The sequence below is a fragment of the Triticum dicoccoides genome, chromosome 4A (genome assembly GCF_002162155.2).
Source record: "Triticum dicoccoides isolate Atlit2015 ecotype Zavitan chromosome 4A, WEW_v2.0, whole genome shotgun sequence".
Taxonomy (NCBI): Eukaryota; Viridiplantae; Streptophyta; class Magnoliopsida; order Poales; family Poaceae; genus Triticum; species Triticum dicoccoides.
Window position 1 is genome coordinate 88,948,794 of NC_041386.1, and position 72,089 is coordinate 89,020,882.

General features: G+C 43.9%; 1 protein-coding gene across 1 annotated transcript; it reads left to right on the forward strand.

The window, feature by feature from the left end:
* The first annotated feature begins 41,187 nt into the window (after positions 1–41,187).
* Positions 41,188–44,518, forward strand: LOC119285152 (protein FAR1-RELATED SEQUENCE 6-like). The gene has a single exon (XM_037564377.1). The coding sequence runs from the start codon at positions 41,326–41,328 to the stop codon at positions 44,332–44,334; it is 3,009 nt and encodes a 1,002-aa protein (XP_037420274.1). The 5' UTR covers positions 41,188–41,325; the 3' UTR covers positions 44,335–44,518.
* Positions 44,519–72,089: the final 27,571 nt, after the last annotated feature.

The following is a 72,089-nucleotide window of genomic DNA, read 5'->3' on the forward strand; positions in this document are numbered from 1 at the left end:
ACGTGCACTCTTATTATTATTCACATCGTTCGGTCATGCAAGTGAAAGGCAATTATGATGATATATGATGGACTGATTGAGATGAGAAAAGCTGGTATGAACTCGACCTCTTTTGTTTTTATAAATATGATGAGTTCATCGTTCTTGATTCAGCTTGTTATGAATAAACATGTTTGCAATGACAATTAGAGATCATAGTTGCTTGTGTCATGCTTGATTAGCTATGAGTTATAATGGTTTACCTTGCGTGCCAACATGCTATTAAAATGGTTATGATGTGGTATGATAGGGTGGTATCCTCTTTTGAATGATTTAAGTGACTTGACTTGGCACATGTTCACGCATGTAGTTGAAACAAATCAACATAGCCTTCACGATATTTATGTTCATGGTGGATTATATCCTACTCATGCTTGCATCCAATGTTTATTAATTTTAATGCATGTACATGGCTGGTGTCGCTCTCTAGTTGGTCGCTTCCCAGTCTTTTGCTAGCTTTCACCTGTACTAAGCAGGAATACTGCTTGTGCATCCAATCCCTTAAAGCCCAAAGTTATTCCACATGAGTCCACTATACCTTCCTATATACGGTATCTACCTGCCGTTCCAAGTAAATTTGCATGTGCCAAACTCTAAACCTTCAAATAAATATCATGTTTTGTATGCTCGAATAGCTCATGTATCAACTAGGGTTGTCTGTATCTTCCATGTTAGGCGGGTTATTCTAAGAGGAGTGGACTCTGCTCCTCACTCACGAGATAAATGGCTGGTCACCGGGATGCCCAATCCCATGCTTTATGCGAACTAAATCAAAATAATTGCAAACAAAACAAAACTCCCCCTGGGACTCTTGTTAGTTGGAGGCACTCCTTGTTTTGAGCAAGCCATGGATTGATGATTTGAATGGAACTAACCCGGACTGACGCTGTTTTCAGCAGAATTGCCATGATGTTGTTTTATGTGCAGAAAACAAAAGTTCTCGGAATGATCTGAAACTCCACTGAATACCTTACAATAAATAATAAAAAATCCTCGCCAAAGATGAAGACCAGGGGGACCACACCCTTCACACGAGGGTGGGGGCGCCCCCCCCCCTAGGGCGCGCCCCCCTACCTCGTGGGCCCCCTGTTGCGTCTCCGACTCCAACTCCACCTCCATATATTGAGTTTCGGGGAGAAAAAAATAGGAGAGAATATTTAATCGCGTTTTACGATACGGAGCCGCCGCCAAGCCCTAAAACCTCTCGGGAGGGCTGATTTGGAGTCCGTTCGGGGCTCCGGAGAGGGGGATTCGTCGCCGTCATCATCATCAACCATCCTCCATCACCAATTTCATGATGCTCACCGTTGTGCGTGAGTAATTCCATCGTAGGCTTGCTGGACGGTGATGGGTTGGATGAGATTTATCATGAAATCGAGTTAGTTTTGTTAGGGTTTGATCCCTAGTATCCACTATGTTCTGAGATTGATGTTGCTATGACTTTGCTATGCTTAATGCTTGTCACTAGGGCCCGAGTGCCGTGATTTCAGATCTGAACCTATTATGTTTTCATCAATATATGAGAGTTCTTGATCCTATCTTGCAAGTCTATAGTCACCTATTATGTGTTATGATCCGTTAACCCCGAAGTGACAATAATCGGGATACTTACCGGTGATGCCCGTAGTTTGAGGAGTTCATGTATTCACTATGTGCTAATGCTTTGTTCCGGTTCTCTATTAAAAGGAGGCCTTAATATCCCTTAGTTTCCATTAGGACCCCGCTGCCACGGGAGGGTAGGACAAAAGATGTCATGCAAGTTCTTTTCCATAAGCACGTATGACTATATTCGGAATACATGCCTACATTACATTGATGAACTGGAGCTAGTTCTGTGTCACCCTAGGTTATAACTGTTACATGATGAACCGCATCTGGCATAATTATCCATCATTGATCCGATGCCTACGAGCTTTCCATATACTGGTTTACGCTTATTTACTTTCCCGTTGCTATTGTTACAATCACTACAAAATACCAAAAAAATTACTTTGTTTTCGTTACTCTTTTGTTACCGTTACCATCACTATCATATTACCTTGCTAGTAAACACTTTGCTCCAGATATTAAGTTTCCAGGTGTGGTTGAATTGACAACTCAGTTGCTAATACTTGAGAATATTCTTTGGCTCCCCTTGTGTCGAATCAATAAATTTGGGTTGAATACTCTACCCTCGAAAGCTGTTGTGATCCCCTATACTTGTGGGTTATCATTGGTTGCTTCCCAGTCTTTTGCTAGCCTACTAAGCGAGAATACTGCTTGTGCATCCAATCCCTTAAAACCCAAAGTTATTCCAGATGAGTCCACTATACCTTCCTATATATGGTATCTACCTGCCGTTCCAAGTAAATTTGTATGTGCCAAACTCTAAACCTTCAAATAAATATCCTGTTTTGTATGCTCGAATAGCTCGTGTGTCAACTAGGGCTGTCTGTATCTTCCATGTTAGGCGGGTTATTCTCAAGGGGAGTGGACTCCGCTCCTCACTACGAGATAAATGGCTGGTCACCGGGATGCCCAGTCCCATGCTTTATGAAAACTAAATCAAAATAATTGCAAACAAAACTCCCCCTGGGACATGTTGTATGTTGGAGGCACTTGTTGTTTAGAGCAAGCCATGGATTGATGTTTTTTGGTGGAGGGGGAGTATAAACTTTACCATTCTATTTGGGAACCGCCTATAATGTGTGTAGCATGGAAGATATCGCCATCTCTTGGTTGTTATGTTGACAATGAAAGTATACCGCTCAAAATATTAATTATCTCTATTTCAAAATCGAGCTCTGGCACCTCTACAAATCCCTGCTTCCCTCTGCGAAGGGCCTATCCATTTACTTTTATGTTGAGTCATCACCTTCTTATTAAAAGCACTAGCTGGAGAGCGCAGCTGTCATTTGCATTCATTACTGTTAATTTATATTAGGTGTGACTATGATTGGATCTCTTTTGCCATGAATTACAATGTCTAGTCAGTCCTTGATCTTTAAAGGTGCTCTGCATTTATGTTTTGCGGTCTCAGAAAGGGCTAGCAAGATACCATCTTGTTATATCATATTATGATTGTTTTAGAAAGTGTTATCATCTGAGATTTATTATTATGGCTTGCTAGTTGATTATGCTATTGATATGGGTAATCATGAGATCTGAGAATTATTGCAAATGTGGTTAGTTACAATCTTTGCTGAAAACATGAATGCTAGCTTGACATATTTACAACAACAAGAGCAAACAGAGTTTGTAAAAGTTTTTCTTTATTTCTTTCAGTTTGTCAACTAGATTGCTTGAGGACAAACAAGGGTTAAAGCTTGGGGGAGTTGATACGTCTCCGCCGTATCTACTTTTCCAAACACTTTTGCCCTTGTTTTGGACTCTAACTTGTATGATTTAAATAGAACTAACACGGACTAACGCTGTTTTCAGTAGAATTGCCATGATGTTGTTTTATGTGCAGAAAACAAAAGTTCTCGGAATGACCTAAAACTCCACGGAATACCTTACAATAAATAATAAAAAATCCTCACCAAAGATGAAGACTAGGGGGCCCACACCCTTCTCACGAGGGTGGGGGGCGCCCCCCCTAGGGCGCGCCCCCTACCTCGTGGGCCCCCTGTTGCGTCTCCGACTCCAACTCACCTCCATATATTGAGTTTCGGGGAGAAAAAAATAGGAGACAAGATTTCATCGCATTTTATGATATGGAGCCGCCGCCAAGCCCTAAAACCTCTTGAGAGGGCTGACCTGGAGTCCGTTCGAGGCTCCGGAGAGGGGGATTCGTCGCCGTCGTCATCATCAACCATCCTCCATCACCAATTTCATGATGCTCACCGCCGTGCGTGAGTAATTCCATCGTAGGCTTGCTGGACGGTGATGGGTTGGATGAGATTTATCATGTAATCGAGTTAGTTTTGTTAGGGTTTGATCCCTAGTATCCACTATGTTCTGAGATTGATGTTGCTATGACTTTGCTATGCTTAATGCTTGTCACTAGGGCCCGAGTGCCATGATTTCAGATCTGAACCTATTATGTTTTCATCAATATATGAGAGTTCATGATCCTATCTTGCAAGTCTATAGTCACCTATTATGTGTTATGATCTGTTAACCCCGAAGTGACAATAATCGGGATACTTACCGGTGATGACCGTAGTTTGAGGAGTTCATGTATTCACTATGTGCTAATGCTTTGTTCCGGTTCTCTATTAAAAGGAGGCCTTAATATCCCTTAGTTTCCATTAGGACCCCGCTGCCACGGGAGGGTAGGACAAAAGATGTCATGCAAGTTCTTTTCCATAAGCATGTATGACTATATTCGGAATACATGCCTACATTACATTGATGAACTGGAGCTAGTTCCGTGTCACCCTAGGTTATGACTGTTACATGATGAACCGCATCCGACATAATTATCCATCATTGATCCGATGCCTACGAGCTTTCCATATACTGGTTTACGCTTATTTACTTTCCCGTTGCTATTGTTACAATCACTACAAAATACCAAAAACATTACTTTGCTTTCGTTACTCTTTTGTTACCATTACCATCACTATCATATTACTTTGCTACTAAACACTTTGCTGCAGATATTAAGTTTCCAGGTGTGGTTGAATTAACAACTCAGCTGCTAATACTTGAGAATATTCTTTGGCTCCCCTTGTGTCGAATCAATAAATTTGGGTTGAATACTCTACCCTCGAAAGTTGTTACGATCCCCTATACTTGTGGGTTATCAGTCAACTGCGGTCGTGGCAACGTTGGAGATGCCCTTTGCTCACATGCAATCCCCGCATGTCATTGAAAAAGCAAGACGACCCGGCATGGTCTCAGGTCCTGAGGATGCAGTTGGCCGCGCTACACCATTCCGCGGACGCGTCCCGGCGCCCCGTGCATCCTCGATGAGCCGGATGTTGAGGTGTGTTTGGATTGTGGCCAAAGTGCACCTTACCAAAATCTTGGTCATGACCCAAAGATTGGTCTTTGTTTGGATGGTTGCCATTTTTGGCATGCCAATGAACTCTAGCCAACTCTAGTTCATTTTTCTTGCCAATGTCAGCCAAATCATGGGCAACCAAAACCTCAACCAATATTTTGGCTACCCAATGCTTTCATGGGGCAACCTTGGGCACAAACCAAACATACTGTTGGTCGTGCCACCACATGATGTCTACTACACAACGTTCTTCTTGTAGACGTTGTTGGGCCTCCAAGTGCAGAGGTTTGTAGGACAGTAGCAAATTTCCCTCAAGTGGATGACCTAAGGTTTATCAATCCGTAGGAGGCGTTGGATGAAGATGGTCTCTCTCAAGCAACCCTGCAACCAAATAACAAAGAGTCTCTTGTGTCCCCAACACACCCAATACAATGGTAAATTGTATAGGTGCACTAGTTCGGCGAAGAGATGGTGATACAAGTGGTATATGGATAGTAGATAAAGGTTTTTGTAATCTGAAATTATAAAAACAGCAAGGTAATGAATGATAAAAGTGAGCGTAAACGGTATTGCAATGTGTGGAAATAAGGCCCAGGGTTCATACTTTCACTAGTGTAAGTTCTCTCAACAATGATAACATAATTGGTTCATATAACTATCCCTCGACATGCAACAAAGAGTCACTCCAAAGTCACTAATAGCGGAGAACAAACGAAGAGATTATGGTAGGGTACGAAACCACCTCAAAGTTATTCTTTCCAATCAATCCGTTGGGCTATTCCTATAAGTGTCACAAACAGCCCTAGAGTTTGTACTAGAATAACACCTTAAGACACAAATCAATCAAAACCCTAATGTCACCTAGATACTCCAATGTCACCTCAAGTATCCGTGGGTATGATTATACGTTATGCGTCACACAATCTTAGATTCATCTGTTCAACCAACATAAAGGACCTCAAAGAGTGCCCCAAAGTTCTACCGGAGAATCACGACGAAAACGTGTGCCAACCCCTATGCATAGGTTCATGGGCGAAACCCGCAAGTTGATCACCAAAACATACATCAAGTGAACCACATGATATCCCATTGTCACCACAGATATCCACGGCAAGACATACATCAAGTGTTCTCAAATCTTTAAAGACTCAATCCGATAAGATTACTTCAAAGGGGAAACTCAATTCATTACAAGAGAGTATAGGGGGGAAGAAACATCATAGGATCCAAATATAATAGCAAAGCTCATGATACATCAAGATCGTATCACCTCAAGAACACGAGAGAGAGAGAGAGATCAAACACATAGCTACTGGTACATACCCTCAGCCCCGAGGGAGAACTACTCCCTCCTCGTCATGGAGATCACCGGGATGATGAAGATGGCCACGGAGAGGGATTCCCCCTCCGGCAGGGTGCCGGAACGGGTCTAGATTGGTTTTCGGTGGCTATGAAGGCTTCTGGCGGCGGAACTCCCGATCTATTGTCCGTTCTGGAAGTTTTACGATATGTAGGTTATATGGGTGAAAGGGGTACGTTGGTGGACCGAAGGGGGGGCACGAGGCAGGGGGGCGCGCCCCCTACCCTCGTGAGCACCTCCTTCATCTTCTGACGTAGGGTCCAAGTCTATCCGGTAGGTTTCCTTCCAAAAATAACTTCTCGAGTTAATTTCGTTCCGTTTCGACTCCGTTTGATATTCCTTTTTCTTCGAAACACTGAAATAGGCATAAAACAGTAAATCTGGGCTGGGCCTCCGGTTAATAGGTTAGTCCCAAAAATAATATAAAAGTGGAAAATAAAGCCCAATATTGCCCAAAACAGTAGATAATATAGCATGGAGCAATCAAAAATTATAGATACGTTGGAGACGTATCAGCATCCCCAAGCTTAATTCCTGCTCGTCCTCGAGTAGGTAAATGATAAAAACAGAATTTTTGATGCGGAGTGCTACTTGGCATAATTTCAATGTAATTCTTCTTAATTGTGGCATGAATATTCATATCCATTAGATTCAAGACAAAAGTTTAATATTGACATAAAAACAATAATACTTCAAGCATACTAACTAGGCAATTATGTTTTCTCAAAATAACATGGCCAAAGAAAGCTATCCCTACAAAATCATATAGTCTCGCTATGCTCTATCTTCACCACACAAAATATTTAAATCATGCACAACCCCGATGACAAGCCAAGCAATTGTTTCATACTTTTGATGTTCTCGAACTTTTTCAATCTTCTCGCAATACATGAGCGTGAGCCATGAATATAGCACTATAGGTGGAATAAAATGGTGGTTGTGGAGAAGACAAAAAGGGATAAGATAGTCTCACATCAACTAGGCGTATCAACGGGCTATGGAGATGCCCATCAATAGATATCAATGTGAGTGAGTAGGGATTGCCATGCAACAGATGCACTAGAGCTATAAGTGTATGAAAGCTCAAAAAGAAACTAAGTGGGTGTGCATCCAACTTGCTTGCTCACGGAGACCTAGGGCATTTTGAGGAAGCCCATCATTGGAATATACAAGCCAAGTTCTGTAATGAAAGATTCCCACTAGTATATGAAAGTGACAACATAGGAGACTCTCTATCATGAAGATCATGGTGCTATTTTGAAGCACAAGTGTGGTAAAAGGATAGTAGCATTGCCCCTTCTCTCTTTTTCTCTCATTTTTTATTTTTTTTATTTGGGCCTTCTCTTTTTTTATGGCCTCTTTTCTATTTTTTATTTGGGCTTCTTTGGCCTCTTTTATTTATTTATTTTCATCCGGAGTCTCATCCCGACTTATGGGGGAATCATAGTCTCCATCATCCTTTCCTCACTGGGACAATGCTCTAATAATGATGATCATCACACTTTTATTTACTTACAACTCAAGAATTACAACTCGATACTTAGAACAAGATATGACTCTATATGAATGCCTCCGGCGGTGTACCGGGATATGCAATGACTCATGAGTGACATGTATGAAATAATTATGAATGGTGGCTTTGCCACAAATACGATGTCAACTACATGATCATGCTAAGCAATATGACAATGATGGAGTGTGTCATAAACAGAACGGTGGAAAGTTGCATGGCAATATATCTCGGAATGGCTATGGAAATGCCATAATAGGTAGGTATGGTGTCTGTTTTGAGGAAGGTATATGGTGGGTTCATGGTACCGGTGAAAGTTGCGCGGTACTAGAGAGGCTAGCAATGGTGGAAGGGTGAGAGTGCATATAATCCTTGGACTCAACATTAGTCATAAAGAACTCACATACTTATTGAAAAAATCTATTAGTTATCAAAACAACGTACTACGCGCATGCTCCTAGGGGGATAGATTGGTAGGAAAAGACCATCGCTCGTCCCCGACCGCCACTCATAAGGAAGACAATCAATAAATAAATCATGCTCCGACTTCATCACATAACAGTTCACCATACGTGCATGCTACGGGAATCACAAAATTCAACACAAGTATTTCTCAAATTCATAACCACTCAACTAGCATGACTCTAATATCACCATCTCCATATCTCAAAACAATCATCAAGCATCAAACTTCTCTTAGTATTCAACACACTCATAAGAAATTTTTACTAATCTTGAATACCTAGCATATTAGGATTTTAAGCAAATTACCATGCTATTTAAGACTCTCAAAATAATCTAAGTGAAGCATTAGAGTTCATCTATTTCTTCAAAATAAAACCACCACCATGCTCTAAAAGGATATAAGTGAAGCACTAGAGCAAATGACAAACTACTCCAAAAGATATAAGTGAAGATCAATGAGTAGTCGAATAATTCTGCAACTATGTGAAGACTCTCCCATTCAATAATTTCAGACCTTGATACTTTATTCAAACAGCAAGCAAAACTAAATAAAATGACATCTAAGAATAGCATACATCGTGTGAAGAAACAAAAACTTAGGATCAACCGATACTAACCGATAGTTTGTTGAAGAAGAAAGGTAGGATACCAACCGGGGCATCCCCAAGCTTAGACGCATGAGACTTCTTGAAATATTATCTTGAGGTTCCTTGGGAATCCCCAATCTTGAGCTTTTGTGTCTCCTTAATTCCTCTCATATCACGGTCTCCCTAAATCTCAAAAGCTTCATCCACACAAAACTCAACAAGGACTCGTGAGATAAGTTAGTATAAACCATTGCAAAAACCTTATCATACTCTACTGTAGAAAATCACTAAAATTATTATTAAACATTGCATACTAAATTCCTCTGCATATTTAATAGTCCTATACTCAAATAGAATCATTAAAGAAGCAAACATATGCAAACAATGCAAACATAACAGCAATCTGCCTAGACAGGATAGTCTGTAAATAATGCAGCAACATCCATACTTCCCTAGCTCCAACTATTATGAAAGAAAATTCCCACTGTAGTAAATTTATCAGAGCTTAATATGCAAAAGGTTTCGACATTTTATCACATTCTGACTTTTCTAGGGAATTATTGCAACAGTGGTAAACTTTCTGTTTTCAAACAGCAACATGTGGACTTCTAAAATAGGCATAGTAAAGGCTATCAATGCCACTTTTATTGAAATAAAAGATGCAAAACATTATTATAAATAACAGCAATCAAATCCTAACAAAATAAATTGACGCTCCAAGCAAAACACATATCATGTGGCGAATAAAAATATAGCTCCAAGTAAAGTTACCGATGAACGAAGACGAAGGAGGGGATGCCTTCCGGGGCATCCCCAAGCTTAGGCTCTTGGTTGTCCTTGAATATTACCTTGGGGCGCCTTGGGCATCCCCAAGATTAGGCTCTTGCCACTCCTTATTCCATAGTCCATCAAATCCTTACCCAAAACTTGAAAACTTCACAACACAAAACTTAACAGAAAACTCGTAAGCTCCGTTAGTATAAGAAAACAAAAGACCACTTCAAGGTACTGTAATGAAATCATTCTATATTTATATTGGTGTTAAACCTACTTTATTCCAACTTCTCTATGGTTTATAAACTATTTTACTAGCCATAGATTCATCAAAATGAGCAAACAACACATCGAAAACAGAATCTATCAAAAACAGAACAGTCTGTAGTAATCTGGATCAAACGTATACTTCTGGAACTCATAAAATTCTCAAATAAATTGCTGGACCTGAGTAATTTATCTATTAATCATCTGCAAAAATAATTAACAAAATAGCACTCTCCAAATAAAAATGGCAGCAATTCTCGTGAGCGCTAAAGTTTCTGTTTTTGACAGCATGATCAACAAGACTTTCCCAAAGTCTTCCCAAAGGTTCTACTTGGCACAAACACTAATTAAACACATAAAACCACATATAGACAGAGGATAGATGAATTATTTATTACTAAACAGGAACAAAAGGAAAGGAACAAAAATAAAATTGGGTTGCCTCCCAACAAGCGCTATCGTTTAACGCCCCTAGCTAGGCATGATGATTTCAATGATGCTCACATAAAAGATAAGAATTGTAACATAAAGAGAGCATAATGAAGAATATAACTAGCACATTTAAGACTAACCCACTTCCTATGCATAGGGATTTTGTGAGCAAACAATTTATGGGAACAATAATCAACTAGCATAGGAAAGCAAAACAAGCATAACTTCAAAATTTTAAGCACATAGAGAGGAAACTTGATATTATTGCAATTCCTACAAGCATATATTCGTCCCTCATAATAATTTTCAGTATCATCATGAATGAATTCAACAATATAACCAGCACCTAAAGCATTCTTTTCATGATATACAAGCATAGAAATTTTACTACTCTCCACACAAGCAAAATTCTTCTCATGAATAATAGTGGGAGCAAACTCAACAAAGTAACTATCATGGGATTGAAAATTGAAATCAAGATGACAAGTTTCATTGTTATCATTATTCTTTAAAGCATACGTGTCATCACAATAATCATCATATATAGGAGGCATGCTTTCATCATAATAAATTTTCTCATCAAAACTTGGGGGACAAAAAATATCATCTTCATCAAACATAGCTTCCCCAAGCTTGTGGCTTTGCATATCATTAGCATCATGGATATTCAAGGAATTCATACTAACAACATTGCAATCATGCTCATCATTCAAATATTTAGTGCTAAACATTTTATAGATTTCTTCTTCTAGCACTTGAGCACAATTATCCTTTCCATCATACTCATGAAAGATATTAAAAAGGTGAAGCGTATGAGACAAACTTAATTCCATTTTTTATAGTTTTCTTTTATAAACTAAACTAGTGATAAAACAAGAAACTAAAAGACTCGATTAAAAGATCTAAAGATATACCTTCAAGCACTCACCTCCCTGGCAACGGCGCCAGAAAAGAGCTTGATGTCTACTACACAACCTTCTTCTTGTAGACGTTGTTGGGCCTCCAAGTGCAGAGGTTTGTAGGACAGTAGCAAATTTCCCTCAAGTGGATGACCTAAGGTTTATCAATCCATAGGAGGCGTAGGATGAAGATGGTCTCTCTCAAGCAACCCTGCAACCAAATAACAAAGAGTCTCTTGTGTCCCCAACACACCCAATACAATGGTAAATTGTATAGGTGCACTAGTTCGGCGAAGAGATAGTGATACAAGTGGTATATGGATAGTAGATAAAGGTTTTTGTAATCTGAAATTATAAAAACAGCAAGGTAATGAATGATAAAAGTGAGCGTAAACGGTATTGCAATGTGTGGAAATAAGGCCTAGGGTTCATACTTTCACTAGTGTAAGTTCTCTCAACAATGATAACATAATTGGATCATATAACTATCCCTCGACATGCAACAAAGAGTCACTCCAAAGTCACTAATAGCGGAGAACAAACGAAGAGATTATGGTAGGGTACGAAACCACCTCAAAGTTATTCTTTCCAATCAATCCGTTGGGCTATTCCTATAAGTGTCACAAACAGCCCTAGAGTTCGTACTAGAATAACACCTTAAGACACAAATCAATCAAAACCCTAATGTCACCTAGATACTCCAATGTCACCTCAAGTATCCATGGGTATGATTATACGTTATGCGTCACACAATCTCAGATTCATCTATTCAACCAACATAAAGGACCTCAAAGAGTGCCCCAAAGTTCTATCGGAGAATCACGACGAAACCGTGTGCCAACCCCTATGCATAGGTTCATGGGCGGAACCCGCAAGTTGATCACCAAAACATACATCAAGTGAATCACATGATATCCCATTGTCACCACAGATATCCACGGCAAGACATACATCAAGTGTTCTCAAATCTTTAAAGACTCAATCCGATAAGATTACTTCAAAGGGGAAACTCAATTCATTACAAGAGAGTATAGGGGGGAAGAAACATCATAGGATCCAAATATAATAGCAAAGCTCGCGATACATCAAGATCGTATCACCTCAAGAACATGAGAGAGAGAGATCAAACACATAGCTACTGGTACATACCCTCAGCCCCGAGGGAGAACTACTACCTCCTCGTCATGGAGATCACCGGGATGATGAAGATGGCCACGGAGAGGGATTCCCCCTCCGGCAGGGTGCCGGAACGGGTCTAGATTGGTTTTCAGTGGCTATGGAGGCTTCTGGCGGCGGAACTCCCGATCTATTGTCCGTTCTGGAAGTTTTACGATACGTAGGTTATATGGGTGAAAGGAGTACGTTGGTGGACCGAAGCGGGGGCACGAGGCAGGGGGGCGCGCCCAGGGGGGTGGGCGCGCCCCCTACCCTCGTGAGCACCTCCTTCATCTTTTGACGTAGGGTCCAAGTCTATCTGGTAGGTTTCCTTCCAAAAATAACTTCTCGAGTTGATTTCGTTCCGTTTTGACTCCGTTTGATATTCCTTTTTCTTCGAAACACTGAAATAGGCATAAAACAGCAAATCTGGGATGGGCCTCCGATTAATAGGTTAGTCCAGAAAATAATATAAAATGGAAAATAAAGCCCAGTATTGCCCAAAACAGTAGATAATATAGCATGGAGCAATCAAAAAATATAGATACGTTGGAGACGTATCACTGCACTAACGCCACCCTCGGCACACTAAAACCGACCGTGTCTAGCGACGATGAGCGTATCGCTCACCGCGGTCGCCGTGTCCAGAGGCGGTGCTGGAGTTGCGCCACGTTGTTGTCCCCCATGACCCACATGAACGGTTGCCGATGGCGAGGAGTTCGTGGGCCAGCTCCTCCATGGGACTAGTCTGCGCTACGTCGTCCCGACAGGTGAGCCCCACATGTCGGTTTCCCTGTTTTCCCGGCCATATTCAAGCGTGAGTGCTCTGCGTTGCGCATTAGGCCTTTCACTATGTAGGCCAAGCGAGACAACTTATTGTTTATTTGAGTCATCCAAGTATAATCATGTGGCTTTTGCTTATTTCTCATTCCTCTCCAACCCTCTTCTCCATCGATCATGTCGCCCTCCGGTCGAGTCCATCCTCCCGGATGCCTCATTTGAACATTCCGCCGAGTATCATTCGCATGTGGGCCTAGACCATGCTTGTATTTCCAATGTTTTGTAATTTGTTCGGCATGCATACAAACAAACGGTTCATTTAAAGTTTCACTTTGCATCCACTACGTGTCACTTCGCATCTTAGTTTTGACATCCCATTCGATTCATGCCTCGACACATGTTGACGAGATCGATTGATGTTCAGAGATCTATTGCGTGTCGTGCAAGGAGATAAAGGTTTGGTATGTTTCTATGATAGAAATGACCCACAGGGGGGTCTGTGGGGATCAGAGGGAGTATATTGTGCGTTCATAAGCGAAACGAACATATTGTACCCACCCTAGTCCTCTTTCAATCGATCTCCGGACCCCGAGATGAAATCGAGAGAGAACGAGTGGGGGCATGTGTGATACCTAAGGCGGATTCAAAATTTTGAACCGGTGATCATAGCATCCGCAAATCATATATAAAGGGTATTCAATGTTCGTTTCGTTTTTGAACGTACAATATACTCCCTCCTATCCTTTCTAGTTTACATATAAGTTTTATGTGTAGTCAAAGTATCTCTACTTTGATAAAAAAAGTATCAACATTCAACAACGCCCAATCAATATCGTTAGATTCGTAAGTACTCCTAGTTTTGTACTCGAGATGGTTTCCAATTTGTTTTCAACCACGTGAATGTGCTAGTTCTCGCACATGCTCTTCTTACTAGGATTTCGCCACGTATAGCCAGTCCAATAGTAACTTTTTAAGCTCCCTGTCCAATAGTACTAGTGGAGTACTGACAACATCTGTACTAGAGTATGCAGTGCTCATAGTAGTACCTCCCTCCTTCCATTTATATAGGGCCTATGTGGAGGAGAGAGATGTGAAAAAGTAAGGGGAGTATGCTTTGTGTAAGTTGCATGTCATATATTATTACTCTAACATTTGGTCAAAGTTAGCCTCAAAAAACGCATTAGGCCCTGTATAGTAAATGGAAGGAGGGAGTAGTAGTGGAAGTGGATCCTCTGACGTAGGTATCCCTGCCTTACCCTCCCTTTCGGTCACTTACTGGCGGACCCCATGCTTGCTAGGCCCCACATGTCAGTTACTCAATGGGTTCGGCCACGTCAGGGTATCCTCATCCATAGTATACTCCCTATGTTTTTATTTACTCCGCATAAAACGGAGGGAGTGGTAGTATAAATGATGCGTGCGGGGGAGGGGGAGGGACGTAGGTTTGCTCTCAACTGTGGTCCCACAAGCGAGCGAAAACACAAGATGAAGTGTGTTCCATTCGGTGAGCGACGTGGAGGGTCCAGCTTGCTGGGCTGCAACGCGAACGCGACAAGAGCGATGTACAGTCAAAACCGATTGACCGGTCGTCACCGGAACCACTATCCACACCAGAACCTTCGCTGCTCGGCCTACGCTAGCCACTGCCCTAAAATCACACCTAATCTCCAGCCCCTTCCCCCACCTTTCGATCCCCTAGTTCGCCAGAAAGCCATGGTGCGCCGCAAGATCACGTACTACAAGATGCTGACGCCGGAGCGCCATGCAGAAATCGCGGTGGCGGTCGGCACCACAAACCTCTGTTCCCAAGCTCGCTTTGTGGCGGGCCAATCCCCGAGTTCTCTGGAGCGAAGCTACGAGGAGGAGGAAGCTGATCCAATGTTCATGGCGGAGGTCGCGGCGCAGAAGGCCCCCGATGGGTATGAGACAATGGACATCGACTTCGTGCCGGCGTCTGAGTCCCCCATGGTGCAGGCGGACCAGCGGTTCAACCTGGCGATACTAAAGGAGGACCGGGAGGCAGAGGCTCAACTCGATGCGGAGCGCGCACATGCTGCTGCCATCGAGGCTCTCCCGCAGGCGGAACCGGATGTCGTGGATGTGAACCGGGCGGCGGAGGCTCAACTTCAGGCGGAGCACGCGGATGCCGCTGCCATCAAGGCCCTCCTGCAGGCGGAACCGGACGTCCTGGACTTGAACCGGGCGGCAGAGGCTCAACTCGACGCGGAGCGCGCGGATGCCATTCTCATCGAGGCCCTCCTGCAGGCAGAACCGGACGTCCTGGACTTGAACCGGGCGGCGGAGGCTCGACTCGACGCGGAGTGCGCGGATGCCGCTGCCATCGAGGCCCTCCTACAGGCGGAACCGGACATCCTCGACTTGAATCGGGCGGTGCTCTCGTCCGTGCAGAGCGCCCGCATAATCCGCGCGTGATACGTCTCCAACGTATCTATAATTTTTGATTGTTCCATGCTATATTATATTCTGTTTTGGACATTATTGGGCTTTATTATACACTTTTATATTATTTTTGGGACTAACCTATTAACCGGAGGCCCAACCCAGAATTGATGTTTTTTGCCTATTTTAGGGTTTCGCAGAAAAAGAATATCAAACGGAGTCCAAACAGAATGAAACCTTCGAGAACGTGATTTTCAGAACGAACATGATCCAGAGGACTTGGACCCTACGTCAAGCAATCAACGAGGAAGGCACGAGGTAGGGGCGCGCCTACCCCCCCCCCAGGCGCCCTCCACCCTCGTGGGCCCCCTGTTGCTCCACCGACGTACTCCTTCCTCCTATATATACCTACGTACCCCCAAACTACCAGATACGGAGCCAAAACCCTAATTCCACCGCCGTAACTTTTTGTATCCACGAGATCCCATCTTGGGGCCTTTTCTGGAGCTCCGCCGGAGGGGGCATCGATCACGGAGGGCTTCTACATCAACACCATAGCCCCTCCGATGAAGTGTGAGTAGTTTACTTCAGACCTACGGGTCCATAGTTATTAGCTAGATGGCTTCTTCTCTCTTTTTGGATCTCAATACAAAGTTCTCCCCCTCTCTTGTGGAGATCTATTCAATGTAATCTTCTTTTGTGGTGTGTTTGTTGAGACCGATGAATTGTGGGTTTATGATCAAGTTTATCTATGAACAATATTTGAATCTTCTCTGAATTCTTTTATGTATGATTGGTTATCTTTGCAAGTCTCTTCGAATTATCAGTTTGGTTTGGCCTACTAGATTGATCTTTCTTGCAATGGGAGAAGTGCTTAGCTTTAGGTTCAATCTTGCAGTGTCCTTTCCCAGTGACAGTAGGGGCAGCAAGGCACATATTGTATTGTTGCCATCGAGGATAACAAGATGGGGTTTATATCATATTGCATGAGTTTATCCCTCTACATCATGTCATCTTGCTTAAAGTGTTACTCTCTTCTCTTGAACTTAATACTCTAGATGCATGATGGATAGCGGTTGATGTGTGGAGTAATAGTAGTAGATGTAGGCAGGAGTCGGTCTACTTGTTTTGGACGTGATGCCTATATACATGATCATACATAGATATTCTCATAACTATGCTCAATTCTGTCAACTGCTCAACAGTAATTTGTTCACCCACCGTAAATATTTATGCTCTCGAGAGAAGCCACTAGTGAAACCTATGGCCCCCGGGTCTATCTTCCATCATATTAATCTTCCAATACTTAGTTATTTCCTTTGCTATTTATTTTACTTGCATCTTTTATTTCTCTTTATCATAAAAATACCAAAAATATTATCCTATCATATCTATCAGATCTCACTCTCGTAAGTGACCGTGTAGGGATTGACAACCCCTTATCGCGTTGGTTGCGAGGATTTATTTGTTTGTGTAGGTGCGAGGGACTCGTGTGCGGCCTCCTACTGATTGATACCTTGGTTCTCAAAAACTGAGGGAAATACTTACGCTACTTTGCTGCATCACCCTTTCCTCTTCAAGGGAAAACCAACGCAGTGCTCAAGAGGTAGCAAGAAGGATTTCTGGTGCCGTTGCCGGGGAGGTTCGCGCAATACAAGTCAAGATTTGACTCCCGACAACGAGTCACTTGTGGCGCTGTTGCAAGTCAAGACATACCAAGTACCCATCACAAACCCTTATCTCCAGCATTACATTATTTGCCATTTACCTCTCGTTTTCCTCTCCCCCACTTCACCCTTGACGTATTATTCGCCCTCTCTCTCCATCCTCCCTCTCTTTCTCTATTTGCCTCTTTTTGCCCGTCTCTTGTTTGCTTGTGTGTTGGATTGCTTGCTTGTCACGATGGCTCAAGATAATACTAAATTGTGTGACTTCACCAATACCAACAACATTGATTTCCTTAGCACTCCAATTGCTCCTCTTACCGATACTGAATCTTGTGAAATCAATGCTGCTTTGTTGAATCTTGTCATGAAAGATCAATTCGCCGGCCTTCCTAGTGAAGATGCCGCTACCCATCTGAATAGCTTCGTTGATTTATGTGATATGCAAAAGAAGAAAGATGTGGATAATGATATTGTTAAATTTAAGCTATTCCCTTTTTCGCTTAGAGATCGTGCTAAAGCTTGGTTTTCGTCTTTGCCTAAAAATAGTATTGATTCGTGGAATAAGTGCAAAGATGCTTTTATCTCTAAGTATTTTCCTCCCGCTAAGATCATCTCTCTTAGAGATGATATTATGAATTTTAAGCAACTTGATCATGAACATGTTGCACAAGCTTGGGAGAGGATGAAATTAATGATACGTAATTGATGGTTTGAATTTGTGGATGATTATACAAAAAATTTATGCCGGATTGAATTTTGCTTCTAGAAATCTTTTAGATTCGGCCACGGGAGGCACTTTTATGGAAATCACTTTAGGAGAAGCTACTAAACTCCTAGATAATATTATGGTTAATTATTCTCAATGGCACACTGAAAGATCTACTAATAAGAAAGTGCATGCGATAGAAGAAATTAATGTTTTGAGTGGAAAGATGGATGAACTTATGAAATTATTTGCTAATAGAAGTGTTTCTTCTGATCCTAATGATATGCCTTTGTCTACTTTGATTGAGAATAATAATGAATCTATGGATGTGAATTTTATTGGTAGGAATAATTTTGGTAACAACGCGTATAGAGGAAAATTTAATCCTAGGCCGTATCCTAGTAATTCCTCTAATAATTATGGTAATTCCTACAACAATTCTTATGGAAACTATAATAAGATGCCCTATGATTTTGAATCTAATATTAAAGAATTTATTACTTCGCAAAAGAATTTCAATGTTTTGATTTAAGAAAAATTACTTAAGATTGATGAGTTGGCTAGGAACGTTGATAGAATTTCTCTTGATGTTGATTCTTTGAAACTTAGATCTATTCCACCTAATCATGATATCAATGAGTCTCTCAAGGCCATGAGAATTTCCATTGATGAGTGCAAAGAAAGAACCGCTAGGATGCGTGCTAAGAAAGATTGCTTTATAAAAGCGTGTTCTTCTAGTTTCCATGCTAATAAAGATGAAGATCTAAAAGTTATTGATGTGTCCCCTATTAAATCTTTGTTTTGCAATATGAATCTTGATAATGATGGGACTGAATATGATCCACCTTTACCTAGACGGCGTTCCAAAAATTCGGAGTCTTTAGATCTTGATGCTAAAATTGTTAAAAGTGGGATTGAAGAAGTCAAAACTTTAAATATTAATGAACCCACTATTTTGGATTTAAAGTAATTTAATTATGATAATTGCTCTTTGATAGATTGTATTTCCTTGTTGCAATCCGTGCTAAATTCTCCTCATGCTTATAGTCAAAATAAAGCTTTTACTAAACATATCGTTGATGCTTTGATGCAATCTTATGAAGAAAAACTTGAGTTGGAAGTTTCTATCCCTAGAAAACTTTATGATGAGTGGTAACCTACTATTAAAATTAAAATTAAAGATCATGAATGCTATGCTTTGTGTGATTTGGGTTCTAGTGTTTCCATGATTCCAAAGACTTTGTGTGATTTGCTAGGTTTCCGTGATTTTGATGATTGCTATTTAAACTTGCACCTTGCGGATTCCACTATTAAGAAACCTATGGGAAGAATTAATGATGTTCTTATTGTTGCAAATAGGAATGATGTGCCCGTAGATTATATTGTTCTTGACATAGATTGCAATCCTTAATGTCCTATTATTCTTGGTAGACCTTTCCTTAGAACGATTGGTGCAATTATTGATATCAAGGAAGCGAATATTAGATTCCAAAGGCATGGAACACTTCACTAGAAAGAAAATTAAATTACCTTATGAATATATTATGAGATCCACTTATGGATTGCCTACCAAAGATGGCAATACCTAGATCTATCCTTGCTTTTATGCCTAGCTAGGGGCGTTAAACGATAGCGCTTGTTGGGAGGCAACCCAATTTTATTTTTATTTCTTGATTTTTGCTCCTGTTTAGTAATAAATAATTTATCTAGCCTATGTTTTGGTTGTGTTTTTTGTGTTTAATTAGTGTTTGTTCCAAGTAGAACCGTCGGGAAGACTTGGGGAAAGCCTTTTTAATCTTGCTATAAAAAACAGAAACTTTAGCGCTCACGAGAATTGCTGCCATTTTTATTTGGAAAGTTCTATTTAGTTAATTCATTTTGAAAATGATTAATAGATAAATTCCTCACATCCAACAATTTATTTTATAATTTTTGGGGTTCTAGATCTTGCGTTAGCTACAGATTAATACAGACTGTTCTGTTTTTGACAGATTCTGTTTTTCGTGTGTTGTTTGCTTATTTTAATGAATCTATGGCTAGTAAAATAGTTTATAAACCATAGAGAAGTTGGAATATAGTAGGTTTAACACCAATATAAATAAATAATGAGTTCATTACAGTACCTTGAAGTGGTGTTTTGTTTTCTTTCGCTAACGGAGCTCACGAGATTTTCTACTTTAAGTTTTGTGTTGTGAAGTTTTCAAGTTTTGGGTAAAAGATTTGATGGATTATGGAACAAGGAGTGGAGCCTAAGCTTGGGGATGCCCATGGAACCCCAATATAATCTAAGGACACCTAAAAGCCAAAGCTTTGGGATGCCCCGGAAGGCATCCCCTCTTTCGTCTACTTCCATCGGTAACTTTACTTGGAGCTATATTTTTATTTACCACATGATATGTGTTTTGCTTGGAGCGTCTTGTATTATTTGAGTATTTATTTTTTATTTTTCCACAATCATCCTTGCTTTGCACACCTTTTGAGAGAGACACACATGATTCGGAAATTGTTAGAATACTCTATGTGCTTCACTTATAGCTTTTGAGTTATATAGTTTTTGCTCTAGTGCTTCACTTATATCTTTTAGAGCACGTCGGTGGATTTGTTTTATAGAAACTATTGTTCTCTCATGCTTCACTTAGATTATTTTGAGAGTCCTACAAAATAGCATGGTAATTTGCTTTAATTGTGTTATGCATTCAAGATTAATAAAAAAATTCTTATGAGTGTGTTGAATACTATGAGAAGTTTGATACTTGATAATTGTTTTGAGATATGGAGATGGTAATATTAGAGTCATGCTAGTCGAGTAGTTGTGAATTTGAGAAATACTTGTGTTAAAGTTTGTGATTCTCGTAGCATGCACGTATGGTGAACCGTTATGTGATGAAGTCGGAGCATGATTTATTTATTGATTGTCTTCCTTATGAGTGGCGGTCGGGGACGAGCGATGGTCTTTTCCTACCAATCTATCCCCCTAGGAGTATGCGCGTAATACTTTGCTTTGATAACTTGTAGATTTTTGCAATAAGTATATGAGTTCTTCATGACAAGGTTGATTCCATGGATCATAAGCACTTTTCTTCCTTCCACCATTGCTAGCCTCTCTAATACCGCGCACCTTTCGCCGGTATCATACACCCACCATATACCTTCCTCAAAACAGCCACCATACCTACCTATCATGGCATTTCCATAGCCATTCCGAGATATATTGCCATGCAACTTTCCACTGTTTCGTTTATTATGACACGCTCCATCATTGTCATATTGCTTTGCATGATCATGTAGTTGACATTGTATTTGTGGCAAAGCCACCGTTCATAATTCTTTCATACATGTCACTCTTGATTCATTGCATATCCCGGTACACCGCCGGAGGCATTCACATAGAGTCGTATTTTGTTCTAAGTATTGAGTTGTAATTGTTGAGTTGTAAGTAAATAAGTGTGATGATCATCATTTTTAGAGCATTGTCCCAAGTGAGGAAAGGATTATGGAGACTATGATTCCCCCACAAGTCGGGGTGAGACTCCGGACGAAAAAAAAGAGGCCATAAAAAGGCCCAAATAAAAAATATGAGAGAAAAGTAGAGAAGGGACAATGCTACTAGCCTTTTACCACACTTGTGCTTCAAAGTAGCACCATGATCTTCATAATAGAGAGTCTCCTATGTTATCACTTTCATATACTAGTGGGAATTTTTCATTATAGAACTTGGCTTGTATATTCCAATGATGGGCTTCCTCAAAATGCCCTAGGTCTTTGTGAGCAAGCGAGTTGGATGCACACCCACTTAGTTCATTTTGTTGAGCTTTCATATACTTATAGCTCCAGTGCATCCGTTGCATGGCAATCCCTACTCACTCACATGATATCTATTGATGGGCATCTCCATAGCCCGTTGATACGCCTAGTTGATGTGAGACTATCTTCCCCCTTTTTTATCTCCTCCACAACCACCATTTTATTCCACCTAAAGTGCTATGTCCATGGCTCACACTCATGTACCGCGTGAAGATTAAAAAATTTTGAGAACACCAAAAGTATGAAACAATTGCTTGGCTTGTCATCAGGGTTGTGCATGATTTAAATACTTTGTGTGGTGAAGATAGAGCATAACAGACTATATGATTTTGTAGGGATAACTTTCTTTGGCCATGTTATTTTGAAGAGACATAATTGCTTAGTTAGTACGCTTGAAGTATTATTATTTCTATGTCAATATTGAACTTTTGTCTTGAATCTTTCAGATCTGAATATTCATACCACAATTAAGAAGAATTGCATTGAATTTATGCCAAGTAGCATTCCACATCAAAAATTATGTTTTTATCATTCACCTACTCGAGGACGAGCAGGAATTAAGCTTGGGGATGCTTGATACGTCTCCAACACATCTATAATTTTTTATTGTTCCATGATATATTATATTCTGTTTTGGACATTATTGGGCTTTATTATACAATTTTATAATATTTTTGGGACTAACCTATTAACAGGAGGCCCGACCCAGAACTGCTTTTTTTTGCCTATTTTAGGGTTTCACAGAAAAAGAATATCAAACGGAATCCAAACGGAATGAAACCTTCGGGAACGTGATTTTCAGAACGAACATGATCCAGAGGACTTGGACCCTACGTCAAGCAATCAACGAGAAAGGCATGAGGTAGGGGGCGCGCCTACCCCCCAGGCGCGCCCTCCACCCTCGTGGGGCCCTCTGTTGCTCCACCAGCGTACTCCTTCCTCCTATATATACCTACGTACCCCCAAACTACCAGATACGGAGCCAAACCCCTAATTCCACTGCCGTAACTTTCTGTATCCACGAGATCCCATCTTGGGGCCTTTTCCGGAGCTTCGCTGGAGGGGGCATCGATCACGGAGGGCTTCTACATCAACACCATAGCCCCTCCGATGAACTGTGAGTAGTTTACTTCAGACCTACGGGTCCATAGTTATTAGCTAGATGGCTTCTTCTCTCTTTTTGGATCTCAATACAAAGTTCTCCCCTTCTCTTGTGGAGATCTATTCGATGTAATCTTCTTTTGCGGTGTGTTTGTTGAGAACGATGAATTGTGGGTTTATGATCAAGTTTATCTATGAACAATATTTGAATCTTCTCTGAATTCTTTTATGTATGATTGGTTATCTTTGCAAGTCTCTTCGAATTATCAGTTTGGTTTGGCCTACTAGATTTATCTTTTTGCAATGGGAGAAGTGCTTAGCTTTGGGTTCAATCTTGCGGTGTCCTTTCCTAGTGACAGTAGGGGCAGCAAGGCACGTATTGTATTGTTGCCATCGAGGATAACAAGATGGGGTTTATATCATATTGCATGAGTTTATCCCTCTACATCATGTCATCTTGCTTAAAGTGTTACTCTGTTCTCTTGAACTTAATACTCTAGATGCATGCTGGATAGCGGTCGATGTGTGGAGTAATAGTAGTAGATGCAGGCAGGAGTCAGTCTACTTGTTTCGGACGTGATGCCTATATACATGATCATACCTAGATATTCTCATAACTATGCTCAATTCTGTCAATTGCTCAATAGTAATTTGTTCACCCACCGTAAATACTTATGCTCTCGAGAGAAGCCACTAGTGAAACCTATGGCCCCCGGGTCTATCTTCCATCATATTAATCTTCCAATACTTAGTTATTTCCTTTGCTATTTATTTTACTTGCATCTTTTATTTCTCTTTATCATAAAAATACCAAAAACATTATCCTATCATATCTATCAGATCTCACTCTCGTAAGTGACCGTGTAGGGATTGACAACCCCTTATCGCGTTGGTTGCGAGGATTTATTTGTTTGTGTAGGTGCGAGGGACTCGTGCGCGGCCTCCTACTGGATTGATACCTTGGTTCTCAAAAACTGAGGGAAATACTTACGCTACTTTGCTGCATCACCCTTTCCTCTTCAAGGGAAAACCAACGCAGTGCTCAAGAGGTAGCAGCGTTAACAAGTAGCTGGAGGCCAAGGACAACCACGGTGTGGAGACACACATCGGCAGCTACGGCTGGTTCACGCCAGCAGCCAAAGACGACGAGGCCGTCTCGTTCCGCGAGTAGTGATAGTTTTTCTTTATGTTGTTGTTTTTATGGATCTTTTGCTGTGTAAAAACATATATTGTTGACTTTGGTCAGTCTACCATTTCAGGCGGTTGGATGAATATCCTACGTCTCCTAACCCTTCTTCCTCACCTCTTCTTCTTCCCCAACAGACCACCGCACGGGTCGTACGGATACTCCCCAACATGCGGTTGGATAAACATACTCTATGAACAAAAATTATGTGTCAGCGGTAGGATGGTTGAGTTTGGTTTCTTCACATGCGACAGCACGTGTCAGTGAGGGTGCGTTCCCTTGGTTGGGTTTGCGGCGTGTAGGAGCGACTGTGTGAGGGTGTGGTGCGACCGCGGCGTGCAGGAGCGACCTTGTGAGGGTGCGGTGCGACCGCGATAGCCGTGCACAAGTGTACCTCCTTTTCATTTTGAAAACTTTAGGCAAGCTTGGCAAAAATGTGTGGCGAAGTATGGCAATGTAAGGCCTAGACCCAAACAGGATAAGTATGTACTAGGAGTACTAGTGTTAAAAAAGAAAGATGGGGTTTTCCTTCGCTGGATTAATCGATAAAAATCCTCGTTTCACGTGTCAATTAATGCGTATTTTTTTCTCCAAAGCCCAAAGAGCTAAGCATCTCACTCCTCATCGCTTGATTAATGCAACGCCATGCAAACCAACCTTCTCACTTCCGCATGCATGCGGGGGATATTAATGTCCTTGGTTGCTAGTATACTCCTTCCGTTCTTTTTTAGTTTGCGTATAACTCGGAACACGCATACCAAGCAGACCACCTCGTGCATTATTTTGGACAATTTTACCCCTGCATGCAAGGACCTAGAGAAATGTATGGCTCTTAATACGCATGGAGTCATTGGCTCCTTTTCCTTGATTCCTGCTTGAGTCTTCTCGGATTCTCCGCAAGCGCGCTTCCCCTGCCTCTTATATGCATGTTGCATGCATGCGTTTGGTCTGTCATCACTCCCGGCCTGCATGCACAGCTATAAAGCAAGGGTAAAAAACCATCAATTTTGCCTCGATTAGTGTTAGTGGCCTTTTGCAAATTGTAATTTTGATATAATGGCCTTGTGTACAAAAAATGGAGGTAGTAACTATTGTATTTGACTTCCTTCCCCATTGTGGTGACGTCGACGATATCTCGAACATTGTGGGTTGGCGAAGTGAGTTCGACGGAGAACACCATTGAGGGAGACCATGGTAAGTCGTTCACAAGTGCCGCTTGCAAGCCAAGACAACCGCCTTATTTGCATCCAGGAAGTCCGTTGAACCAAAGGACACGTAAATGTACTAGTACTACTAGTACACAATAGCGTCGTCCGTCTAGCTTAGTGCGGTGAGATGGTTTCTCGAAGAAGACGATGGAGAAGCGGAGTTAACGAAGAGTGAAATAATGGTTGCTTCGTCCGTGCTTTGTGATTTGACGCCTCACTGCTTTGTGATTTGTGATAGAAGGGACAGGGGAGTAGACTCTGTGCTCTATACTGTACTACATGCGTCCAAGCATGGGAGAAAGAGGAGAGATGTTGCATTTTTCTATTCCTTCAATCAATCAATCAGGGAGCTTCGGTTCCATCTTTTTGGCTTTGGCAACACCGTCCACAATGGTTCCCACGATGCCAAAAGCTATTTTCACATTTGGCTACACATTGTGGATGCCCTTAACCGTACCACTTGGTTTTGCTCCTGTGTGCTATCTATACAAATCTCAATTATATTCTTCTAAAAAATTATAGAATCAAGATTAGTAAAAAGGAGGTGATTTTGTCGCGCAGATGGCGGTGGAGGTTTCTTATTTTTAGAGGACGTTGTCCTGGCGGTTTGCTAACATGCGGTCCCACATGTCAGTGCTTTACCAAGCCGATCCGCATCCCACATGAGGCAGAACAACGGCAAAAGCAACACATGGTTAACTTGAAGAAGATGAGGGAGAAGCGGATTCAGCAACGAGTGAAATGATGGTTGCTTCGTCCCTCCAACTTCATTTTTTAGCATTATTACTTCGTCCCTCCAACTTAACTGCGGGAAAGGTGCAGCTTTGTGTTTTGACGCATCATTGCTCATTACTACGTCGGTGCCATGACTGGGTGCTTCACCCCGGCTGCTCTGCACTGTATTCCGGTATGGCACATGGACCCGGTAGCTTGATGTCCCACATGTCGGCGAAAGGGACTAGAAGATTTATGAAAGTGAGCGCTCCACTCTTTCGACGGAGGAGTACATGACACGACGGCCCGCGAACTGTCACTTGTACTGTATAGTACTATAGTTTTGCTGTTTCACACGATCCATCGATACAAACTTGATTAAATAGGAAAGGGCGGGATTTTTCCCGGGCGGTATATGATACTGGCCATACATTTCAAAGGCAATTTTAATGTATGCAAACTGAATAATTAAGTAACAATATGATATCTAGTAAAACTAAAAACACATATGATTTATTGTGTTAGAGTGTAGTAGTAGTGTTGTATTGCATAGTTGTTAGATGTAACATGCGAGAATGTGTAGAGATGTAGTTTTGGATGGCCTACAGAGAGAAAAGCGTAATACGTTCACCGAACTTTAGAATAAGCTGATTACGATCACTATATACATTTTGCGGTGATTATACGGTCACTTGCTCACGGTTCAGCATCGGATTGCACTCTGTTGACCGGCCAAATAGTCTGCGTGGCACCATGTTGACTAGTTAAATTGACCATGTTCCTTGTGGGTCCCACCTGTCAGTTCACATAGGGAAAAGGTCAGATAAACACAAATTTACGTAGGTGCGACAAGACTCCAACCCGTGCACGGGAATCACCTGGTTGTGTATGTGTCTGTCAGGGCCTAATGTGTGTGCATGCATGTGTAGGTTGAGCACTTGAGCGTGAGAGTGTGTGTTGGTCGTGTGGTGTAATGGTGTGTGCATGCGTGCGTGCGTGTGAGTGTTGCATGCGTGCGTGGCTGCGTGTGTATGTGTGAGTGTTGCGTGCGTGCGTGGGTGCATGTGTTCGTGTGAGTGTTCCGTGCATGCAATTTGTGTGCATGCGTGCGTGTGTGTATAATCACCACACCAGCTCCTGTGTGTTAAAACAAACGGCTCAACATACCAATACAAGGCCACCTTGTTCGCTGTGCCCGCGGTCATGACTTCGAACCACCGTCCAATATTTTTTTGTCATTCGTTTTCATTCTTACTAGCAAGATGCCCGTGTGTTGCATGTAACATCAAGATGCATTTGTATGACTAGTATATCTTGTGAGAGAAAAGGATGAATGAGGGAAGGCCTTATTTGCAAATGTGGAGAGGTGTGTGGGTACCCTTTTTGCAAAATTGCCATAGTTTCTTTCCTATCCGTCAGATATAAATCAGACGGCCTATATTGCAGGATGGCAGGCACACCATCATCACCAACTCTGTTTTTTATAAGAGTGTATTTTATATTTTATAAGAGTGTAGATGTAGAGTAGATACAAGCCGACAGGTGGGCCCGATGGTAGTGAGATAATGCGATGCAACACTAGAGGTGCCACGTGGAGCGTTTAACTGGCCAACTAGTCATGTCTAGAGCAAATGCAGAGTTGTACGGTGAGCCCGTGACTGTATAATAACCACAAAACGTAAATGGTGACCGTAATGAGTGGATTCTGAAGTCCAATGTACGTATCGTGCTTTCCCTTCAAATACAATGATCGTCACTGTATATATCGCGAGAGAAAGATGAAACATGCGTGAATGTGTTGGGGGCTTACTTTTAGAGGACCTGGAGATAGTTTGTGTGCGTATGTGAAAGGGGCGTAGAGGGGGGGTATGCGATGGAGAGAGAGATGCTATGACTAACTTTATATATAGTATAAAAATATACAAATTCAAAGTGCGAAATAAATATCATTGTGGGCACCATGCAATGCAAATTAGCGTTCATACTCCTCCATATAACTTTGTAATGTTGTATATATGTAGAAATTCTAAAATAATGTTTTGGCCACACTTTATTCAAAAGAAATGTTGTATGCGAAATAAACGTGAAGAGAGGGCTTTTTAGATCAATGGGGTATGTGATGTAACATGTGTGAATGTGTAGTTGATGCATTTGGCAGGGCCTAGAGAGGTATGTGTATGTATTATGTATTCGAGAGAGGCGTGGATAGAGGGGCCGGTGGGGGGGAGATAGCACAAGAAATGAGAGTGGTCTAGAGAGAGACGAATATGATGTCACGGCAAGAGATTCCCTTAAGTGTGTATATGCAAGGGGGAAGTGGATAGAGGCACCAGGAGAATATACTTTTTGTGTGTGGTGTCTGTGTTGGTATGTGTGGGTGTGAAAAGATAACAAGACGTGGGGGCAGATGGTGTGTCACCGCATGAGGTCCGGTGGGTCAAGGTGAGGCCCTTCGTTCGGTTCCGTCCTGCGCCACATTGGTCGACCCATGACGCATTTAGGGAGACCCATGGATGACTAGTCGTACAAGACAAAGATAGCATAATTGTGAAGGACTCTGTGTTCACTGACAAAGCCGGCTAGGATTTGTAACCCTAGGCTCTCAGACTAAGGTAACCCCTTTATCTCTGATATTACTATTCATCCAACCTAACTTTAAGGGGCATCCTATAGAATGCTCTGCTAGAATCGTACTCGTCGATTAGGAAGAGAGGTGTGAGACAATGCGTGAGAGACATGCCTAAAGATAATGTGCGTACAGGAGACACGTAGGAAGGTCTATGTATATAGAAAGGGTCGATGGGGATTGTGCGTGTGTATGCTTGCGAGAGGAAGAGTGTTTGTGATAAAGGTTAGTGAAAATAGTCATAAATGGTTACGAGAGGGAGGCAGAGTTATATCGAGAGCATGTGCGAGAAAGACACCTCGGGAGAGAGTGTGTGAGCATGTGTGAGAGACCACCGATGGAGAGTGAAACTACACGTAAAAGACTGCTGTACACATTGATTAAAGATATAAATTGTATCCAAATATTAGGATGGGATCATGATATTTGCAGTTCGCGTAAGGAACGGTCATTGATCCATCAGACATCTAGATTTTGTCGAATTTGAGCATGTCTATGTTCTTATTCGACACAATTGATCCATATAGTTAGTATTTTGAACTCCAGACAATGCGTCGCTTTAGCAATCGAATATAAATGTGAGTATAGTTCATGCTGTGTGTGTAAAGCACATTATACATAGGAAAGTTACACAATCAACATTATAAATAGCTACATATGAACTAGCATACATTTGAATTCAACTTAAGGTGGTTTAAAAAAATCGACTTCAACATGAAGTCCATTCAATTATTTGAATTTGATATCATGGCATTCGTAAATCATACCTAGATTATGGGGGCACCAATCTTTGCTCTGATTTTGTACATAATAGCATATGTAGTCGTGTATAAAATAGATTCAAATTTTGCTCCTCCATTCCAAAATAATTGTAGTTATAGGATTTTCAAGTGTCAAAATTTCAAAAAGAAGCGGACAATTTAATGAGGTTTTCAATCATACAAGGTCAAATTTCACGTTGTCTATTTAGGTCAATCCTCAAAGTTCAAGAGTACTCTAAACGTGAATGCTTGTGTTTCAAAATTTCGAATGAAGCGTCAAAAGAGCCTCTACTCGCCCGAAACCGCGTGAGACCAATGTTTGGTAGTACAAGGAAATTACTTTTCTAATAACCCCGACCCGTGAAACCTACCGGCCCGACGTCCAAAGGTCTAAACTGGGGTAGGTTTGTAGCTTCATCTAGACGCCACGTAACCGCCTCCGAAAAACATTCATACACAATGGTCGCCTAAGCACACATGCGCGCGGCCGAAATCGCTCCCGCCCACTTTTTGGTTGTCCTGGGATTACCATCCTACCTCTGACCCGCAGTAGGTCCGAAATTTAAGAGGGGGGCAAAGTTTGTACTTTCCCCAAATTTCAAACAAGCGCGGCCCATCTTCTGTTCAAAGAAGCCAAAAACAAGTGCGTCCCGGACCGAAACATGGTTCTCCCCCTCCCCGCCGACCACCCGTCTGATTCCCCATTCGTACTCCGTGGGCGCAAAAACTACCTCTCCACCAGCCGCGAAACTCCGGTGTCCTCCGTCCGCCACCCCATCCCACCCATCAACCGCCGCCCTCCTCCATCACGCTGGAGTCAATACCCCGACGTCATCGTCCACCGCAACCTCAACCACAACGCCCTCCACGGCTAGTAGTTGAAGCCGAGGTCGAGCCGTCTGTACCCGAGCCAGTTCAACCACGCCGTCCTGCGCCTCACCGCTGTCGCTCCAACTTCACCACCCTCCACCACACCGGAGCTGTTCCTGCTATGTCGTCCTTCGCCGCCTCGGATCTGCTTCACCTCCGCTGATATACGGCCACGGCAACACAGTCAACAATTTGGCCATGGGTTTGTCCAAGGATCCACGGTTCTCCAAGACATCGGTTCCCCCGGGAGAAAAAAGAAGATCGTCGCGACATATGGAGGAGACCACACTGGCAACCGATAAGGGTACTCATCTTCCCTTATTCGTGCAAATCTTACGTGTCTGCTTGCACGGTATTCATCCCACAGAAGACACTAGTTGACCGCTTCCTCTTGATACTAGATGTTCCTGGTAACTCGCGATGCACAAGGTTTCTCCTCATATACTATTTCACCTTAGCTAGAGGTTCGTTGTCCCCCTGAATTTCAATTCCTGGTCAGTTGATTCCCAATTGACGGAAGCATTCCCCGTCGTAACATGCGCTAGTCCGCCTATTACGCCGGGGAAGCACCGCCTCGGTGTTTATCTTAGGGGCGTGTGGGGCCTAGAGCTACTGGCGCCCGATCTGGAGGTCGGACGAGATTAAAGGGATGGCTTGGGGGCGCTGCCAAGCACGGCGGTGGTGTGAGGTCGAGGGGAGGGCGGGGCGGTGGAGGCAGGGGTTTGGGCCGGTGGTCGTTGGTGGTTTGAGAAAGATCGTCAACAGTGACTGGCGGGAGGTAGACGAAGGCCATCTGCCCGTTCCTTATAGATCGTATGGTTCATTAAAAAAATCGACTGGCCTATTTATTTTCAATCGACTGTTATCTTGATATGACCACATGTGGTGGTGTGCTGGAGGAGTACCTGCATTTCCTGTGCTCATATATTACAAAATCATACGGAGTAGAATCTAATTTTGTTTGCCATGCAATGTTGTAGAGCTATCATATGTATCATGTCATTTATTTTTCAGCCACCTGCTATCTGCTACTTTTACAGTGCACTAGTTCTGCACACACTTTACCCTTACTCTCACTGTTGTGTTTTTATGCAAGGGTATTTCAGACTCTGCTGCCATGAGAGAAGCCAAAAAGAAAAGAGAGAAGTCGCTCCAGTTTGGTGTGCGGCTAGGCAAGACACGTTTCAACGCGTTAAAGGGTGTAGTGTCAGCAGATGGAGATGGGGAACGTAGCTCTGGAGTTGATGACCTCGCTCGCAATGAACCACCATCCCAGGTGCTTGCTTTAACTTCGCGGTGTCATATGTGGTTGCATGTTCCATATGGTGTCTAGCTTGTATTCGAAAGGCCAAAGTCGGTAAGATAAGGAAAGATATTATTTTTACATGAACCACCATCCCATGAGCACCAGAAGACAAATAGCTAGTCAGGGCACCGGCCGAGCCAGTGACAAGCCCAGCAAAGATAGGCATCACCTGGAAGCCAACTAAAAAGCTGCGATGGTGGCGAAGCAGCCCGCCTCCCACCAGGCTCTCAGGTCCTAGATGATCATGCTCACCACTCCAGCCGAATGTCTAGCTTGTATTGCTTCCAATTTGGTTAAATTGCATCTGCTTAGCTTACACATTATACCTTTGAATATGACATGCCTTTCTGTTTTTGGTACGTACTAGTACATCTTTGTATTAACCATGTTCTTACATCAAACTAATGTTCTTGTGTATCCCTCATCAATCACTTATGATGAGGCAGTCAGACAAGTGGACTACTCCTCATTTAAAGAATGCAGCGTTAGCCTCCTGACATGATTCTAAAGAAACAACAAGGCTAGATGAAGATAGTGAACGTAGCTCTATAGTTGATTACCGCATTTCACCTACACTAGCATCACAGGTGCTTGCTCTAACTTGGCAGCGTGATATGTGGTTGCATGTTGCATATGGTGTCTAGATTGTAATTCTTCCAATCTGGTTAAACTGCATGTGCTATTGTGCTTAGCTTATACATTATACCTGTTAATGTGACATGCCTTCATATATTTAGTACATTGTACATCTGTCTATTAAGCATGTCCTTACATAAAACTATTGTTTTTTTGTATCCCACATCAATCAATATGACGAGACACCTTTAGTATATGTAGTGTGATATTAGTTGCATCTTTCATATGATTTATAGCATGCACTGCTTCTAATTTGTTGAAATTCCATTTATGATGGGACGCTTTTAACTTGGCAGAGTCATATTGGTTGCATCTTTCATGTGGTGTCTAGCTTGCATTGCTTCTTATTTGTTGGAATGGTTTCTTCTTAGTTAACACAAACAGTTGTGAACACGCCATGTCGTCATGTTTTTTGTACATATTCCATCCTGGTATCATGTGTTTGCCTTACATCAAAGTAGTGATTGTCAGTATCATGCATGAATGAGTTCTGAAGAGAGAATTTTATTGCTTTTTCTTGTCGGTTTTACTTGACAATTCAAAATCAATAAAGCGGAAGGAAGTTAGCAAGGCAGCGGATAAAGGTACTCCTTCTAAACAGAGGGCCTCTACAGTTTCTACTCCTCCATCCCCCCAAGATTATTTCCAAGACAACACATGCATATACACTCAACGTAGTTGTGTTTATGATGAGCACGTCTCCCCTAGTGCACCATCACCGGTGCTCCCTCTAACTTGGCACTGGTATATCTGGTTGCATGTTATGTGTGATGTGTAGCTTGTATTGCTTCTAATTTTGTTGAATTCCATCTGCTTACTTTACACATTATACTTGAATAAGACACGTGTTCCTGTTTCTAGAACATACAATATCTGTCTATCACACCATGTTCTTGCATCAAATTACTACTGTTGTGTAACCTGCAACAATCACTTATCATAAGACACGTTTGACTTCGGAGTGTGATATAGGTTACATCTCGCATTCTTTTCTAGCTTGTACTACTAATTTGTTGAAATGACACTTATGACGAGACAATTTTAACTTGGTAGAGTGATATTCGTTGCATCTTTCATATAGTGTCTAGCTTTCATTGCTTCTAATTTGTTGAGATGCCTTCTCCTTAGTGTACACATCATAAGCTATGAAATATGCAATGCCACTAATGACGAGAGACCTCTAACTTGGTAGTGTGATGTTGTTTGCATCTTGCATATGATTTATTTCTTGTACTGCTTCACATTTGTTTAAACGCCATCTATGATGAGGCACTGTTAACTTGGCAGAGCGATATTTGTAGCATATTTCATATGGTGTCTACCTTCCATTGCATTGCTTCTAATTTAGCGAAATGTCTTCTGCTTAGTTTACACATCATAGTTCTGGTCATCTCTTATGTCCCGTTTTTCGTACATATTACAACCTCCTGTCATGTGGTTGTCTAACATCAAAGTTTAGTTCATCTATATCACGCATCAATTTGTTCTAAAGAACTAAATTGTTATTCGTTTTTCTTGTTGGCTTGACTTAACATGGCACAGAGAAAGAGGAAGAAACACAGAATGGCAGGGAACAGGAACCGAAAGAATCCTGCAGATTCTGCTGGTACTGATGGTGTAATAGAAGGTCAAAGTCCAGCGGAAAATTCTACAAACAGGGTATCCCATGCTACACGAGCTGCAGAAAAAGCCAAATAGAAACAAATAGCTGCCACCAAACAAGAAGAGACAACCCTAGTTCTTGCAACACCTTCCACAGTACTACCAGCTGCACGAGTTACTCGTGCGTCAACTGAGCTAGCAGCACGTTCCCAAGCTCCCTTGCCACCTGACACTACTTCCCAAGCACTCTTGACACAAGACGAGTTGGCAAGATCAGATGAACCTTGTGAGCTTCAACATCAAGAAGGTAGTTGCTGGAGTCAAGTTACAATTGCATGCTTCTTTATATGTAGTCTCACAGTTTGATGTACACTAACACTTCCTATGTTCGTTGTTGGACTAGCACCTAGGCGCAAGAGGAAACAAACATCAGGGATAATGCTCGATAGGTTAACTAAATCTAGAGGAGGAAGAATGGAGATCCATTTTGAGGCAGGTTTAAAAAGGCCACATGATGCTACAGAGTTAGCCAAGTTAGTATCAGAGGCAGCGGTTTCCGTTAGGTGTCATGTACGTATCCTCCCAACATGGATTCAGTACAGGAATGACAAGGATGAAACCCAGTTCAACACATTCCTCGCCCATTTATCTGTAAGTATGGTTATGTATGGAAACTAGTAATATCGTCTTGCTCCGTCCCATACTTTCTAGGTTGCTGATAATGAGACTCGCATAATTTTCAATAGATGAGGTTCAAGTTGGATAGCCAAGATGATGCAACCAGACAAGCTTGCATCCATGTTTTCAAGTCTGCTCTGCGACAGTATCGGTATAACTTGAGGAAAACTCACTTTAAAGGCAAGGCTAACAGTGAACTTTCCTAAACATCTCTAGTGGAAAATATATCAGATGAAGACTGGAGGGGCCTCGTTAAACACTGGTCTGATCTAAAGTATCAGGTACATTATATATATGTGATCAGATCACATGTTGAAGTCCTATTTACGCATGTGCCACAAAAATCTATCTTCTTGTAGGTGAACTGTTCAAAGAACAAGGCCAACCGTATGGAAGTGAAATTCCAACAGACGACGGGATCTCGTAGCTATATTGCACACTGCGAGGCTCTTGTAATTACCTGTTGTTTCACTCTTTTGCTGTACCATATTATCAGATCTATATTGACTTGTTCCAAATGCAGAGGAAAGCCCGCAAGGACCAAAAAGTACATGAACCAAATGCTGTGGAAATCTTCAAGGACTGTCACACCAGCAAGAAGAAGGACATGACTACACCAGTCAAAGCCGCTATTGTAAGTCCTTAATCCTCATGCCTTTTAATTACTACTTACTCTCACTTGTGCCTTGAACTGCATGGTTTGCAGCCAATGTCTATTACTCTTTCCAATTTTATACACAATTGTCTTAGCATATCATTGCACCTTACAAGGTTTAAAAGAGAGGAGTGATGTTCCTTTGATCTTGACCCGTAATCTAGTTCCGTGCTGGACTTGCCCACACAACGTTACAATTGCTTGTTTGTCTGTTCTCAGTTGTTTTGTGATATGAATGATGTCATACTATGTTTACCGTATTATAAACTTCGTCTCTTTATCCTTAGCCCTCAATACAATGTGAAGAAATAGACCATACATTAGCGATGGTACATGGTCATATGTTTGGAACCTGGTTTTATTATGTACTTTGCAATAAAATACAACTAATATTTTACATGGGTTCATCAGAATAAGTTCTGTATATAGACCAAAGCTATTTTGTTTGGTTTTGCTGCCTCCTTAATATCTTCTGTTCTGGCACTACTAATGTAAAACCTCAACTTTTCAGCGAGCTATGGAAAAAATGGTGGAACCACCACCTTGTGAAGGTGGCGAGGCAACTATAACCGCAATGTCAGCTCTTGCTGCAGTGGGTCAGTACCTGTCCACTAACAGTGCCAAAAGCACATTCCTGTGTAATACTGGGTTGGTTGTTAAGGCAATCTCGTCCAAACTGGCTTATGATCAAGATATGCAAGCTCAAAACGATGTTGTATCTACGCTCCAAACACAAGTCCATTCCCTAACAGAGACCCTTTATGAAATAAGGAGAGACATTGTTCGATGTTGTCAAGATATGCATGGTTTTGAAACCAGACTATTAGACATTTGCTATGTTGTTCAGGAGCCTAGGAGAACTGAAGGCGAAGGTTATGGTGCTCCATCAGACAATACAACATGAAAACGTAACAGTCAGGTCAAACGAACTGAGCTTCTGAACTTCTAGTGGTGCATTTATCTGCTAGACTGTTAACTTTTATGCCAACCTTCCTTTTGTTTTATAGGTGTAATTTGTTTTGGTGCGATACAAAATTTGTTCTTAACGTGCAACCACCGGCTGAAGAAAACAGCAAGCCATTTTTGTATAGTGTAGGGTGTTCCCTATATTTGCACTGGTGGCGAACTTTGATGCCCACCGGCTGTAGTTAACATGGGCCTCCTATGGGTCATAGAAACAATGGGCCTTCTAAGGGTCGTAGAAACAATGGGCCTTCTAGTGGCGTAGAAACAATGGGCCTTATACAGGCCGTAGACACAATGGGCCTTCTACGGGCTGTATCATCAATGGGCCTTCTATGAACCGTATGATCGGTTGGCCAAACATGGGCCAATAACAGACCACATTATGGCCGTAAATGGGCTAGAGTTGAAATTCTCCGTTCATGGGCCGACCATAACGGGTCGTCGTTAATCAGCCGTATTTGATGACGCTATGAAAACGGCCCAACATATTAACGGGCCACAAACGGGCCTACTGTAACCACGGGCTGAATTTGGCCCACAAGCAGAAAATGACAGTAACGGGCCGTAAGTAAACGAATGCTGGAAATGAGCCATAGAATAAATGGGCCCTGAGAAAGCCAAAAGATAACATGGGCTGGAAACGGCCCAACGGAATAATGGGTTGTTAATGGGTATAAAGTGATACACTGTTCATTATGGGCCAGTTTCACCATGTGCCGTTAATGGGTATAAAGTGATACACTATTCATTACAGGCCAGTTTTACCACAGACCGTTAATGGGCTAGGAGTAATAAGGGCCTCATATGGGCCGAAAGACGTCATGGGCCATACATGGGCCGGAAGTTAAAACGAGCTAGAATTATATTGGATGGCCCAGATGATGCTACTGGGCCTAATTCGGATAGGCCGTAAACGGGCCCTAGGTTAGCGGGCTGTAAATGGGCTATATACGAACATGCCGTTAACAGGATTGTCGTGGGCCGGCCCTCCACCTTTTGACCAAGTCAAACGGGCCGGCCTTTTCACAGGAATGGGCCTCTGTTGGGTCGTGCCATGTGTCGACGTATCATAGGTGCTTTGGTTCCAATGAGTGGATGACATCTGTCCAACGGTGAGCCGACACGTGTTTCCTCCAGCCAATGATGATTTTACACATGGAAAATCCCCATTGGTCGGGGCTGTTAACGGGTTATCGGATCCAAAACCGGACCCGATAGCTTAACGATGTTCATTACGATGGATGCCATGTGTCGGTCACCCTTGACGAAAGCACTTTCGTGACGCGCGATTTATCGTCATGGAAGTGGACACTTCCGTGATGATAATTTTGGTAATGTCACGGAACACTTCTACGACAGCACATGTATGACTATCTTGATTCTGTCATAAAATCGTCATGGATGTACATGCATGACAAAAAACGTGACCTACTGTGACAAACACGTATCATCACGGAAGTGTACTTTTTTGTAGTGTTGAATCAACCCGTTTGATGTTATGCTATGAGATACCTTCGTCACAAGTTAATGGTTAATAACACAGAGGAAATTTACGTTTGCATAATTCCTTAGACCATGAGAGTATCAAGTTCCTTCATGCTTGCTTCATGAACTTTGGGGTATGCTAAACGTCGTCCATAAATGGGTGGCTATTACGGCGGCTTACTGGTTCATGGAGAAGTATGCCAAGTAACTTGATAGCTCACGATTGGGATTTTCTCCTCTGTCGATGGAGAGATATCTCTGGCCCTCTCGGTGTTATGGTATCCATCATCGTCTGGCCACACACATTGTGATTTGATCACAGGGATGCCGGAACACAGGAACGAGAAAAGAGAACAATACCGGTAACGAGGTAACTGTCATAGTGGAAAAAATTGTTGATCCACGGGAATGCCAATACATCTCACCTCAGGTATTTGAAACATATCGCGAAGCAACAGGAATAACACACGACAACTTGAGGTTCACTCGAACATTCATTCGTGTGGGTATAGGGGTCAATATGGGTGTCCACGGCTGCGATGTTGATCATTGATCGAAAAGGGTTCCGGTCATGTATATACATCACCGAACCTATAGGGTCACATGCTTAAGGGTCATCTATCTGCTGAATACTAGACAGGGAGTCTGAGAGAAATTCGCCGAAAAAGTTTCGGAGACAACGAAAAGGTTCCGGAGAGAGAACACCGAAATAATTTCAGTAAAACCGAAAATTTGTTTCGGGGTATTCCATTAAGTCAAATTGGTTCCGGCACATGCTTGATAATTCTTGGAGGGTGCCAGAATTATTCTGGAAACTTCTGGGAATTTTCCGGGATAAAAACTGGAAATGTTCCGGAGCTGCCGAAACCACTTCAGATGCTTTTCGCAGATGAAAATCACTAATCCAGAATTGTTCTGGAACGCATTGAAAATTATTTTAGTGGGTACTGGAAATGTTCTAAGCCCACATAAATATTTTCAGTTCGAACGGACGCTGAAAAATGTCGTCATGAATAGTAAAAGTGCTTTTTGGATATTTTTTGGAAAGCCACTTTTTTGGGCTTTGCTCAAAAGATCTAAGGGATGACTTGGTGAATGGAAAGGTGGTGGGTCCACCCAAGGAGGCAACCATTTTCGTTCATGGCCTTGGGGGGCCTATGGGGCTTCCTTCCACCATTTGGTGCTCCACTCGCCTCCCCATTTCGCCCTTATGTATGACATAAAGCATTGGCACTTTGGGTGTTTCATGTGGCATACTACCCCTTGGTTTTCCTATAAATAGGAGGTGAGGGGGCTACTCAAACCTCATCCTTGCTCTCATACACATGCCATAGACTTATCTGGCTTCTCTCTCCCTCCCACGAAAAGAGTTTGGTAGAGCCGAAAGGATATCTGGGTTCTGGCGGGAACTAGTTCTATATGGCGAAGCCCTACCGGATAGATGACACCGTATGTGTGCAACCCTGTAGAGAGGTCGTAGTTTCAATCTTCGTGCCCGAGGGGCATTTTTGAGAGTGCCTCCCGAAGGGCTGTGCAAGTGAAGGTCCGAGTTCCGTGAGTCCTCCCGAAAGGCTGTCCGAGTGACTGTCCGAGCGCCCCCCGGAGGGTTGTTCGTGGGGCAGATGAGGGAGTACCTCCTTGCGGTTGAGAGGTTGTAAATCCTAGCTGCGGGGATTTGCACCGCCATCATCATCGACTCTACTTCTGCTGCGCTGTGAGTCGGTAACGAAAAAGATCAAACCTTGTATGCAGTCTCCATAGTGGTCCTGAGCTGGTGCGTAGGTCAGATTTTTTGTTTTCTATTGCGTTACCCTACACCATGTACCTCACCGGTCAGCACAGAATTATCAATGGCCACATCCAAGTCTCCAACGGGTGGCTCTGGCCTTGTCACCTCCACATCCGCACTCACAACTGCCTCGGGGTCCGCAGCTACCTCCATGGAATGCGTGTCAGGATCCATCCCCGACGACAGTTCCGATTTGCATAAAGGTTTGTATAAAATTTTTCTGGTTTGCATGTAATTTTTTCGGTTTGTTGAAATCTGTCTTGAAATGTATGTGGCTGCAGTTGGATGGCTAGCCCCCACATCAGTGTCCGGGGACTGGTGCCCGATGCGGTGGGTCAGCATACACAAAAGGAGAGCTAAGAGCATCTACAATCGGACCCCTCAAACCCGTCTCAAACGCCCGAGAAGGCTGCCCGGTCATGAAATTTGGATCCAGACGGGCCCCTCAAACGCCCGGGCGGACCGGCACCCCTCATATCCAGCCCAAAATATGGGGCGGATATGGGGGCGCCCGGGCGCGCCTGGGCCCGCCCGCCACGTCGGACCCGACCCATGCTGGCCCACCCGACCCCACTTATATCCGTCCCCATTCTTTCACCGGACCAAACCCTAGCCACTTCACTCCAGTTCCCTCCGCCACCCGAGCTCAACTCCGGCGGTTTGAGACCTTCTCCACCATGGCACGCAGCGGATTGGACTCCGACCAATCCAGGTCCGTCGACTGGGGTGTCCCGTGTGGGTTGGAGGAGGCATTGCACTTCGCCGCTCCCGGGAGGACAATGCCCGGCAGACGGATGGATCCGTCCGCCGTGACGCCACAACGTCGGCTCATCGGGCGCTCGGGTCCTCTGGTGCTGGATCCTCGTGGTCCTGGCTGGAACACCTCTCCTTCCCCATCACCGCTCGGGCAGGGTACGAGTCCCCCCCGGGAACGGGCGGCCCGCCGTGGGAAGGGGAGTATAAGGGTCGCCGAGGCCCGTCTCGCGGCGGAAATGGCGACGACGGAGGTGGCCACAAAGGAGGAAGCCATCCGCGCCTGCATTGTGAAGAAACGGCAGCGGATGAACATGCGCGCCCTCACCCCTGAGCAGAATCGGGCAGTCTGTGTCATGACCGGACTGCCATCGAAGGAGGAGAAGGAGGACAGCGACGGCGACGACAACTCCGTCGACGAGCAGATCCGGCTCGATCCGTACTGTATCTTCGTCAGGTACTTCCGCGAGAAGGATGACAATGGCACCGGGAAGGGCAAGGGCACCCGTGGATGAACTCCACCATATCCAAACATGCCAAATTTTGGTAGTCTGGTGGCATGTTTTGTGTAGTGTAGTGGAGTAGCCGGACGATGCGTGTGCGTCGACTTAGTGGCATGAGTTTGTATTGATTTGGGATATAGTAATTGAGGTATTCGGATGTGGATTACATTTTTTGAATAGTACCCGGTCAGTGCCCGTGAACACGCCCGGGCGCGTCCACGGGTGTTTGATGGGCCGAATTTGTCAAATTCGGCTGTAGATGATTTAAGGCGGGGCCATGTGTCAGCCTCCTACACCCGTCGGCCCACGATATCGCGGATCCGCCACGTCCCCAGCCTTCTCTCCGGAGTCCAGATGCAAATCCGTAAGCACACCCAGAAAACTATCCTCTCCTCCTTCCGTACTCATCTCTCTCTACTTTCTCCGCCCCCAGAAGCAACTCAGACCCCCTCCCCTCCCCCCAATTTCCCTTCTCTTCCCCGGCGACGTCCCCAAGCCCACCAACTCCGGCCAGATCGACGGCCCCCTCGAGCTCCTCCACCCCTCCCGGTGCCCCCGCCCCCTCCCGGTGCCCCCGTACAGTTGCCCGCTCCGAACCCTAGCCATTTCGCACCGCGAGGTATCCGCCCTCCTGTACCTCTAGTGTTAATACTTTTGGTTTTGGGGAGGCGTCGCCACTGGCTGCGGGGTGGGTAAATACTCGGGCCACCCATGGAGGAGGGTTCTGAGCGGCCCCCTCACTCACGCGCCACCCGGGCGCAAAACCCTAGCTGTGAGGAGGAGGAGGCCGCCGGGCTGGTCAAAGACGAGATTGCTGACGATCTCAACGCCGACCCCGCGGAGGACGAGGATGAGGATGAGGTGGTTGTGGAGGAGGGCGAGGACGAGGTGCTCGTCGCCTCCGACGACGACGACGGGGCGGCGGACGGCGCCGGAGGGGATGACGACTTCGTGCCGCGCACGCTGGAGGAAGCTCTCGTGCCGCGGGTGGGTACGGTGTTCGACTCCGTCGACGAGGCCTTTTCGCTCTACAAGGCATACGCCTTCCGCATGGGATTCCACGCCGTGCGCCGCACCTGCCACAACTACGAGGGGATTCGCTACCGCTCCACCTTCAGCTGCACTCAAGCTGGCAAGTCCCGGGAAGGGGCCGCCCCGTCGGAAGATTCAGGCGCCCGCTACCCACTCCGCAACAAGCGTGGGGCAGCCACCCCGGAGAAGCGGGCTCGGCGAACCACTGCCGAGAAGACTGGATGCAAGGCGATGCTGATCATCCGTGACAAGCGGGTGAACGATAGGTGGAAGGTGGAGTTCGTCGACTTGGAGCATAACCATCCTTGTACACCTGATATGGTGAGGTTTTTGAAATCCTACAGGGAGATGCCTGAGTCAGCCAAGAAGAAGGCCAAGATTACTGTTGAGATGGATGAGACGGTGGAGAAGTCATTGAGTGAGATTGCTGAGACCAGGAAGTTTCCCACTCGCCCCAAGCGGAGTGTCAGTGGTGGAGCTGCTGCTGGTGGGTTGAGGTTTAATAGAACCGACAGTTTTGTGCAGCGCTTCGGGGACGAAGACCTCATTGCAGTCAAGAAGTTCATCGAAATGATGCAGGAAAAGAAACCAAACTTCATTCATAGCTGGGATCTTGATCAGGAAAGTCGCATGAAGAATTTTTTCTGGACAGATTTGAGGTCTCAGGCCCAGTACCGCTACTTTGGTGATGTCATTTCACTTGATGTAATGTACTTGCAGCACTCTCGTGCTAGCCTCCCTTTGGCCACACTCCTTGGGGTGAATAACCAGGGCCACCTTGTGCTACTTGGTTGTGGTCTGCTCTCCAAAGACAGTAAAGAGAACTATGTTTGGTTGTTGAAGAGGTGGCTGAGCTGTATGAATGGCAAGCCACCAGAGGCGATTACAACTAGTTATTCAGATGTCGTGGCAGAGGCTGTGTCTGAGGTCTTGCCAGATGCAAGGCACCGGTTCTGCTTTTGGCATATCTTGAAGAAGCTCCAAGAAAACGTGGGACGTACACATGAGAAAGAGGCAATTTCTTTGAGATTCAAGGAGGTTGTTTATGACACAGTCACTCTTACTGACTTTGAAAAGGAGTGGGAGGCCATGGTTGAGCATTACAAGCTCAAAGATAATGAATGGTTCTCTGCACTGTACAGCTGCCGGAAGCAGTGGGCTCCTGGTTATGTCAATCATTCGTTTTGGGCTGGCACATCTGCTATCAGGAAGGTTGAAAAACCAGATCCATACTTTGATGGTGTTGTGACAAGTAAAACCACATTACCAGTTTTCCTTGAGCAATATGAGACTACCCTCAGAGGGAAGCTGGAAAGGGAAGCATACGATGATTTGCGCTCCTATTATTCTAGGCTCACTTTGCTGTCAGGATTACCATTTGAGGAGCAACTTCTGGAGCTGTATACAGTACCCATGTTTCAGGCATTCCAAGACGAGATCAAGCAATTAATGCATGTTATTTGTAAAGAGGTAGACAGGAGCGGGAATTCAATTACCTACATGGTCAGCGAGTTAATACAGGGCAAGAAGGTTGACTATACAGTTGTCTACAACAATTCTGACAAGGATGTTTGGTGCATTTGTCGCTCTTTTCCATCACGGGGCATTCTTTGCAGCCATGCTCTGTCTGTTCTGAAGCAAGAGAATGTGTTGATGCTGCCATCAAAGTACATCCTCAGCCGCTGGAGGAAGGACTTCAGAATTATTCACGCGTCTGCAAGCCCGAACTCTGTGGCATTGCAGAGAGATTTGAGCATTTTTGATGATCTCTACGTGCGTGGCCATGAATATTTAGAAGATGTTATCGATATTGGGGCTAGAGAACCTGAGTTGAAGGAGTTTGTGCTGTCTGCCATGAAAGAAGCGAAGGGCAAACTAGTAAGGCCTGGTCAGACCCAGCAAGGTGATCAGCGGGTTGATGTAAATATGGCAGTAACTGGTCAGGTATCCGCTGATAGAAGAGTTGATGTGAACATGGCATCAAACACCACATCCATCATTCACAGGGACAGAAGGGTTGAGGCAAACATGCCATTAAACACAAGAGCCCTGGTTCATGAGGATAACATGGCATCCAACACGACATCCCTGATCCATGGGGACAGAAGAGCCGATATGGAAATGCAAACACCCCACCTTATCCACAGAGAGGGAAGAGTTGACATGAACATGACAGCCCCTCACTTGATGCAGAGGGAGAGAAGAGTAGACGTGAATATGACGTCCCCTCACCTGATCCATGGGGACAGAAGAGTCGATATGAACCTGGGGTCGCCACACTTCATACACAGCGACAGAGGAGTTGATATGAACCTGACATCCCCTCATCTGATACATGGGGACAGGAGAGTTGATATGAACATGGCGTCACCACACCTGATACATGGAGACAGAAGAGTTGATATGAACATGACGTCCCCTCACATGATACATGGTGACACGAGAGTGGATATGAACATGGTATCCACTTCTCAGGATGATGCGATGCACACTTTTGATTTGGTGAACGTCAACCTGGAGAGTTCTTTGCCAATGGCTGCAACAGATTTCATGCAAATGCATCCACACCCACCAGTTTACCATCCCAAACAACTCCTCAATATGAGAGATCAGGTGATGGACTCAAACAAGAGATCCAATGTGGAAACAAATACTTATTTCATCGGAGGTGGAATGCATGTGGGGTAGTTTAACTGTCTGCTGCTGTAACATTTGTTTAGAAAGGGAGACGACCTTCTTGTATGTTGATATGTATGTTCTTAGTTCAGGCAGTACCACTAATCAACTAGTTTGTACTAATTGCAGATCAAACATTGATTGTTGGTAGCTCTCCTGTACCATTTCCCCCCTGTTTGGCAGTTGCAGTTAGCTACTTGAATGGCATTGTTCTCTGCATATATTTGATAGATATCCATCTGGTAATTGCAAGTGTGATGCCTCTAGTTTCGCAGCTTAGATGATGTTTGTTCTGGTTTGAGCTGTCGATAGCACTGTATTGCCTTGTGCTTTCCATTTTTTATTTGTGCTGGCAGCTTATCCCAACATAAAATTTAAGATTAAAGTCTAGTACTCCCTCTGTAAACTAATATAGGACGTTTTAGAGACATCTCTAAAACGTCCTATATTAGTTTACAGAGGGAGTAGTTATTATGATTATAACTTCGTGGCTTACTCGCAAGCTATGTTGCAGTTTAACTGCTTTGGCTCTTTTTTTTTTTTGGCTGTAGTGCATCTGCTGGGAAGCAATTGGTTGGATATCATGGAAATATTTCTTGTAGCTGTGTTGTTTGAGAAGGTGGCAGCTTGTTATATTTCAGGGTTAAGGTAGAGAATCTTTTATAGATAGAGAAGAAGCTTCACGTTCAGTGCACAGCATTGCTTCAAGCTGGTTCCCTGTTCTACACGAGCAATTAGTTAATATTCGTCTGTAAAGAAATAGCGTTTAGCTTTTATATTTCTTTACGGAGGGAGTATTTGCCTTCTGCTGCGATGCAGCAGCTGATGTGCATATTGGCATGCTAACTTTGATCTTAGCATTTCATAGGAAATCTATGTGAGCCAAGCTTGTGGTATTCGCTTTGTTTGATTCGAACTCCCTATAATTGCTTGGAAACGCCCCAAAATCGTGTTTAAGGAGGTGTTTTGGAGACTTCATCTTATAATCATCTCTGGCCTGGATGCAGCTTTGGAGACGTTTTTCAGAAAAGCCTCAAATTGGAAGAGATTCTGAGGCGATTCTCCTAATTGATTGAGGGGTTTCTCAAAAATCGCCTCCAAATCAATGGATGTTTTGAGGCGAACCTCACCGCCTCTGGCATGCAGGGTATGTTCAAATTTCATTCTTCTATGTTCTGTTTTTTTTTCTTTTTTTTTCTAAGAAAGGCAAAAGCTTTGCCTTTTCATTTCATTAATTAAGAAAAACAGGGAGAGTCCCAGTCGCTACATCACAGAAGGGAGAGAAATCTCCACGTCTGAAATCGCCCAGATTGGCCAAAAGCCAGACAAGGCGAACATCAAAGCATCCGGACCTGAAACTGAACAAGAATATCATTGCCATTCGTCCTGTTCTCCATCATGAAGATTGGAGTCATTGGACCTACAGAGTCATTTTCAAGGGTTGATGAAGCAGAGTGCTGCAAGAAAAAAACCATATGCCACAACTTTATAACATCATCCTGATACATATCAACATATTAGAAGTCTTTTTCGGATTTTCAGAACTTCAGCAAGGTGCACTCTTCAGCTGTTTCAATCTAAAGTGTTTGCAGAACAACTGTGTAGCGACAAGACCTCAAACAGTCTGATCTCTGTGCTCCGGTGTCATCTCTGGATCAGTAATGCTGACACCACACAGTACTCGGAGGATTTATAACAGAGTTGCAATCACACACTTATTATATCGAGTGTCTCAAGAGAGAACTTATTACAATAAATATGGCTTAAGGCCATCTAATAACGATAACAGCGGAAGGCTTGGAAGATAAGTGAGTCCATCAACTTCAACAGCATCACTGAGTATAGAACCACGACCTAAAACTCCTTAATCGTCGTCTGAAAAGTCTGCAACATTAACGTTGCAGCCCGAAACGGGTCAGCACATGAAATATGCTGGCAAGGTAACACATAGAGACTAATGAAATGAAACAGCTATACTATAAGCATATTTGGTTGGTGGAAAGCTCTATGATTACGGTTTTGCGTAAAGCCAAATTTTCCCTACTACAAAGGAATAAATTTATTTAACTATCATGATAGTTGTTAAACATTGAGAATGGTTGACAGCATTCTCAATCTCAATTAAGCATCATCATTACAAAACCTAACAAAATTAATATAGAGTAACATGTTGAGATTCACATAATAATCCAGGTACTAGATACTCAAGATGTCCATAACCGGGGACACGGCTAATCATGATTAGTTTATTACACTCTGCAGAGGTTTGCGCACTTTTCCCCACAAGACTCGATCGCCTCCGTTTGGTTTCTCGCACTACATGGTGTTTGAGAAGACGGATGACCGAGACACAGTCTTTCAGAAGCGCTAGCACCTTACGATGGATAGACCGTTACACCTACTTTCCCCTACATCTGCTAGTCTACCCTGTAAGAGTTCGCACGACTTAATCAACTATGCCAGAGCCCATAATGGCTTGTGGCTGCACACGGAAGTTTCTAGTATGAATAATCTCATGATCCCTTTGAGCTTGGGTGGCGGTCCAAAAGAAATAGGCAATCCTGGAATACCCAGGTACCTCAATCCACCCAGATGTGTGTTTAATTTGCCACCTTAGATAAATCATTAATTAACAAACTCACATCTCCCATGAATATCACTCACCCAATCCACGTCTACTAGCATAGCATAGCATAATGGCAAACGTAAAAGTAACTCCCAAAGGTTTGATAATAAAACAGGTAATAGGTACTATCTCAACTATTTCCCATCCCACAATTTAATTAGATCCTAATCATGCAATATGTGAGGATTGATCTAATGCAATAAAACTGGGTAGTAGAAAATGTATGATCAAAGTGTTACTTGCCTTGCTGATGATCCGCGAAACCTAGAGATTCGAAGTAACAGGCGGCGCACTCCGGGTATTCTATCGCAGACAAACAAACAAGCATACAATAAGTACTCATCTAATGCACAGGTAAAAGTCAAATAAGAGCTAACCAGAAAGTTCAACATAAGAACTCCGCTTTGCAAAAAGAATCAAATCAAACGAAGCAACGAAAGTCAAACGGCGAAAGAAAACAACTTCGTTCTACTAATCTAGATCTAAGGCAATTTTTACAGTAGCAAAAACTTGTTTAAGTTGGTTAAACGGATAGAGGGTTTCGAGACGAAACTCCATGCGCTTGAATCGCCTGATTCCGATAAACGAGCGAAAAGTTATACTAAAACGAAAATCGGATCAGAAATCGCGATCAGAAAAATCACGGATTTAATCCGAGAAAAAGAAAAACGATGAACGTTCGCTATAACGAACGAACGGACGAACGCTTGCTAATTAAATAAATAAAAAAACCGATCTATTAAAAAAACCGAAACTAAAAAAAAACCGACGAAACACCGATAGTTTTTCGGAAAAAAATGGCGGCGCGGATTTCGAGGCGAGGCGAACCTCGGGCGACGGGTCGGCGGCGGCGGCGTCCGGCACCGGCGACGGCGCGGCGGGCGGCGGCGGCGGCGGGGCGGCGACGGCGGCGGCTCGGCGGGGCTTGGGCTAGGGTTTCGGCCCGGGGGTGGGCCGGCTTATAAAGGCTAGTCGGACACGGCCCGTAGGTCGGTGCGATTTTTTTTAAATAATTACGCGCAGAAGAAAAATAAAAAGAAATACTAAACGGACTCCAAAAATGCCGAAATAAATTTTTCCGGGCTTCTAAAATCAAGCCGCACAGGGTGAACATTTATTTGGGGCCTAAATGCAATTTTGAAAAACGCACATTTTTCCCAAATTCAAATAAAATAACGAAAAACTCCGAAATAAAATCTTATTTGATTTTATTATTAAATCCTCAATATTTCTTTATTTTGGGAAAGTCATTTTATTCCCTCTCTCATATTTTTGTAATAGAAATAATTGATGATAAAATAAGTTAAATCAAATGATCCTATTCTCAAAATTTGAGAAAACTCAAATATGAAAATAAAGAATTTTCCAACTCTCTCCGTGGGTCCTTGAGTTGCGTAGAAATTTCTAGGATCAAACCAAAGGCAAAATAAAATATGATATGCAATGATGATCTAATGTATAACATTTCAAATTGAAAATTTGGGATGTTACAAACCTACCCCCTTAAGATGAATCTCGCCCTCGAGATTCAGGTTGGCTAGAAAATAGGTGAGGGTGGTCATTGAGCAAATCTTCCTCTCGTTCCCAGGTGGCTTCATCCTCCGTGTGGTGGCTCCACTGAACTTTGCAAAACTTGATAACCTTACTGCGAGTGACTCGGCTGGCAAACTCAAGAATCTTAATTGGTTTCTCCTCATAGGTCAAATCGTTATCCAACTGAATTGCTTCCAATGGCACTGTGTCTCTCAAGGGTATGTCAGCCATCTCCGCGTGGCACTTCTTCAACTGAGAAATGTGGAACACATCATGAACTCCTGACAATCCTTCGGGCAATTCCAACTTGTAGGCCACTTCTCCCATACGCTCCAAAACTCGATATGGTCCTACAAATCATGGCGCTAACTTTCCTTTAACTCCAAAACGCTTTGTTCCCCGAAGTGGTGATACTCGAAGATAAGCTCTATCTCTGACTTCATAAACTGTCTCCTTGCGTTTAGAATCTGCATAACTCTTCTGCCTGGACTGGGCTATTTTGAGCCTATCGCGAATCAATTTCACCTTCTGTTCAGACTCCTTAATCAAGTCAGGTCCAAACAACTGGCGGTCTCCAACTTCATCCCATGACAACGGTATCCTGCACCTCCTTCCGTACAAGGCTTCGAAAGGGGCCATCTTTAAACTGGTTTGGTAACTGTTGTTGTAAGAGAATTCCGCATATGGCAAATTATCATCCCAACTAGATCCATAATGTCTCCAAAATTTGGTTGACTCTCTCGGTCTGTCCATCTGTCTGTGGATGAAAAGCCGTACTGAATTCTAGCCTGGTATCCAAAGTTTCGTGCAACTGCTTCCAGAACTTTGAGGTAAACTGGGTTCCTCTATCTGATACGATACTCCTCGGAACTCCATGTAAGCATACAAACCTGGTCATGTATATCTTTACCAACTTAGCACTGGTGTAAGTGGTCTTTACCGGGATGAAATGAGCTACTTTCGTCAACCGATCGACTACAACCCAAATCGAGTTATAGCCTGAACGAGTCCTGGGTAATCCCGTGATAAAGTCCATGCCTAACTTATCCCACTTCCATTCGGGTATCGGCAATGGCTATAGCTATCCTGCTGGCTTCTGATACTCTGTCTTTACTCTCTGACACACATCACAAACTGCTACATACTCCGCAATATCTTTCTTCATTCTGGTCCACCAGAAAATATCCTTCAAATCTAAATACATCTTGGTATTTCCTGGGTGAATCGAATACGGTGAATCATGTGCCTCTTGCAGAATCAACTTCCTGATCTCCGGGTCATTGGGCACATAAACACGGTCTTCAAACCATAGGGTGTCGTGCTCATCCTCACGAAATCCTTTAGCCTTTCCTTCGCTTATTTTCTCCTTTGTAGAGGCAATCTCCTTGTCAGTCTTCTGAGCTTCTCTGATTCTATCCATCAAAGTTGACTGAATCTCCAATGCTGCTACATAGCCTCTCGGAACTATTTCCAAACATAGATCACGAAGATTTTCTGCTAACTCCATTGGTATTTCTCCCATCATTAGTGTATTGACATGGCTCTTACGGCTCAATGCGTCAGCTACTACATTAGCCTTTCCGGGACGGTAATGCAATCTCATATCATAATCCTTGATGAGCTCCAACCATCTCCTTTGTCTGAGGTTTAACTCCTTCTGTGTGAAGATGTATTTCAAACTCTTATGATCCATGTACACCTCACAATGGTTTCCAATGAGGAAATGTCTCCATGTTTTCAATGCATGCACTACGTCTGCTAACTCCAAATCATGCGTAGCATAATTCAACTCATGAGGCTTAAGCTGTCTTGAGGCATATGAAACAACTCTCCTTTCCTGCATAAGCACTGCTCCAAGTCCTCGACGTGAAGCGTCGCAATACACCTCATAGTCCTTGGTCTGATCTGGCAAAATCAACACTGGTGAAGTAACCAATCGTTTCTTCAACTCCTGGAAACTAGCCTCACATTCCTCGGTCCATTTGAACTTGGTATCCTTCTTTAATAACTCCGTCATAGGCTTCGCAATCTTTGAGAAATTCTCAATAAATCTTCAGTAGTATCCTGCGAGTCCAAGAAAACTCCGTATCTCTCCAACTGTAGTTGGTGCTTCCCACTTGGTCACGGTATCAACTTTAGTGGGATCTACTGCTATACCTTCTCCGGATATAACGTGTTCGAGGAATCCTACTTCCTTCAACCAAAACTCACATTTGCTGAACTTGGCATACAACTGATGTTCTCTGAGCTTCTCAAGTACCAATCGCAAATGTTCCTTATGCTCCTCTTCATTCTTCGAGTAAACCAGTATATCATCGATGAACACCACGACGAACTTATCCAAGAACTCCATAAACACTTTGTTCATCATGTTCATAAAATAGGCAGGTGCGTTAGTCAGGCCAAATGACATAACGGTATACTCGTACAACCCATATCTGATGGTAAAACCTGTCTTAGGAATATCCTGTTCTCGAATCTTCAACTGGTGGTATCCTGATCGCAGACCGATCTTGGAAAATACCTTAGCTCCTTGCAATCGATCAAACAGATCATTAATCATGGGTAGTGGGTACTTGTTCTTGATGGTTACTTCATTCAATCCTCGATAATCAACAACCATCCTTAACGATCCATCCTTCTTCTCCACTAGAAGTACTGGCGATCCCCAAGGCGAAGAACTTGGGCGAATATATCCCTTATCCAGTAAATCCTTAATCTGCTTCTTAATTTCCACCAAATCCTTTGCAGGCATCCTGTATGGTCTCTTAGATATTGGCCCCATGCCTGGCAATAGCTCAATCAAAAACTCAATATCTCTATCCGGTGGCATGCCTAGCAACTCTTCTAGAAATACTTCAGGGAAATCCCTTACCACTGATACTTCCTCCTGCATAACTCCTGTTAAACAATTTACTTGTGTCCCTTTTGGCACATGCCGGGATACATACTTGATCCTTCTCCCTTCTGGGGTGGTAAGCAAGATTGACTTACTGGCGCAATCGATGTTTCCTCCATACATCAACAGCCAATCCATACCCAGAATTACATCCAATCCTTGTGATTCTAAAATGATCAAATCCGAGGGAAACACATGCCTACCTATACTCAATGGCACTTGAAAACATCCTTGACTGGCCATATACTCCGCTCCCGGTGAGCTTACTAGCATAGGTGTTCTAAGAACCTTAGTGGGCAAGTTATACTTATCCACAAATCCCCTTGATATGTATGAATGCGATGCACCAGTATAAAAAAGAACGAGTGCAGTAAATGACTTAACCAAAAACTTACCGATTACGGCATCCGGCTGCTCTTCAACCTCCTCCATGTTAATGTGGTTCACCTGTCCCCTGTTGAAAGGGTTCGGCTTCTTCCTAAAACTTCCATTGCCATTTTGGCCTTCAGGACATTCATTGGCATAATGTCCGGTCTTCTGACACTTAAAGCAAGTGACTTGGCTCAGGTCCTTCTTGGCTGGGGTTGATGGGTTGGTGCGATTCTAGCCGTTGCTTCCTCCATTGCCATTACCGTTCTTGGTGCCATTGTGATTGTGCGAGCTATCTCCTCCATGGGTATGCTGAAAATTTCCTCCCGATCTAGGGGTAAAACGTGGCTTCTGCTGAGCTCCTGAATTGTACTTCCCTTGTCCATACTTCCTCTTGCGATTCTCAATTTGCTGCTGCTTGCCTTCAATCATAAGAGCACGGTCTACCAACTCCTGGTAGTTGTTGAAGGTTGCTACCATCAACTGCATGCTCAACTCATCATTCAGTCCTTCCAGAAACTTCTCCTGCTTAGCTGCATCCGTAGCAACGTCATCTGGGGCATAAAGTGCTAACTTACTAAAGTTCTTCACATACTGTCCAACTGTCCGTCCTCCCTGGTGCAAGTTGCAAAACTCACGCTTCTTCATGGCCATAGCTCTTGCTGAAACATGGGCAGTACGAAAGGCCTGCTGAAACTGGTCCCATGTGACAGTGTCGACAGGGAAAGTGGATGTGAAATTCTCCCACCATGATGCCACGGGTCCTTCAAGCTGATGTGCGGCAAACTTCACCTTCTCCGCATCTGTGCATCCTGCTGTGGTCAACTCTCTAGCTGTCTTGCGAAGCCAATCATCTGCTACAATCGGCTCAGTGCTACTGGAAAACACCGACGGATTCAGCCTAAGAAAACGGGCTAAGTGATCAACAGGTGGTGGTGGTGGTGGTGGGTTGTTGTTGTAGTTGTTCCCCTGATTCTGATTCTGGACTAGCAACTGCATCAATGTGTTCTGCTGCTAGATCAACTGAGTGAGCTCCGGTGGAAAGGTAAATCCGGGGTCACGTCTCGGAGGTATCTGAGGGTTTAGAAAAGATGAGATGTAAGAATAGAGGGGGTCTAAAGAGAAAACACTACCCATATGCACATGAGGCAAAAGCAAACAATTCACTTCATTCAATCAAACAAGGGCATACAATCGATCTAACTATCGCAAAAGTGCTCGGACTACTGTATTTACATGGTGGACTACTACTACTGATGAGGTGGTCTACTAGAAATATTCTTCGGTTGTAGACTCCATGATATCTGCTCCTGCTTCATCAACATACTCATCATCGCTATCATCTGGATCCGAGTCGGTGTCGTCGATGATGATGTAGTATTCCGGGCTAATCTCCTTGGGTTCTTCGTCTTCATCTACTGGTGTAGGGCCTCCCATAAATATTGCTAGCTTCATTGTTAGGTCGGCATTCTTATCTACTAGTACTTCTATTTCCTCTTCAAAATCTTCACGTGTAGCCTTGAGTTCTTCCTCCAGTTCCTTGATTCTTGTCTTAGCCTTCTTCAGATCTATCATGTCGGCGCACATCTGATTCTCCTGTCGTCGAATGTGCTGGTTTAATTCCTGGATAAAAGCTGCAATGGATCTATCCCTTCTGGTGCTAATCATCTCCCAGTGCTCATCCCGGTGCCCACAAATCTGGTAGATAGTATCCTTGAGATCATTGCGGTAGACTTCTCCAATGCGTCCCATGGCGATGTGAGCTGCCATGCTCTTTCCTAGACTCCAAGTTGGTGCATCGAAAGAAAACTCTATGGGCTCAGTGACTGGCATGAACGTCCTTTCTGGAACTTGGACTTGAATCGTCCAGCACTCTTCTTCAGGTAAAGTGGCGTTGTAGGTTCTGGTGAAGCTTGGTACTCCTATGTTCAGGTATCTAGTGACTTCCTTCAAGTGACGTCCAAAAGGTGTATCGTCATCCGATTGCGTGAACTTGTTCTTTGCATCCGCCATCCTAAAGAGTAGAAAAGATGAGAGGTCAGAAAAGAAGAGAATGAATAGTGATCTAGGTCTTTAGCTTAGTGGTCGTGTCCTACAGTCAGCGTGTGCTCTGATACCATCTCTGTAGCGACCAGACCTCAAACAGTCTGATCTCTGTGCTCCGGTGTCATCCCTGGATCAGTAATGCTGACACCACACAGTACTCGGAGGATTTATAACAGAGTTGCAATCACACACTTATTACATCGAGTGTCTCAAGAGAGAACTTATTACAATAAATATGGCTTAAGGCCATCTAATAACGATAACAGCAGAAGGCTTGGAAGATAAGTGAGTCCATCAACTCCAACGGCATCACTGAGTATAGAACCACGACCTAAAACTCCTTAATCATCGTCTAAAAAGTCTGCAACATTAACGTTGCAGCCCGAAATGGGTCAGCACATGGAATATGTTGGCAAGGTAACACATAGAGAGTAATGGAATGAAACAGCTATACTATATACATATTTGGCTGGTGGAAAGCTCTATTGTAACACCCTCGATGCGACTATATCTCCCACGTGTCGAGGCACGACTTAGAGGCATAATCGCATTGAAGGCATATGTCGCAAGTTAGGCAATCTTCACAACATCCCATGTAATATAGATAATAAAAGGGGAGATAACATAGTTGGCTTACACTCGCCACGTCAATCAAGTACATAAATAACATTACATCATCCAAACACTCATGGCCCGACTACGGCGCCAAAAATAAAAGATAACCCAACATGCGACACGGTCCCGATCACCCCCAACTGGGCCCACTACTGATCATCAGGAAAGGGAACATAGTATCATTGAGAGTCCTCGTCGAACTCCCACTTGAGCTCAAGCGCGTCACCTGGAGCGGAATTATCAGGCTCTGCATCTGGTGTAATAGTAATCTGTGAGCCACAGGGACTCAGCAATCTCGCATCCTCGCGATCAAGACTATTTAAGCTCATAGGTAAGGCAGGGTAAATATTGTTGGAAATATGCCCTAGAGGCAATAATAAATTGATTATTATTATATTTCCTTGTTCATGATAATCGTTTATTATCCATGCTAGAATTGTATTGATAGGAAACTCAGATACATGCGTGGATACATAGACAACACCATGTCCCTAGTAAGCCTCTAGTTGACTAGCTCGTTAATCAATAGATGGTTACGGTTTCCTGACCATGGACATTGGATGTCGTTGATAACGGGATCACATCATTAGGAGAATGATGTGATGGACAAGACCCAATCCTAAGCCTAGCACAAGATCATGTAGTTCATATGCTAAAGCTTTTCTAATGTCAAGTATCATTTCCTTAGACCATGAGATTGTGCAACTCCCGGATACCGTAGGAGTGCTTTGGGTGTACCAAACGTCACAACGTAACTGGGTGGCTATAAAGGTACACTACGGGTATCTCTGAAAGTGTCTGTTGGGTTGGCACGAATCGAGATTGGGATTTTGTCACTCCGTGTAAACGGAGAGGTATCTCTGGGCCCACTCGGTAGGACATCATCATAATGTGCACAATGTGACCAAGGGGTTGATCACGGGATGATGTGTTACGGAACGAGTAAAGAGACTTGCCGGTAACGAGATTGAACAAGGTATCGGTATACCGACGATCGAATCTCGGGCAAGTACCATACCGCTAGACAAAGGGAATTGTATACGGGATTGATTGAGTCCTTGACATCGTGGTTCATCCGATGAGATCATCGTGGAAATGTGGGATCCAACATGGGTATCCAGATCCCGCTGTTGGTTATTGACCGGAGAACATCTCGGTCATGACTACATGTCTCTCGAACCCGTAGGCTCTACACACTTAAGGTTCGATGACGCTAGGGTTATAAAGGAAGTTTGTATGTGGTTACCGAGTGTTGTTCGGAGTCCCGGATGAGATCCCGGACGTCACGAGGAGTTCCGGAATGGTCCGGAGGTAAAGATTTATATATAGGAAGTCCTGTTTCGGCCATCAGGACAAGTTTCGGGGTCATCGGTATTGTACCGGGACCACCGGAAGGGTCCCGGGGGCCCACCGGGTGGGGCCACCTGCCCCGGGGGGCCACATGGGCTGTAGGGGGTGTGCCTTGGCCTACATGGGCCAAGGGCACCAGCCCCTAGAGGCCCATGCGCCAAGATATAGGAAAAAGGGGAGAGTCCTAAAGGGGGAAGGCACCTCCGAGGTGCCTTGGGGAGGATGGACTCCTCCCCCCTCTTGGCCGCACCCCTTTCTTGGAGGAAGGGGCAAGGCTGCGCCTCCCCCCTCTCCCTTGCCCCTATATATAGTGGAGGGGAGGGAGGGCATCCATACCTGAGCCCTTGGCGCCTCCCTCCCTCCCGTGACACCTCCTCCTCTCCCGTAGGTGCTTGGCGAAGCCCTGCAGGATTGCCACGCTCCTCCATCACCACCACGCCATTGTGCTGCTGCTGGATGGAGTCTTCCTCAACCTCTCCCTCTCTCCTTGCTGGATCAAGGCGTGGGAGACATCATCGAGTTGTACGTGTGTTGAACGCGGAGGTGCTGTCCGTTCGGTACTAGGATCATCGGTGATCTGAATCACGACGAGTACGACTCCATCAACCCCGTTCACTTGAACGCTTCCGCTTAGCGATCTACAAGGGTATGTAGATGCACTCTCCTTTCTACTCGTTGCTGGTTTCTCCATAGATAGATCTTGGTGACGCGTAGGAAAATTTTGAATTTCTGCTACGTTCCCCAACAGTGGCATCATGAGCTAGGTCTATTGCGTAGATTCTTTGCACGAGTAGAACACAAAGTAGTTGTGGGCGTCGATATTGTTCAATATGCTTGCCGTTACTAGTCTTATCTTGATTCGGCGGCATCGTGGGATGAAGCGGCCCGGACCAACCTTACACGTACGCTTACGTGAGACCGGTTCCACCGACAAACATGCACTAGTTGAATAAGGTGGCTGGCGGGTGTCTGTCTCTCCCACTTTAGTCGGATCGGATTCGATGAAAAGGGTCCTTATGAAGGGTAAATAGCAATTGGCATATCACGTTGTGGTTCATGCGTAGGTAAGAAACGTTCTTGCTAGAAACCCATAGCAGCCACGTAAAACATGCAAACAACAATTAGAGGACGTCTAACTTGTTTTTGCAGGGTATGCTATGTGATGTGATATGGCCAAAAAGGATGTGATGAATGATATATGTGATGTATGAGATTGATCATGTTCTTGTAATAGGAATCACGACTTGCATGTCGATGAGTATGACAACCGGCAGGAGCCATAGGAGTTGTCTTTATTTATTTGTGACCTGCGTGTCAACTTAAACGTCATGTAATTACTTTACTTTATTGCTAACCGTTAGCCATAGTAGTAGAAGTAATAGTTGGCGAGGCAACTTCATAAAGACACGATGATGGAGATCATGATGATGGAGATCATGGTGTCATGCCGGTGACGATGATGATCATGGAGCCCCGAAGATGGAGATCAAAAGGAGCAAAGTGATGATGGCCATATCATGTCACTATTTGATTGCATGTGATGTTTATCATGTTTATACATCTTATTTGCTTAGAACGACGGTAGTAAATAAGATGATCCCTTACAACAATTTCAAGAAGTGTTCTCCCCTAACTGTGCACCGTTGCGACAGTTCGTGTTTCGAAGCACCACGTGATGATCGGGTGTTAGATTCTAACGTTCACATACAACGGGTGTAAGACAGATTTACACACGCGAAACACTTAGGGTTAACTTGACGAGCCTAGCATGTACAGACATGGCCTCGGAACACGGAGACCGAAAGGTCGAACATGAGTCGTATAGAAGATACGATCAACATGAAGATGTTCACCGATGATGACTAGTCCGTCTCACGTGATGATCGGACACGGCCTAGTTTGACTTGGATCATGTAATCACTTAGATGACTAGAGGGATGTCTATCTGAGTGGGAGTTCATAAGATGAACTTAATTATCCTGAACATAGTCAAAAGATTTTTGCAAATTATGTCGTAGCTCACGCTATAGTTCTACTGTTTAGATATGTTCCTAGAGAAAAATTAGTTGAAAGTTGATAGTAGCAATTATGCGGACTAGGTCCGTAAACTGAGGATTGTCCTCATTGCTTCATAGAAGGCTTATGTCCTTAATGCACCGCTCAGTGTGCTGAACCTCGAACGTTGTCTGTAGTTGTTGCGAACATCTGACATACACGTTTTGATAACTACGTGATAGTTCAGTTAAACGGTTTAGAGTTGAGGCACCAAAGACATTTTTGAAACGTCGCGAAACATATGAGATGTTTTGAGGGCTGAAATTGGGATTTCAGGCTCGTGCCCATGTCAAGAGGTATAAGACCTCCGATGACTTTCTTAACCTGCAAACTAAGGAGAAAAGCTCAATTGTTGAGCTTGTGCTCAGATTGTCTGAGTACAACAATCATTTGAATCGAGTGGGAGTTGATCTTCCAGATAAGACAGTGATGGTTCTCCAAAGTCATTGCCACCAAGCTGTTAGAGCTTCGTGATGAACTATAACATATCAGGGATAGATATGATGATCCTTGAGGTATTCGCGATGTTTGACACCGCGAAAGTAGAAATCAAGAAGGAGCATCAATTGTTGATGGTTGGTGAAACCACTAGTTTCAAGAAGGGCAAGGGCAAGAAGGGATACTTCATGAAACGGCAAATCAGCTGCTGCTCTAGTGAAGAAACCCAAGGTAAAACCTAAACCCGAGAATAAGTGCTTCTGTAATAAGGGGAACAACCACTAGAGCAGAATTACCCTAGATACTTGGTAGATAAGAAGGCTGGCAAGGTCGATAGAAGTATATTGGATATACATTGTGTTAATGTGTACTTTGCTAGTACTCCTAGTAGCACCAGGGTATTAGATACCGGTTCGGTTGCTAAGTGTTAGTAACTCGAAACAAAAGGCTACGGAATAAACGGAGACTAGCTAAAGGTGAGCTGACGATATGTGTTGGAAGTTTTTCCAAGCTTGATATGATCAAGCATCGCACGCTCCCTCTACCAAAGAGATTGGTGTTAAACCTAAATAATTGTTATTTGGTGTTTGCGTTGAGCATAGACATGATTGGATTACGTCTATCGCAATACGGTTATTCATTTAAGGAGAATAATGGTTACTCTATTTATTTGAATAATACCTTCAATGGTCTTACACCTAAAATAAATGGTTTATTAAATCTCGATCGTAGTGATACACATGTTCATGCCAAAAGATAGTAATGATAGTACCACCTACTTGTGGCACTGCCACGTAAGTCATATCGGTATAAAACGCATGAAGAAGCTCCATATTGATGGATCTTTGGGCTCACTCGTTTTTGAAAAGTTTGAGACATGCGAACCATGTCTATTGGTGTATATGCATGAAGAAACTCCATGCAAATGGACCGTTTTGACTCACTTGATTTTGAATCACTTGGGACATGCAAATCATACCACATGGGCAAGATGACTGAAAAGCCTCGTTTTCAGTAAGATGGAACAAGATAGCAACTTGTTGGAAGTAACACATTTTGATGTGTGCGGTCCAATGAGTGCTGAGGCATGCAGTGAATATCGTTATGTTCTTACTTCACAGATGATTCGAGTAGATGTTGAGTATATTTACTTGATGAATCACGAGTCTGAATTATTGAAAGGTTCAAGTAATTTCAGTGTGAAGTTGAAAGATCGTCGTGACAAGAGGATAAAAGATCTATGATATGATCATAGAGATGAATATCTGAATCACGAGTTTGGCACAGAATTAAGACATTGTGGAAATTGTTTCACAACTGATACAGCCTGGAACACCATAGTGATTTGCTCTCCCTGTTGGCGCCACCACCCCTAGGGAGGGAACCCTAGGTGGGGGCACAGCCCCTCCCCTCCCCCTATATATACTTGAGGTTTGGGCTGCCCAACACATGTGATTTGCTCTCCCTGTTGGCGCAGCCCTACCCCTCTCCCTCCTCGTCTCTCGTAGTGCTTGGCGAAGCCCTGCTGGAGTCCCGCGCTCCTCCACCACCACCACACCGTCGTGCTGCTGCTGGATGGAGTCTTCCCCAACCTCTCTTTCTCCCCTTGCTGGATCAAGGCGTAGGAGACGTCACCGGGCTGTACGTGTGTTGAACACGGAGGTGCCGTCCGTTCGGCACTAGGATCATCGGTGATTTGGATCACGACGAGTACGACTCCATCAACCCTGTTCACTTGAACGCTTCCGCTTAGCGATCTACAAGGGTATGTAGATGCACTCTCCTTCCCTCGTTGCTAGATTACTCCATAGATTGATCTTGGTGATGCGTAGAAAATTTTGAATTTCTGCTACGTTCCCCAACAGTGGCATCATGAGCTAGGTCTATGCGTAGTTACTATGCATGAGTAGAATACAAAGTAGTTGTGGGCATCGATATTGTCAATTATCTTGCCGTTACTAGTCTTATCTTGATTCGACGGCATCGTGGGATGAAGCGGCCCGGACCAACCTTACACGTACGCTTACGTGAGACCGGTTCCACCGACTGACATGCACTAGTTGCATAAGGTGGCTGGCGGGTGTCTGTCTCTCCCACTTTAGTTGGATCGGATTCGATGAACAGGGTCCTTATAAAGGGTAAATAGAAATTGGCAATTCACGTTGTGGTTTTGGCATAGGTAAGAAACGTTCTTGCTAGAAACCTATAGCAGCCACGTAAAAACTTGCAACAACAATTAGAGGACGTCTAACTTGTTTTTGCAGCAAGTGTTTTGTGATGTGATATGGCCAAAGGATGTGATGAATGATATATATGTGATGTATGAGGTCATGTTCTTGTAATAGGAATCATGACTTGCATGTCGATGAGTATGACAACCGGCAGGAGCCATAGGAGTTGTCTTTATTTTTTGTATGACCTGCGTGTCATTGAGAAACGCCATGTAAATTACTTTACTTTATTGCTAAACATGTTAGCCATAGTAGTAGAAGTAATAGTTGGCGAGCAACTTCATGGAGACACGATGATGGAGATCATGGTGTCATGCCGGTGACAAGATGATCATGGAGCCCCAAGATGGAGATCAAAGGAGCTATATGATATTGGCCATATCATGTCACTATTATTTGATTGCATGTGATGTTTATCATGTTTTTGCATCTTGTTTACTTAGAACAACGGTAGTAAATAAGATGATCCCTCATAATAATTTCAAGAAAGTGTTCCCCCTAACTATGCACCGTTGCGATAGTTCGTTGTTTCGAAGCACCATGTGATGATCGAGTGTGATAGATTCCAACGTTCACATACAACGGGTGTAAGACGAATTTACACATGCAAACACTTAGGTTAACTTGACGAGCCTAGCATGTACAGACATGGCCTCGGAACATAGAAGACCGAAAGGGCGAACATGAGTCGTATAGAAGATACGATCAACATGAAGATGTTCACCGATGTTGACTAGTCCGTCTCACGTGATGATCGGACACGGCCTAGTTGACTCGGATCATGTAATCACTTAGATGACTAGAGGGATGTCTATCTGAGTGGGAGTTCATAAGATGAACTTAATTATCCTGAACATAGTCAAAAGGTCTTCGCAAATTATGTCGTGGTTCGCGCTTTAGTTCTACTGTTTAGATATGTTCCTAGAGAAAATTTAGTTGAAAGTTGATAGTAGCAATTATGCGGACTGGGTCCGTAAAATGAGGATTGTCCTCATTGCTTCATAGAAGGCTTATGTCTTTAATGCCCCGCTCAGTGTGCTGAACCTCGAACGTCGTCTGTGGATGTTGCGAACATCTGACATACACATTTTGATAACTACATGATAGTTCAGTTAAACGGTTTAGAGTTGAGGCACCAAAGACGTTTTGAAACGTCGCGAAACATATGAGATGTTTCGAGGGCTGAAATTGGGATTTCAGGCCCGTGCCCACGTCAAGAGGTATAAGACCTCCGACGATTTTCTTAGCCTGCAAACTAAGGGAGAAAAGCTCAATTGTTGAGCTTGTGCTCGGATTGTCTGAGTACAACAATCATTTCAATCGAGTGGGAGTTGATCTTCCAGATGAGAAAGTGATGTTTCTCCGAAGTCATTACCACCAAGCTGCTAGAGCTTCGTGATGAACTATGATATATCAGGGACATATATGATGATCCTTGAGATATTCGCGATGTTTGACACCACAAAAGTAGAAATCAAGAAGGAGCATCAATTGTTGATGGTTGAACCACTAGTTTCAAGAAGGGCAAGGGCAAGGGCAAGAAGGGATACTTCATGAAACGGCAATTCAGCTGCTGCTCTAGTGAAGAAACCCAAGGTTGAACCCAAACCCGAGACTAAGTGCTTCTGTAATAAGAGGAACAGCCACTGGAGCAGAATTACCCTAGATACTTGGTAGATGAGAAGGCTGGCAAGGTCGATAGAAGTATATTGGATATACATTGTGTTAATGTGTACTTTACTAGTACTCCTAGTAGCACCATGGTATTAGATACCGGTTCGGTTGCTAGGTGTTAGTAAACTCGAAATAAAAGGCTGCGAAGTAAACGGAGACTAGCTAAAGGTGAGCTGGCGATATGTGTTGGAAGTTTTTCCCAAGCTTGATGTGATCAAGCATCGCATGCTCCCTCTACCATCGAGATTGGTGTTTGCGTTGAGCATAGACATGATTGGATTATGTCTATCGCAATACGGTTGTTCATTTAAGGAGAATAATGGTTACTCTGTGTATTTGAATAATACCTTCAATGGTCTTGCACCTAAAATGAATGGTTTATTGAATCTCGATCGTAGTGATACACATGTTCATGCCAAAAGATATAAGATAGTAATGATAGTACCACCTACTTATGGCACTGCCACTTAAGTCATATCGGTATAAAACGCATGAAGAAGCTCCATGTTGATGGATCTTTGGGCTCACTCGTTTTTGAAAAGTTTGAGACATGCGAACCATGTCTATTGGTGTATATGCATGAAGAAACTCCATGCAAATGGACCGTTTGGACTCACTTGATTTTGAATCACTTGAGACATGCAAATCATACCACATGGGCAAGATGACTGAAAGCCTCGGTTTTAGTAAAATGGAACTAGAAAGCAACTTGTTGGAAGTAATACATTTTGATGTGTGCAATCCAATGAGTGCTGAGGCATGTAGTGGATATCGTTATGTTCTTACTTCACAGATGATTTGAGTAGATGTTGAGTATATTTACTTGATGAATCACGAGTCTGAATTATTGAAAGGTTCAAGTAATTTCAGGGTGAAGTTGAAAGATCGTCGTAACAAGAGGATAAAATATCTATGATATGATCATAGAGATGAATATCTGAATTACGAGTTTGGCATAGAATTAAGACATTGTGGAAATTGTTTCACAACTAATACAGCCTGGAACACCATAGTGTGATGGCGTGTCCGAACATCATAACTGCACCCTATTGGATATGATGCATACCATGATGTCTCTTATCGAATTACCACGATAGTTTATGGGTTAGGCATTAGAGACAACCACATTCACTTTAAAAGGGGCACCACGTAATTCCGATGAGATGACACCGTATGAACTATGGTTTAGAGAAACCTAAGCGGTCATTTCTTAAAAGTTTGGGGCTGCGACGCTTATGTGAAAAAGTTTCAGGCTGATAAGCTCGAACCCAAAGCGGATAAATGCATCTTCATAGGACACCCAAAACAGTTGGGTATACCTCCTGTCTCAGATCCGAAAGCAATAAGGGATTGTTTCTAGAATCGGGTCCTTTCTCAAGGAAAAGTTTCTCTCGAAAGAATTGAGTGGGAGGATGGTGGAGACTTGATGAGGTTATTGAACCGTCTCTTCAACTAGTGTGTGGCAGGGCACAGGAAGTTGTTCCTGTGGCACCTACACCAATTGAAGTGAAAGCTTATGATAGTGATCATGAAACTTCAGATCAAGTCACTACCAAATCTCGTGGGATGACAAGGATGCGTACTACTTCAGAGTGGTACGTGATCCTGTCTTGGAAGTCATGTTGCTAGACAACAATGAACCTACGAGCTATGGAGAAGCGATGGTGGGCCCGGATTCCGATAAATGGCTCAAGGCCATAAAACCCGAGAGAGGATCCTTGTATGAAAACAAAGTGTAGACTTTGGAAGAACTACTTGATGGTCGTAAGGCTGTTAGGTGTTGGGGAACGTTGCAGAAAACAAAAATTTTCCTACTCGTTTCACCAAGATCATCTAGGAGTTCATCTAGCAACGAGTGATTAGATGCATCTACATACCTTTGTAGATCGCGCACGGAAGCGTTCAAAAGAACGGTGATGATGTAGTCGTACTCGACGTGATCCAAATCACCGATGACCAGCGCCGAACGGACGGCACCTCCGTGTTCAACACACGTACAGAACAGCCACGTCTCCTCCTTCTTGATCCAGCAAGGGAGGGAGGAGAGGTTGAGGGAGATGGCACCAGCAGCAGCACGACGGCGTGGTGTTGATGGAGCTGCAGTACTCCGGCAGAGCTTCGCTAAGCACTATGGAGGTGGAGGAGGTGTTGGAGAGGGAGAAGGAGGCAACCAAAGGCCAGGGCGTTCAGGTATGAAGTCCCTCCTCTCCCCCACTATATATAGGAGGGCCAAGGGGCGGTGGCCGGCCCTAGGAGATCCAATCTCCTAGGGGGTGCGGCGGCCAAGGGGGGTTTCCCTCCCCCCCAAGGCACCTAGGAGGTGCCTTCCCCTCCTAGGACTCTTTCCCCCTCAAACCCTAGGCGCATGGGCCTATGTGGGGCTGGTGCCCTTGGCCCATGTAGGCCAAGGCGCACCCCCTACAGCCCATGTGGCCCCCCGGGACCCTTCCGGTGGTCCCGGTACAATACCGATAACCCCGAAACTTGTCCCGATGCCCGAAACAGGACTTCCCATATATAAATCTTTACCTCCGGACCATTCCGGAACTCCTCGTGACGTCCGGGATCTCATCCGGGACTCCGAAAAACATTTGGGTTACTGCATATACATATCCCTACAACCCTAGCGTAACCGAACCTTAAGTGTGTAGACCCTACGGGTTTGGGAGACAAGCAGACATGACCGAGACGACTCTCCGGTCAATAACCAACAGCGGGATCTGGATACCCATGTTGGCTCCCACATGCTCCACGATGATCTCATCGGATGAACCACGATGTCGAGGATTCAATCAACCCCGTACGCTATTCCCTTTGTCTATCGATATGTTACTTGCCCGAGATTCGATCGTCGGTATCCCAATACCTCGTTCAATCTCGTTACCAGCAAGTCACTTTACTCGTACCGTAATGCATGATCCCGTGACCAGACACTTGGTCACTCTGAGCTCATTATGATGATGCATTACCGAGTGGGCCCAGTGATACCTCTCCGTCATACGGAGTGACAAATCCCAGTCTTGATCCATGTCACCCAACAGACACTTTCGGAGATGCCCGTAGTCTACCTTTATAGTCACCCAGTTACGTTGTGATGTTTGGCATACCCAAAGCACTCCTACGGTATCCGGGAGTTACACGATCTCATGGTCTAAGGAAAAGATACTTGACATTGGAAAACTCTAGCAAACGAACTTATACGATCTTGTGCTATGTTTAGGATTGGGTCTTGTCCATCACATCATTCTCCTAATGATGTGATCTCGTTATCAATGACATCCAGTGTCCATAGTCAGGAAACCATGACTATCTGTTGATCAACGAGCTAGTCAACTAGAGGCTCACTAGGGACATGTTGATGTCTGTTATTCACACATGTATTACGATTTCCGGATAACACAATTATAGCATGAATAAAGACAATTATCATGAACAAGGAAATATAATAATAATGCTTTTATTATTGCCTCTAGGGCATATTTCCAACAGTCTCCCACTTGCACTAGAGTCAATAATCTAGTTACTTTGTGATGAATCGAACACCCATGGAATTCTGGTGTTGATCATGTTTTGCTCTAGGGAGAGGTTTAGTCAACGGATCTGCTACATTCAGGTCCGTATGTACTTTACAAATCTCTATGTCTCCATCTTGAACATTTTCACGAATGGAGTTGAAGCGACGCTTGATGTGCCTTGTCTTCTTGTGAAACCTGGGCTCCTTGGCAAGTGCAATAGCTCCAGTGTTGTCACAGAAGAGCTTGATCGGCCCCGACGCATTGGGTATGACTCCTAGGTCGGTGATGAACTCCTTCACCCATATTGCTTCATGTGCTGCCTCCGAGGCTGCCATGTACTCCGCTTCACATGTAGATCCCGCCACGACGCTTTGCTTGCAACTGCACCAGCTTACTGCCCCACCATTCAAAATATACACGTATCCGGTTTGTGACTTAGAGTCATCCAGATCTGTGTCGAAGCCAGCGTCGACGTAACCCTTTACGACGAGCTCTTCGTCACCTCCATAAACGAGAAACATTTCCTTAGTCCTTTTCAGGTACTTCAGGATATTCTTGACCGCTGTCCAGTGTTCCTTGCCGGGATTACTTTGGTACCTTCCTACCAAACTTACGGCAAGGTTTACATCAGGTCTGGTACACATCATGGCATACATAATAGAACCTATGGCTGAGGCATAGGGGATGACGCTCATCTCTTCTATATCTTCTGCCGTGGTCGGACATTGAGCTGAGCTCAATTTCATACCTTGCAACACAGGCAAGAACCCCTTCTTGGATTGATCCATATTGAACTTCTTCAATATCTTATCAAGGTATGTGCTTTGTGAAAGACCTATGAGGCGTCTCGATCTATCTCTATAGATTTTGATGCCTAATATATAAGCAGCTTCTCCAAGGTCCTTCATTGAAAAACTTTTATTCAAGTAGGCCTTGATGCTGTCCAAGAGTTCTATATCATTTCCCATCAAAAGTATGTCATCTACATATAATATGAGAAATGCTACAGAGCTCCCACTCACTTTCTTGTAAACGCAGGCTTCTCCATAAGTCTGTGTAAACCCAAACGCTTTGATCATCTCATCAAAGCGAATGTTCCAACTCCGAGATGCTTGCACCAGCCCATAAATCGAGCGTTGGAGCTTGCACACTTTGTCAGCATTCTTAGGATCGACAAAACCTTCCGGCTGCATCATATACAATTCTTCCTAAAGGAAACCATTAAGGAATGCCGTTTTGACGTCCATTTGCCATATTTCGTAATCATAGAATGCGGCAATTGCTAACATGATTCGGACGGACTTCAGCTTCGCTACCGGTGAGAAAGTCTCATCGTAGTCAACCCCTTGAACTTGTCGATAACCCTTAGCGACAAGCCGAGCTTTATAGATGGTCACATTACCATCCGCGTCTGTCTTCTTCTTAAAGATCCATTTATTTTCTATGGCTCGCCGCTCAACGGGCAAGTCAGTCAAAGTCCATACTTTGTTTTCATACATGGATCCTATCTCGGATTTCATGGCTTCTAGCCATTTGTCGGAATCCGGGCCCGCCATCGCTTCTTCATAGTTCGAAGGTTCACCGTTGTCTAACAGCATGATTTCCAAGACAGGGTTGCCGTACCACTCTGGTGCGGAACGTGTCCTTGTGGACCTTCGAATTTCAGCAGGGGCTTGATCAGAAGTATCTTGATCATTGTCATTAACTTCCTCTCTAGTCGGTGCAGGCACCTCAGGAACATTTTCTTGAGTTGCGCCATTTTCCGGTTCAAGAGGTAATACTTCATCAAGCTCTACTTTCCTCCCACTTACTTCTTTCGAGAGAAACTCTTTCTCCAGAAAGGACCCATTCTTGGCAACAAAGATCTTGCCTTCGGATCTGAGGTAGAAGGTGTACCCAATAGTTTCTTTTGGGTATCCTATGAAGACGCATTTTTCCGACTTGGGTTCGAGCTTTTCAGGTTGAAGTTTCTTGACATAAGCATCGCATCCCCAAACTTTTAGAAACGACAGCTTAGGTTTCTTCCCAAACCATAATTCATACAGTGTCGTCTCAACGGATTTCGACGGAGCCCTATTTAAAGTGAATGCGGCAGTCTCTAAAGCATAGCCCCAAAAAGAAAGCGGTAAATCGGTAAGAGACATCATAGATCGCACCATATCTAACAGAGTGCGATTACGACGTTCGGACACACCATTACGCTGAGGTGTTCCAGGCGGCGTGAGTTGTGAAACTATTCCACATTTTCTTAAGTGTGCCCCAAACTCGTGACTCAAGTATTCTCCTCCACGATCTGATCGTAGAAACTTGATTTTCCTGTCACGTTGATTTTCAACCTCACTCTGAAATTCCTTGAACTTTTCAAAGGTTTCAGACTTGTGTTTCATTAAGTAGATATACCCATACCTACTTAAATCATCAGTGAGAGTGAGAACATAACGATAGCCACCGCGAGCCTCAACACTCATCGGACCGCACACATCAGTATGTATGATTTCCAATAAGTCGGTTGCTCGCTCCATTGTTCCTGAGAACGGAGTCTTGGTCATTTTACCCATAAGGCATGGTTCGCATGTGTCAAATGATACATAATCAAGAGACTCTAAAAGTCCATCAGCATGGAGCTTCTTCATGCGTTTGACACCTATGTGACCAAGGCGGCAGTGCCACAAGTATGTGGGACTATCATTATCAACCTTACTTCTTTTGGTACTCACATTATGAACATGTGTAGCATCACGTTCGAGATTCATAAAGAATAAACCATTCACCATAGGAGCATGACCATAAAACATATCTCTCATAAAAATGGAACAACCATTATTCTCAGATTTAAAAGAGTAACCATCTCGAATTAAACGAGATCCCGATACAATGTTCATGCTCAAAGCTGGCACTAAATAACAATTATTAAGGTTTAAAACTAATCCCGAAGGGAGATGCAGAGGTAGCGTGCCGACGGCGATCACATTGACCTTGGAACCATTCCCGACGCGCATCGTCACCTCGTCCTTCGCCAGTTTCCGCTTATTCCGCAGCCCCTGCTTTGAGTTACAAATGTGAGCAACTGCACCGGTATCAAATACCCAGGAGCCACTACGGGCACTAGTAAGGTACACATCAATTACATGTATATCACATATACCTTTTGTTTTGCCGGCCTTCTTATCCGCTAAGTACTTAGGGCAGTTCCGCTTCCAGTGACCGCTTCCCTTGCAATAAAAGCACTCAGTCTCGGGCTTGGGTCCATTCTTTGGCTTCTTCCCGGCAGCTTGCTTGCCGGGCGCGGCAACCTCCTTGCCGTCCTTCTTGAAGTTCTTTTTACCCTTGCCTTTCTTGAACTTAGTGGTTTTATTGACCATCAACACTTGATGTTCCTTCCTGACTTCTACCTCCGCTGATTTCAGCATAGCAAATACTTCAGGAATGGTCTTTTCCATCCCCTGCATATTGAAGTTCATCACAAAGCTCTTGTAGCTTGGTGGAAGCGACTGGAGGATTCTGTCAATGACCGCATCATCCGGGAGATTAACTCCCAGCTGAGTCAAGCGGTTATGCAACCCAGACATAGTGAGTATGTGCTCACTGACAGAACTATTTTCCTCCATCTTACAGCTGAAGAATTTGTCGAAGACTTCATATCTCTCGACCCGGGCATGAGCTTGGAAAACCATTTTCAGCTCTTCGAACATCTCATATGCTCCATGTCTCTCAAAACGCTTTTGGAGCCCCGGCTCTAGGCTGTAAAGCACGTCGCACTGAACGAGGGAGTAGTCATTGAAACGTGCCTGCCAAGCGTTCATAACATCTTGTTCTGCAGGGAGAACGGGTGCGTCACCAAGCGGTGCTTGTAGGACATAATCTTTCTTGGCAGCTATGAGGATGATCCTCAGGTTCCGGACCCAGTCCGTATAGTTGCTGCCATCGTCTTTCAGCTTAGTTTTCTCTAGGAACGCGTTGAAGTTGAGGACTACGTTGGCCATTTGATCTACAAGACATATTGCAAAGATTTTAGACTAAGTTCATGATAATTAAGTTCAACTAATCAAATTATTAGTGAACTCCCACTTAGATTAGACATCCCTCTAGTCATCTAAGTATTACATGATCCGAGTTAAATCAGACCGTGTCCGATCATCACGTGAGACGGACTAGTCAACATCGGTGAACATCTTCATGTTGATCGTATCTTCTATACGACTCATGCTCGACCTTTCGGTCTTCTGTGTTCCGATGCCATGTCTGTACATGCTAGGCTCGTCAAGTCAACCTAAGTGTTTGCATGTGTAAATCTGTCTTACACCCGTTGTATGTGAACGTCTGAATAAAACACCCGATCATCACGTGGTGTTTTGAAACAGCAAACTGTCGCAACGGTGCACAGTTAGGGGGAACACTTCTTGAATTTATTGTGAGGGATCATCTTATTTACTACCGTCGTTCTAAGTAAACAAGATGCAAAACATGATAAACATCACATGCAATCAAATAATAAACGTGACATGATATGGCCATTTTCACATAGCTCCTTTGATCTCCATCTTGGGGCTCCATGATCATCTTGTCACCGGCTTGACACCATGATCTCCATCATCATGATCTCCATCATCGTGTCTCCATGAAGTTGCTCGCCAACTATTACTTCTACTACTATGGCTAACGCGTTTAGCAATAAAGTAAAGTAATTTACATGGCGTTTCTTGATGACACGCAGGTCATATAAAAGAATAAAGACAACTCCTATGGCTCCTGCCGGTTGTCATACTCATCGACATGCAAGTCGTGATTCCTATTACAATAGCATGAACATCTCATACATCACATATAGATCATTCATCATTCATCACAACTTTGGCCATATCATATCACAAACCACTTGCTGCAAAAACAAGTTAGACGTCCTCTAATTGTTGTTGCAAGTTTTTTTACGTGGCTGAATTAGGGTTCTAGCAAGAACGTTTTCTTACCTACGTTAAAGCCACAACGTGATTTGTCAACTTCTATTTACCCTTCATAAGGACCCTGTTCATCGATTCCGCTCCAACTAAAGTAGGAGAGACAGACACCCGCCAGCCACCTTATGCAACTAGTGCATGTTAGTCGGTGGAACCGGTCTCACGTAAGCGTACGTGTAAGGTTGGTCCGGGCCGCTTCATCCCACAATACCGCTGAAGCAAGAAAGGACTAGTAACGGCAAGAAAGTTGACAAATCTACGCCCACAACAAATTGTGTTCTACTCGCGCAAGAAGAACTACGCATAGACCTGGCTCATGATGCCACTGTTGGGGAACGTTGCAGAAAACAAAAAATTTCCTACTCGTTTCACCAAGATCATCTAGGAGTTCATCTAGCAACGAGTGATTAGATGCATCTACATACCTTTGTAGATCGCGAGCGGAAGCGTTCAAAAGAACGGTGATGATGTAGTCGTACTCGACGTGATCCAAATCACCGATGACCAGCGCCGAACGGACGGCACCTCCGCGTTCAACACACGTACGGAACAGCCACGTCTCCTCCTTCTTGATCCAGCAAGGGAGGGAGGAGAGGTTGAGGGAGATGGCACCAGCAGCAGCACGACGGCGTGGTGTTGATGGAGCTGCAGTACTCCGGCAGAGCTTCGCTAAGCACTATGGAGGTGGAGGAGGTGTTGGGGAGGGAGAAGGAGGCAACCAAAGGCCAAGGCGTTCAGGTGTGAAGTCCCTCCTCTCCCCCACTATATATAGGGGTGCCAAGGGGGGGTGGCCGGCCCTAGGAGATCCAATCTCCTAGGGGGTGCGGCGGCCAAGGGGGGTTTCCCTCCCCCCCAAGGCACCTAGGAGGTGCCTTACCCTCCTAGGACTCTTGCCCCCTTAAACCCTAGGCGCATGGGCCTATGTGGGGCTGGTGCCCTTGGCCCATTAGGCCAAGGCGCACCCCCTTACAGCCCATGTGGCCCCCCGGGACAGGTGGACCCACCCGGTGGACCCCCGGGACCCTTCCGGTGGTCCCGGTACAATACCGATAACCCCGAAACTTGTCCCGATGCCCGAAACAGGACTTCCCATATATAAATCTTTACCTCCGGACCATTCCGGAGCTCCTCGTGACGTCCGGGATCTCATCCGGGACTCCGAACAACATTCGGGTTACTGCATATACATATCCCTACAACCCTAGCGTAACCGAACCTTAAGTGTGTAGACCCTACGGGTTCGGGAGACAAGCAGACATGACCGAGACGACTCTCCGGTCAATAACCAACAGCGGGATCTGGATACCCATGTTGGCTCCCACATGCTCCACGATGATCTCATCGGATGAACCACGATGTCGAGGATTCAATCAACCCCGTACGCTATTCCCTTTGTCTATCGATATGTTACTTGCCCGAGATTCGATCGTCGGTATCCCAATACCTCGTTCAATCTCGTTA

Excerpts from the sequence above, each read along its gene's own strand:
- LOC119285152 (XM_037564377.1), top strand. The coding sequence starts at position 41,326 with ATGGAGGAGGGTTCTGAGCGGCCCCCTCACTCACGCGCCACCCGGGCG.